The sequence below is a fragment of the Phycodurus eques genome, chromosome 18, assembly GCF_024500275.1.
Source record: "Phycodurus eques isolate BA_2022a chromosome 18, UOR_Pequ_1.1, whole genome shotgun sequence".
Classification (NCBI taxonomy): domain Eukaryota; kingdom Metazoa; phylum Chordata; class Actinopteri; order Syngnathiformes; family Syngnathidae; genus Phycodurus; species Phycodurus eques.
The window spans coordinates 5,503,379-5,575,467 of record NC_084542.1 but is presented as its reverse complement, the minus strand read 5'-3'; the positions used below and the strand labels follow the sequence as shown (position 1 = coordinate 5,575,467).

The window sequence follows — 72,089 nt, the reverse complement described above, 5'->3', positions numbered from 1 at the left end:
ATATATATATATATATATATATATATATATATAATTATATACACAAGGGGGGGGGGGGGGCACGTGGCATAAAGTTTCCTCAAAAGCGGGCAAAAGTGTCCTCTGAGTGACCAAAACTGCCCTGCAAGCAGCCAAAAGTGCCCCCTAAAAATATTGTACTCCTCCCACTTTGCGTTTCTCTTTGGCCCACACGCGACTCGAAAATTTTCGATCGGCACTTCCGACACCCCAACTTCCGACTATTGGTTTCAGAGGGTAAAAATTCTCTCGGAGTGGCAAAAAGTGCCCTAAAAATACTGTGCCCCCCAACTTTCAAAGTCGTTCCGCCGCCCCTAATATACACACAGGGTACTTGCGGGGAGAAAATGTGAAAATCAAGTCATTTTTGATGAGATGTTATGTGATTGGTGATTGATACAGGAGCCTCTTTAATTGGTCTGTGAAAGCAATTGCTCCAAGGCACAAGGCTGTCACCACATCAGACGTATAATGGCATGTCCATGCATTGTCAATGACCTTCTTGGAAACGATGGCCTGCTCTACAAAATGATGTCATGTAGAAGACAAAGGCACGCCGAGGATGGGGATGCAGACGTTAAGTCACTTACCACTTACCATAATTTGTCTTCCATAGGAAATGTTCTGTTATATAAAGAAGTCTACAGTCAGCAGGAATAATTTGGAATTTGCACTAAATTATTTTGGTCTTTAATGCTTTGAGGGGGCGGCACTGTGGCCGACTGGTTAGAGCGTCAGCCTCACAGGTCAGAGGACCCGGGTTCAATCCCCGGCCCCGCCTGTGTGGAGTTTGCATGTTCTCCCCGTGCCTGCGTGGGTTTTCTCCGGGCACTGCGGTTTCCTCCCACATCCCAAAAACATTAATTGGAGACTCTAAATTGCCCGTAGGCGTGACTGTGAGTGCGAATGGTTGTTTGTTTGTATGTGCCCTGCGATTGGCTGGCAACCAGTTCAGGGTGTACCCCGCCTCCTGCCCAATGACAGCTGGGATAGGCTCCAAGCACGCCCGCGACCCTAGTGAGGAGAAGCGGCTCAGAAAATGGATGGATGGATGGATGCTTTGAGGGGAAAAAAATGTGATTTAACCTCTTGGGGTTCGACTGATTGCATCTTCAAAAGCATTGCTTTTGGACACTTTTTGGCCCTGAACATTTAAAAAATATTGTCGTTATTTAATATTGTTATTGATTTTAAACTTCCAATTCCCTTAAATTGAAATGTATTAAAAATTATTTCAACACAACAAGGGTAGAAAATCTAGTCTTGATAGACTTCCTTTCAACTACAATTTGTATTTTTTTATTTTTTCATAACTGTATTTACTTTTATGGGCACAATTTAAAACAGCGTTCACATTCTTTTAGTCCTCTTGGTATGCTTGGTCACAGCCTTCTTGTCACGTGTGGGGAGTAGCCGGACCCAAGAGCAGGCACAGGCTGATGTAAAATGATGAACAGTTTATTGAGCAAAGGTTATGGAGGTGGTCCTGGATGTGTCGGCAGGCGGCGGCGTGGACAGAACAGGCGGCTGGCAGGAACGACGTGGGTCAGGACCACTGGGAACGAGGAGACACAAGAGTTAACAAGGGAACGAGGAGTTGAGTGGCTTACTTGAGTACGGTGGCCCGTGGTACCGCTAGGAGAGGCTGCAATACTTCGGCGAGGGGTTCCTGAAACAGGCAGGCTTAAATACCGGTGATGATGAGGCTGATTGGAGACAACGCAACAAAAGGTGACAATACGTAACAAGCTGTGACAAAACTTGGAGGCAGTCATTAGTGGGACGTGCTTTCACTTTCAGGTAAACGGGCTTACCGTGGTCATTGTGAACCTAATGTAAACCTAGCGTAACATGGACAAGGGCCAAAGAAAATGGATGAATGGATGGATCAACTAGCAATGCAAATCTGTGACACTGCTATAATTTGTTAAAATCTTATCTCAGTTGTAAAGTTTGATAATGAATCTCAAATGATATCGATGGGCGAATAAAGAGCCACATGTCTTTCATTTTAGTTGCAGTGTTTTTTTCCCTTTTTTTATTTCTAACAACCACATCGATGGATGTCGAGTCCGAATCTAATCCCATTCAACATAAATGTCAAGTTCAGTCACAGGTGAAACTGTCAGCATTGCCGCTACATCGTCCAAGAGTTTCGACAGATGCGTCCAGCTCACCCGCCAAATTTATTGATTTTCCCCCAGACCAATTACCGCCACGTCAGAAATCTCACTCCCAAGTTGCGTACAGCAGAGGGATTCTCTGACTTTAATCACATATCAATGCTCGACCCTTGGAGCAATCTCTACTGTTTATCCGCAGCTCCAGCCCTTTGCCCACTGTGTATTGATTGCTGAACAGCTTTAGCACTCTTCTGCGATCTGTCGCAATCTCTGTCCGTTTGCCAGGAAGGGGGGAAAAAATGCCAGCTCGGTCATAGGAAATGGACAACGGGGAGCGGGAGTGATGATTTCCTTATGAAACTGATATTGATTTTGTGACATGCTGATGCCATCTTTTTCTACACCAGGAGACAGTGAGGTTTTTAGAGATTCACATTGGTATAGAAATACGAATGAGTCTTATCATTTGAGCTCAGGATAGGATCCCCAGACATCATGCTTATGTTTGCTCATTCACTCACTCATCATATTTTACAGTGAGTATTTATTTATTTATTTAATTGTCATACAGACGTCATGTAATTTGGACTTCAACCAAAGATTTTGAGAAAATGCCTCAAAAAGACAAGCAAAATTAACGCATTAATCACACTTGACGGCAGCGAATCTCATGAAACTTCAGCTCCTTTCCTGAACCGACGTGCACTCTGAGGCGGCCAGGCGAGCAGGACACAGCGGTCCCTTCCTCCAGTCCAATTACAGCGGGCCGTCAACGCGCTCATGGCCAACCGAGAGGCACTCTGAGCCGGCCACACAAACACAACAACCCGGTCTCTTCCTGGTTATTTTTTGATGTCCACGTTTAGTGAGCTGGAGGCATTTCTTTGGGCAGAAACATGAGGTGGGGCAGGGGCTGGGACGGGGTGGGGACTGAAATGAGGCTACATTCAAATATTGCAAGCAGTTTGAAAACCGCATACTGTATTGTAGTGTATTTTTAATAGCACCTTATTTGTACTATCTACTTCAAAGAGGGCAATTGCATTCTTGGGACCAAATGCTTATCTAGCAGGTCTCCCCTGCTGTTTACAGGACAATGTCTCCTCAGGATAAGCTAAGGGGAGGAGCCATAAATAGGGTCTGCCATTGTAATATATAATGGAACAATTAGCATTTCGTATTGGGGGAAGCTTAAACTCCAGACTTTGAGGCACCAAATAAATTTGCACGGCGGACGGCTGATTCAATGACATGAGAGCCATCTTGTGGACAAAAGTGACACCACCTATAGGTAAGAGGGAGTAGCTTTACTCTTCAAACTCGCTCAGTGAATCAATCATGCTGAGGGGCGGTACTTCAGAGTACGCCCCACATATGTGAGATTTTATAAGCTTGTGACCAAGAATTTCGGTGGTGGCTTTTAGCGAAGCTGGCTTTGAAAACAGCTGTTGTGACACAAAGGCTTGCTCAATAAACCTGATTTAGCCCAAATGCTTGTGTCTCGAAGTATTCTTTGCTTCTACTCGACGGAAACGCTTCCTCGGACCCGGAAATTCGCCTCAGTATTGTCCCTTGAAGAAACAGAAAAGCACACTTCTATTCTATAGCCTCCCACTCAACAGTTTCATTTTGTCACTGCTCTGTTCTACATAAAAGCAGCCACATTCATCCCCCGCCACCTCAACAGGATTTTAAAGCGCTAAATCCACTTAACTAACTTTTGAATTCCGCTTACTCAAACCAGCATCAACATAAACCAACATGAAATTAGGTCAGTTCTCTGCATTAAATTAGGTAACTTTAAAGAACAAGTCTCTTTTATGTTACAACATTTTTGTATGTACTCTTGGTCATTTGCTCATCATAGCGTGCTTTCAAGACATAATCACATAGGTTGCTGCATGTTTGCATGCTGCTGTGCATCCCTGGATTGTAGGCTCTTCGCAATCTTAAAACATAAAAAAACAGAAGAAATACTGCAGCATTGACATTAGAGAGAGCAGCAGACATCTTATGCTCAGCAGTTAAAGGTGTGATTTGTACCTCAGAGACCAAGCTAGCCAAGATCCTGCTGAAACTACTAATTTGTACTTCGAGAAATAATAAAAAGTCACTGTAGCATGAAGGAGCAGCAGTTCTGAATGTGTGAGCTTTTCACCCTTTTGGGAAAGAAAACTAATGGGAGAAATGCATTTGTGTTTGTTGTTGTGATTCAAACATGTTGTCTTTTTACACTCAGCAGCTACAACATTAAGTACATCTGCTCAATCTAAAAAAAAAAAACAGTTTTATTGTACAATCCTTTACAATGTAGTTACAATGTAGTAGTCAGTTTTGATTGACACTGAAAGAGAGGCATGAATTAGTCTGTAATGGATTTTCTTTTAATTGATGTGCTTATGGTAATGCATTTGTTTTGAGGAACTACACTGCATTACATGATGTTCATATTTTGTCCCTCTCATGAAGCTATATACGGCACATCATGCAGTCATTCACCAATGCAATCTACAGCCACTTTAACTAGCATATTTTTAAAATTAATACCTCTCTGGCAAGGTCAAATATTTTTTTTTGTAAAGCCAGATTTTTTTTTTTTTTTCTAGCTCTGGTGTAGGGTTTCATGTTACATAATGTTACATTTGATGTGTTAAAATGTTAATTTTTTTTTGGGGGGGGGGCAATATAAATATAAGAGCATACTACGATAAAAATGATGTCAAACAATTATGTTTAAAAATCTTTGGTGAAAGCAAATTAAACGTTACTGTGGCTGGACACAATGGGAATATCCGAAGCACTGACCTACCTGTATATTTATAAAATTTATAACATGGCTCTTTATAACTGTTGGTATTGTCAAGAGCAGGTTCTTTCGCTTGTGTGCCAAAAACCTGACTTGTTTTTCGGGCCACTTCCTGCAACATCTCGAAACATCCTGCACTTCCACCCTTCTGTGACAAACAAGATAAATATACACTCGTTGCAGTATCCTAAGTAGATCTTTGTCAAATCCGCCAAAAGACGAAGAGTCACTACACCAGAGCCTGAAGACAGAAACCGGAGTGAAGGGTGGTGGTCCCCTATGTGGCTGGTTTGTCAGAGAAACTCTGAAAGATTTTCTCCAAACATAAGATCCCAATGCATTTAAGACCCACAAACTAAGACTAAGGCTGGTTCACCCCAAGGACAAAATCCCAAGAAGCAAATTTAGGAATGTTCTTTACGCAGTGCAGTGCATTGCGGAATGAAATGACCTCTTCATTGGAGGCACTAAGCAGCCACTGCACAGGCGCATGGCGCAGCATCGACGGGAGGCTTCTTCGGGTCCAGAATAAGGGGTTCATTTTGTATCTCAAGAAGAATGGACATTCCTTTGAGGACAACAACGTCCAAATTCGGGATCGGGAGGGCTGCTGGTTTGAGAGAGGCGTAAAAGAAGCCGTCTATGTTAAACTAGAAAAGCCGCCTCTAAACAGAGGAGAACATTTGAGGTATCACCTATTGTCTGCCTTTAACTATGTCCTGCTGTCTCTCCTTAAAGATTGCCTCATTCCAACGGGAAGAGCGCCCGCTAGCTGTTTTGCCACAAGACGAGTGAACGACTGACTGGTATGCAGAACGGTCGTTACACTAACCACAGTGGGCAACAGCAACAGCACCCTATTGTTGACCACCCCCAGGGAACAAACCCAGAGGCATAAATACAGGGACTCCACACAGAAAAAAAATAGACCTGAAGAAGCCTTTGGGATTGAAGGTGAAACATCTTCAATAAAAATGAACACTCCAGTTGCCTTGATTCAACCGTTGCAGATTACCATGACCTGTATGAGAGAATCTACACAAACACAGCCATATATTGTTTCCATTTCGCCATGTCACTCTAAATTATGCTGAAATAATGACATGGTTTTTAAACACGGATGTTATGTTACTGAATTTTCTAAGCAATTATACAATACATTATTTTGTCTGTGTGCATTGTAAAGTGTATTTCAATGACAGGCAGTGCTGTTTGTTTGGCCTTGCATTATATGATCACCATTGAATGTTACTGATGTTACTGATTGCAGACCATTTATTCAGACTTTGATTAGAAAATAAAAGGAAAGCGCAGACATCCCATTATTCAGACAGAGATGGGTGAGAGTTAGTTCAATTGTTTGAATACAGTACTAGATCACTGATATAGCTTTGTGTGTGCGACTGTGCGTTTGGTGGATTGTTTTTGAAGCATGCGTGTGTGTTTAATTTGGATGAGTCACTGTGGTTCTGGCAAGGTCGAGGTGGGCTGGTCTGAGATGGATCGAGTTTGGACGAGTTGGAGGAGTTAACGTCGAAACCTTGTCTCCTGGTCTCCCATCTGTTCAGCTCCACAGAGGTGCATGAGGGTGATAATAGCACTGTGTGTGTGTGTGTGTGTGTCTTTGCACTTTTGTGCAATTGAAACACAAAATTACAGACATGAATGAAATATGGGGAAGTGTTAGAAGGGTCGCACACACACGTATTCACACACACGCACACACACACACACACACACACACAAACATTCACACACTCATGCATCGGAGCCACAGATGGCAGAGAGAAGGGGATGTAGCTTCCTGAGGTCAGGTGCCTGAGCATCCTATGGCAACATCTCTACAGCCAAATTTCATTGTCCTCCCTCCTGACATGACACTAATTTATCACTCAAAGGCAGCGTCTGCTTTGCAAACATTTAAATGCATATGGTGCATCAGTTTCACCTTGGATGAAGGTTCGCCTGCTGGGTGGAGGTTGTGATGCAGGGGCAGATGACGCCGTGCTTCTTTCAACCACTCTAACCTCAAATCCCCTTCACCTGTTGCTGCTATTTATCAATATAAGAATACAGTGAAACCCTTAAAGCCTTCAAGGTCAAACATAATCTTTTACAGAACAGTGGTTGGCTTCTGATTTTTTCAAAATAAACAAATTAAAATATTTTGACAGTTTGGTTATTTTGTTATTTGTCCACTATGGACAGGATGAATTTGAATCAGTTGAATGCTCAACGATGATCTTTTCCTCATAAAAGTTGGCATAGGCCTGACACACACATTTTTCAAATCTTAAAAGATTTTTTATCTGCTATAGACCCTACACAAGAAGTTAAAAAATCAGGCATTTAACACTTTTGGTTGTATTGCGTTTGGTGTGCTCTGATAATCTGAACACAGAACACCATACATGCAAAGGTTCACACGAAGAAGATGAAACAGAGCAACGTTCTGGCTACGTTCTGTTAGCTACATTCCATTTCACGTCACAATTCACAGAGTCATGATCTAAGATGATTGGCTTTCCCCACACACATGCATATTTTTGGTTGTCAAGTTTATTTGTATAGCCCTTAATCACAAAAGAGTCTCAAAGGGCTTCACAGGCCCACAATTGGCAATGACTGACGATGTCGCCTAATGTAAACCCCCCAATCGGGCAAGGAAAAACTCAAGACCTTGAGAAGGGACTGCAGATGGGGGACATCCTCCTTTTCAGGATGACCAGGCTGCAATGGATGTCGAGTGGGCAAAATGTATCACATAGTCTGATGCCGCAGGATTAGACGCCTTCAGTGGTTTTGCCTTAGGACCTGGCCCGGACGGTCAGAGCAGAATCATCCATGCCAATGATTCTGGGGGATGTGGTCGACCTCAGATCTTGTATCACTTGGAGAACCCAAACAGCAACAGTCTCAGATTCGGTCAACGTCACTGAGCCCTCTCTACGAGCAGGAGACGAGGGGGGAGGAGATAAGACAACCGGCAATAAAACAGGCCCACGTGTACTTTAACTAAATGTTAAAGAGTAGAAATACGTCTTAAGTAGGGATTTAAACATTTCTACTGAGGTAGCAGCTCGAATATCCATGGGAATAAAAAATGCTCGAGAGCCTGCAGGTTTCTTTCTCGCTCTCGGTCACCTAAACACCAGCGTTTTGTGTGCGTAAGTTTCGGGACAGAAGATACAGTACACCTAAGTCAGCGAGATACGAGGGTGCTAACCCATGTAATATTTTATGAGTAAGTAACAGGACCTTAAAATCACATCTCAAGTCAACCGGGAGCCAATGCAAGTTGGCCAGAATGGGGATAATATGAACTTTTTCATCCTTGTCAAATATTTTGCTACAGCGTTTTGTACTAATTGCAGGCTTTTAATACTAGACATGGGAAGACCAGAAAGCAGCATGTTACAATAGTCAAGGCAAGACAGCAAATGCGTGGACGATGATCTCTGTGTCACTAGTGGATAGGATGAAGATGAAAAAAAACACAGTTTAGGTAATATTCCTAATGTGCTTTTCAAAGGAGAGAGTTGAGTCAAATATAATGCCAGGATTTTTTGCTGACTCACTTTTGGTAATGCTGCTGTTGTCAAAAATCAGAGTGGTGTCCTTAAACAAGTGGCTATGTTTAGCAGTGCCAATAATCAACAGCTCAGTTTTCTCATGGTTAAGGAGCAAAACATTTCTGGACATCAACTGTTTTAATCTCAGCGAGACACGACTCCAGATTAGAGCAATCGCGTGGGCTAATTACTTTTAATGTATAGCTCAATATCGTTGGCATAACAGTGAAAGCTAATCTTATATTTGTATATGATATCGCCGAGCGGTAGCATAAACATACTGAACAAAAAAGACGGCCGAATACCGATCCCTGCAGGACTCCACAAGTGACATTATAATACTCATAGGTCACATTACCATGAATTACACGCGGCGTCCTGCCCGAGAGATAAAATCTAAACCAAAAAGGGTTGGGCCTGTAATACCGATACTCGTTTCGGGGCGATCTAGTAGTATATTGTGATCAATGGTATCAAAGGCAAGTCAAGTAATAATACTATTGATGAGGTGTCGCAATCCGTAGCTAATAAAAGATCATTGGTCACTTTTGCAAGGGTCGTTTCAGTAGAGTGGTCTGCATTGAATCTGGACTGATGCCGTACAAATAGATTCCTAGAGGTTCTAGGTTGTAAATATGGAACACATGTGATATTTAAGATTGATGGCCCCGACTCCTTTTCGACCCTATCATCGTGAAAAAAATCACTCTTAACACACCTCAGACCAAAGGATAATCTTATAGGATAATCTTATAAAACATACGATAGTCTGGCATTTGTTGTCCATGGTCAGGAAGAGGCAAAATCATGACAAAAAGAGCCCGGTCATCTTTATATGTGTACCGGCCCTCGAGACACTAATGAGGACAAGCATTACAGAAAACGGATGGACCGGTTCCTCACGCTATAGAGCTATATTAATACTTGTCTTTGAGTGTATGTGAAGATGCAAACACTTACAGTGCCCAACACCAACAAATTTCTCCCATGATCCCACCTCCCCTGAGTGTCTCCTAACAGGTGACATCCTGTGCAGTCCCTCGTTAGAAATTATCTCGTATAACAGATGGGTCATTTTCCTCGAGCCTGCCAGCAAGACCAGCACAGCTCCGCGGGTGTTTTGAGGTAGAGGAAATACAACCCACGCCAAGATTTTGGTCCAATTCTCATTGCTGTGTTCGCCAATTCGGCCTTAAGTGCACACGTTGACCCATGAGTACCTTTACCAGCACCAGCACAATACCATTTGGCAGTTGATTTGGCAACAAAGGCAGACAACCCCCTAGACAGATCACCACATCAACGCCACTGTGAATGGGACATTAATCATCTTTGTAAAAGTCGGCTAGGTTAACCACTATATATTCAATGGCTAACAGTCTAGTCCTTGAACCTTCTAAAATTCTGATAAATGCAATGCTCGAAATTCCTGGTTAAGCGAGTTTTGTGCAGTATATATATTAGTATTGTTGTATATCATCCCATAAGATGATTCTGATATGCACAGTCAGAAATAAGGGTTTCGTCAAAGTCATTTTTTGCCAATCAAGATATAATCTACACTAATATGCCCCATAATTATTGGAATCCACTTAGGGCAAATAAACGTCTCTCTCTTTAGAGGAACAAATTTCAGTTCATCGACTCTCATTCTCACACAGATGTTAAGCAGTTAAGCGTTGAATCAATCTGTACTCCGCCAATAACCAAAAGAGCAGCATTGAAGCACATTCTAAAAATTTCACATTAAATTTTGGAGTACTACCGTATCCTGGAGACATGCTCCATGTACCACACACACACATATATACATATATATACACATACACTAGCAATTCCCACCCCTAATGTACACTGTACAGTGGACAGAACGCCAATCAAAATCCAATCATGCATCCATTTTGTGCCCAACACAATAGTGACACAATAGAGGGCTGCATGTTTTGAAGCCCAGTGGAGCATGACACTGAAGAGCAGTAGCCTTGTTAAGAGCCCAAGCAACTCTGTGCCTCCCACTAATGGATGAGTAAATTTAGAAATAGAGTTAAAAGAGAAGAGCCGAGAAAGAAATTGTTTCAGCCCGCGGAGTTTTCTTTTACAGCAAAGGATTGTAAAGAGCTTTCCTTGGTACGCTAGAAGGGGTTTTGAAAAGAACAACCTGCTCAAAGTGGTTTAATCTGGAACAAAAAGAAAAGACTTTTCTCCAATACTACAGTCTCGTGTGTTGTCATAGGAACAATACCTGCTCTGGATTTAAAGTCCAACAACACATTGCAAAATAGAGTGGAAATATGATCGGATGAAAATGACTGACGATGAAAAGGACCAGTGGGGGATGACATCACTGTAATGATCCTCATCCTAATGCACCATCTGGTGTAACGGTTTTTGGAAGGGGCCATGACCAAGCCCTCAGCTGTAATAATTTATTCACTTATTGACAGTGGCTCACTTTATGAATTTATGACTAAATAAAAGTTTACTGTTATACCGTTCAGATGTAATTATTTCACGCATGCTAGTTAGCTGCCTGTAGCTCATTTGGACTGGCAAGAAAACCGATTATTCTAATCCAAGACAATCAGAATGCTGGATGGCCACTTCTCTAAAATGTTCCTCTGCTTGGTGATAGTACAAACAAATTCGACTCCCAATTCTAAAATTCATATCTCATGCATGAAATTTCCCGAGGACAGAGACTCAGTAAAAATCTAATACATAACCAAAGACCAATGCCAACAGCAATAAAACACTTCCATGCAAGGTTGAACAGCACTTGGCCTTTAAAGAATGAGTTGGTGGCACAGTGTCATTCTCCTCCATACTCCTGGTGCCATACAGTATCTTTCTCAAGCACACGTCTATTGTCATGACAACCGTGATTTATGATCGGTGTAGTTGTGATGCTCCGAAAACCCACTGTCAGCACTTAGGTCCGTTTTAGGTCAGCAGGAGTTGTCACATAGTCCTTAATGTGTTTTCTGACAGTTTGTTACCAGAACCAAAATGAAACTTTTGAAATGTGTGCCTTTCAAGGATCAGACATAAAAATCATCCTGTTCGTAGACTTAAACTACTTAATCAGATCCCATGTCTGTTTTCCAGTGATCCAGTCAAGGATCCTTTCTGGAGGCCACTGTGCTCTTAGGAATCTTAAGTGCAGCAGACATTTTTTTGTAACCTTGGCCAGAGCTGTGCCTTGCCACAATTCTGTCTCTGAGCTCTTCAGGCAGTTCCTTGGACCTTATGATTCTCATTTGCTCTGACATGCACCGTGAGCTGTAAGGTCTGGTGTGTGGCTTTCCTAATCAAGTCCAATCAGTATAATCAAACACAGATAGGCTCCAATGAAGGTGTGGAATCATTTTAAGGATGATCAGAAGAAATGGACAGCACCCGAGTTAAATATATGAGTGTCACAGCAAAGGGTCTGAATACTTATGGCTGTGTGATATTTCAGTTTTTCTTTTTTAATAAATCAGCAAAAATATCAATAATTAGTTTTTTTTTTTTTTTTTCTGTCAATATGGGATGCTGTCTGTACATTAATGAGGGAAAAAAAATAACTTAAATGATTTTAACAAATGGCTGCAATATAACAAAGTTTAATTTAACGGGGTCTGAAAACTTTCCGTACCCACTGTATATGCACTTAGCTTCTGACCCGTTGTCAAGAGCCCGGACACCCTGCAAAGGAAAAATTATTTGAGCTGCTTGTATCCGCAATCTTGTTCTTTCGGTCACGAGCCACAGCTCGAGACCAAAGGTGAGGGTGGGAACGTAGATCGACCGGTAAACCTTCTGGAACAACAATAAAACATACTATTATTGCAAGGCCCTACGTGCTCCAGGGTGCAGGTCAAATAGAGTAATACTTTGCGCTGCACAGTGATTGACATGTCAGTTGACCAGTTTACAGTACATGCAAAATAAGTCACATGATGGACTAATCACTGGTGTCATGTGGCTTAGCCAATGACTGTACTGAATCCCTGCAATCAGAGACCATGCCAGAAGGTAGAAGAGCAATGGAAATGTCACCAAGCAATGGAAGAATGCACGCTGAAGTAATAGATTTACAGATTTTATATATTATAGACATAGAGTATGAATGAAAAGTTTTTACAAACTGCATGTTCACAATACATATATTTGCGTCTCTGGAATGTCTGCCCACAAAGTACCCAACAAAGTTATCAAACTTTTGCGAGTGCTTTTGTCAGAAAAGTAAGCCGGTCAGATTTTTGATCTCCTGCTACATCTTGGTCATCGTAATTTCAATAATCGCACTCGCATCGAGTTTCTTCACCCTTGACTTCGCAGTTGACTTGGCAAAGATCACATCTTCTCTTTTCTCGCAAATGACCAAATCACTATAATGTCAAAGCTAAACAGAGATGCGGCATCATTGCATGCACAGATTAGCCTTAGTGAACACATTTACGGGAGACTGGAATACCGGTAGCACTTTAAGAAATGATGTGATTTATTTGTATTAATTATCTTATAATAAAAAGTCGGCGGCACGGTGACCGACTGGTTAGAGCGTCTGCCTCACAGTTCTGAGGACCGGGGTTCAATGATTCTGATTCTGATGTGAGTGAGAATGGTTGTTTGTTTATGTGTGCCCTGCGATTGGCTGGCAACCAGTTCAGGGTATGCCCCGCCTCCTGCCCGATGATAGCTGGGATAGCACTCCCGCGACCCTTGTGAGGAGAAGCGGCTCAGAAAATGGATGGATGGATGGATATTTTTAAAGAGCAATCTTTTAAAATAACTTCATAATGACTCAACTTATATGACTTGTACAAAATCCTCATAAAGTCATGAAATGGGCATGAAGACGGTCATACTTAGAAGTGGATGCTGAGTCATTTGAAACAATTTCATGCCTCTTTGTTACTTCTGCACAAAGTCCTCCTTTTTCAATCTCTGTAAAAAGCTAAGCTAAATAGCTAGTGGCCACATCCAAAACCTGTTTAACGCACTGTCAGTCATCTCCACTGTCTCCCCACAAAGGTGAACGCTTGTGTTACTTGAAACGCCACCAAGAAGATTTTCTACAACCCTAACTTTGGGGAAGTCATCTTTTGGAGATAAAGTAGATTGTTTGTCCAGTTGGGGAAATGTTTCCTTCCTAGATTCAACAGATTCTTGGACATCTGCCTCATACTGCAGAGGAAGTGCAACGTGTCTATGGAGGCTTTTGCAGCTCCCAGGTGAGTTTTGTTCTGAAGCTGAATGAGGACAAGCGAGACAATGCTGGGGAACAGCAGGTGTGTTTTGTTAACCAAACCAGGCTAAGTGCAAATTTTGTACCTCGGAATATTTCCATCCCTTGTGTGCCTCATCCGAACGCCAGAATATGTTACAGCTGTGGTTAAAGAAAAAAGGTAAACAAGGCATGATTCAATTCAATACCAGTGAAGTGTTCCAGCATTATTGTTCTGATTTCAGCGACAGCCTCATGTCTGCCATAAGACACTCAGCCACAAAGGCAACCACAGCCATGCAAACACGATTTTTACACCCCGAGACAAAATGAGATTATTTTTCTTTATTTATTTAGGTTTGCCATTGAGAAGATTCCAAGAAGGCGTTCATGTTGTGTCTCGGCTCTGCTAAAGCGTATATCACACTTTGGTGTGTCCATGGCAAAAATAAATGAATAAAAAAAGAGAGAGAGATTATATTCCAAGAAGGCAATTGCTTGGTGTCACCTGCAGGGAATGCGCAAGATGGGTTTGGCCTGGCCTCGCTCATTATTCACATCATTTATTCTCTCCTCTTTTGTGGTGCATCTCTGTGTGAAATGAATTATCTACCAGGCTGTAAAAATAAACAAACTTTCAGGCCATCTCTAAATGGGGGACGGTGAGCCCTCTCAATAGCCACTTTCGTTTGTGGTTAGTAGGAGTTTCCGTTATGGCCACGCAGGGGAAAGTACAGTGATGGAGAATGAGCAGCTGCAGACAGCATCCCATAATGATCTCATTGGCTTGATGTCCCTCGTGCTGAATATATAGTAACGTTGGGGTAAAACGCAAACATTGTGAATATCTTTTTAGCCGTCACTCATAACCCATATAAATCTCGATTACTTTTAAGTTATCAGTTACTGTTTGCTGAGTCCTGATCAAAAGCTGAACATGTCACGGGTTTGCTTTAGTGGAGTGCACCCACTGTAGTAGTTAATTTCCCATACTACTCCTGTGAGGCTTCAAATTGCAGCAATTGGATTTTAATCTGTGTACCACTGATTAGTCATTTGGCTCCCCAGCCACAGTGTAATTTGTTCCACAACAGAGAGCGAAACAGTCACGTGTGCAAACACACAAGCACAGCATGCACACAGTTCACAGACACACAAATACACGCTTGCACACACCAGTGAGCATGCATGCTGAGAGAGGAAGGAAGAGAAAGACTCGAGGCAGAGAGGGGCACGTGTACACAGTTGGAGAAAACAACATACTTCAGTATCTCAGCACCATCTCATGGCAACAAAAGGCACATCACGTACTTCAAATGTCGATAGATTGTGTTAAAGAGTAAGAGGATGGTCAAGGTCATTCAATCTTCTTTGGACTGCCCATAAAAACTGTGCGGAATTCCTCCAGTCATGGGTTAAGAATTGAGCAAGCAAAGATGCAAACAGTTACCTCAAGTAAAAGGTTTGAGTAACCTCCTCAGTACACTGAGTATGTGTGTTGGATTGAGTTTGCAGGTCATGGTGCGCTTCACAAGGGACCATTTTTGGTGAAGTCAAAAAGAAAACCACAAAATCCATAGAAAGATCTGAACAGTGGCATGTGCCAGGGCCATTTTGTTAACAGCTTGACATAACTGTCACTTTTCAAGGCAATGCAACGCAATTGACTACTTACAAATTTTGCCATTCTGTGTTACAGAAACCTCACAATACATTTAGTGCTGCAAAAAAGTATTTGCCCCGTCTTCAAATGCTTTTTTTTTCTCTTTTGCATAGTTACCCCCACTCTAAAGAAAAAGATGTCAACATAAAATGCAGTTTTTGTAGTTGTAATTTCTTTATTTAGGAAAATAAATCTATTCAAAGATACCTGGCGCTCTGTAAAAAATGTATTATGCCCCCAAACCTAATAACTGGTTGGGCCACCCTTAGCAGCAACAACTGAAATTGTTTCAAAAGCATTTTCTACTGTGTAAATGGCCATGAGTCTTTCACATCTCTGTGGAGATACAGTATTTTGGTTTACTCTTCGCTGCAGAATTGTTTTAATTCAGCAACAGTGAAGCGTTTTCGAGCATGAACGGCCTTTTTAAAGTCATGCCACAACGTTTCAATTGGATTAAAAAGTCCAGCCTTTGACTAGGCCAGTCTAAAACCTTCTTTTGTTTTGAAGTCATTCAGAAGTTGAAAGAGTAGTCACCCAGGTCCCGAAGTTGAAAATCAACCCCAGACCATTACACTACCACCACCATGTTTGACTGTTGGTATGATTTTCTTTGCTCAAATGCTTTCGTTCTATTAACACCAGCTGTAATGAGACACACACACACCTTCCCAAAAGTTCAACTTTCGTCTCGTCAGTCCATAGAATATTCTCTCAACAGTCTTGTGAATCATTCAGATGTTTTTCTTTTGTTTTGTTTTTGTAAAAGTAAAATGAGCCTGTATGTTATTTTTGATCAGCAATGGTTTTTGCCTTGCAAATGGATGGATGGATGCCATTTTTGCCCAGTCTCTTTCTTATTATTAAGTCTTGCCTTTTTGTTTACACCGAACCTTAACTGAGGTAAGGGAGGCCTGCAGTTCTTTAGATGTTGTCCTGTGTTCCTTTGTGACCTCCTGGACAAGTTGTTGCTGGGCTCTCTTTTGTTGGCCGGCCACCCTTGGGAAGGTTCACCATAGTTCCATGTTTTCGCCGGTTGAAGATAATGGCACTTACCGTGGTTCAGTGGAGTCCTAAAGATTTAGAAATTACTTTCCAGACTGATAGCTGTCAATCACTTTATTTCTCATCTGTTCTTGAATTTCTTTGGATTGTGGCATTTTGTTAGGGTTAGCCCTTTTGGCCAACTTCATTTTCTCATTTTATCTATTTAAGTGGTTCCTTAATTGAACAGGTCTGGAGGTAATCAGGGTTGGGCGCAGTCAGTGAAAATGAACTCAGCTTTCCAAAAACTGTGATTAGCCACAGTAGGCTCATAATTTAACATATTTTTCATACATGGCCAAGTAGCTTTGAATATATATATTATTTTTACTCTTGACAAATCAAATCGCCATTTAAAGACTGCATTTTATTTTTGTTTACATTCGTTTGATGACCTTAAACATTAAAGTGGGGAAACTATGCAAAAAAAATAAGAATTTGAGAAGGAGGCAAATACTTTTTGACTGCACTGTATATTTAATGTTAATCTGAGTTCATCATCATGCCACTGGCCAGTTATTCAACGACAGAAGAACTAGGCTACCATTATCAAGACAACATAGTTCAATTTGACCAAGATCATCAGAAGGGGTGAGGGTCAGCCCCCTTTTCAAAACATGTCATTTTTTTCTTTTTTTTTTAACAAAATGAATTAATTATTCATCTGTTTAAAGTAATGACGCCACTCAATTGGAAATGGCACATCAAATTAAAAACCCTACCCGAGAAGCAAGGTTAGCTAATAAAATACGTTAAAATACATACAAATTGCATTCTATTTAAAATGTGTTTTTAATTCTAGTATTAAATGCAAGGTTTGAAACTCAAACACTTTTTTAATGTTTTTGTTCATAGCAATTGGTAGACCATATTGATGGCATTAGTTTTAAATTGTCTAACTTAATGTTTGGTTCTATAGCATAATGCAGATGGGAAAAAAAATTAATTCTCAAGGAAAAAAAGAGCTATTCAATCAAATAATATTTCATAGTTAGGTATTTGGAATTCTAAGCAACTAATTAAATTACTATGTTGCAGCATAATCATTCTTGGGGTTGTTTTTTAATCTATTCTTTTAGAGAGAGTCGTGTCAACCAAGACACCCCCACAAAATCCAAAGCCTTTTGGAACTCCGGGTGGATATTATACCCCCCTGGGGCCCTGCCATCAAGGTGTCTTTTAACCACTCAGTAACTTCAACCCCAGAGATGGGGAAACCCGCCTCCGAGTCCCCATCCTCTGTTATCTGATAGGAAGGCATGTCGGTGGATTCTAGGAGGTCTTCGAAGTATTCATCCCACCGATTCACAATGTCCCGAGTTGAGGTCAGCTGTACCACGTTCCCAATATACACAGACGGTGCACGGCTTCTCCCTCCTGGGACGCCGGATGGTGTATCATAATTTCCTCGAAAACATTCGGAAGTCGTTCTCCACGGCCTCACTGAACTCCCCCCATGCTCGGGTTTTTGCCTCAAGGACTACCAAAGCTGCATTCCATTTGGCCAGCTGGTACCCATCAGCTGCCTCCAGAGTCCCACTGGCCAAAAAGGCTCGATAGGACTCCTTCTTCAGCTTGACAGCCTCACTTTCCGCTGGTGTCCACCAACAGGTGTGGGGATTGCTGCCACGACAGGCACTGACCACCTTAGGGGCACAGCTCCGGTCGGCCACCTCAACAGTGGAGGCGCTGAACTTGGACTCAATGTCCCCTGGCTACCTCGGGACGTGTTAGAAGTTCTGCCGGAGATGGGTGTTTTGACAGGGGGCTCTGCCAAATGTTCCCAGCAGACTCTCACAATACGCTTGGGTCTGCCAGGTCAGACCGGTATCTTCCCCACCATTGGAGCAACACACCATCAGGTGAGGATTAGTTGACAGCTCCGCCCCTCTCTTCACCCAATTTTCCAAGACATGCGGCTGCAAGTCCAATTTGACACAACCACAAAGTCGAACATCAAACTGTACCCTAGGGTGTCCTGGTGCCAACTATCTATATGGACACCTTTATGTTTGAACATGGTGTTTGTTATGGACAGTCCGTGACAAGCACAGAAGTCCAATAACAAAATATCGCTCGGGTTCTGATCGGGGGACTGGTTGTGGTTCTTCCCAATCATGCCAGGTCTCACTGCCATTGCCCACGTGAGCACTAAAGTCCCCCAGAAGAACGAGGGAGTTCCCAGAGGGGGCGCTCTGCAGCACCCCCTCCCAAAACTCCAAGGGTGGGTACTCTGAACTGCTGTTTGGTGCATAGGGGCAAACAACAGTCAGTACCCGTCCCCTCACCCGAAGGCGGAGGGAGGCTACGCTCTTGTTTACCGGGGTGAACCCGAATGTACAGGCACTGAGCCGGGGGACAATCAGTATGTCCACACCTTGCTCGGCGCCTCTCACCATGGGCAACTCCAGAGTGGAAGAAAGTCCAACCCCTCTCAAAAGGACTGGTACTGGAGCCCAAACCGTGTGTCGAGGCGAGCCCAACTATGTATCGCTGAAATTTCTCGACCTTGGACAGCAGCTCAGGCTCTTCACCTGCCAGAGAGGTGACATTCCAAGTCCCAAGAGCCAGCTTCTGTAGCCAGGGATGAGATTGCCCATCTCTCTATGCACCAACCCCTTAGGCATCTCGCACAGGTAGTGAGCCCATGGTAAGGGGGACCCACGTTGCCTCTTCAGGTTGTGCCTGGCCAGGCCCCATGGGTGCCGGCCCGGCCACCAGGCGCTCGCCATCGAGCTCCACCTTGAGGCCTGGCATTGTATCAGTATATTGTGCAAGTGGACATGATAGGCAGCACGATGGCCTAGTGCAGTGTTTCCTAAACTTTCCCAAGGCGCATATCTTACATTACAAAAATCTCACAGCACATCATCAAATGAAAATAACGATTATCTTTCAAATGAGATTAAGTCATCATTATTCATATACAGTCCTGAATAAGAGTGAGTAAATCCATCCATCCATTTTCTGAGCTGCTTCTCCTCACTAGGGTCGCGGGCATACTGGAGCCTATCCCAGCTGTCATTGGGCAGGAGGCGGGGTACACCCTGAACTGGTTGCCAGCCAATCACAGGGTACATAGAAACAAACAACCATTTGCACTCACAGTCACACCTACGGGCAATTTAGAGTCTCCAATTAATGCATGTTTTTCGGATGTGGGAGGAAACCGGAGTGCCCGGAGAAAACCCACGCAGGCACGGGGAGAACATGCAAACTCCACACAGGCGGGGCCAGGGATTGCACCCGGGTCCTCAGAACTGTGAGGCTGACGCTCTAACCAGTCGGCCACCGTGCCGCCAGAGTGAGTAAATCTGCAAGTAAATTATTTTTTCTCACAAATTGCATGTGTTCCCCATACGTGGGTTCTCTGCAGGCCCTTCAGGTTCCTTCTATATTAATTGAACACTCATTAAACACTCGGTGTGTGTGTGTGTGTGTGTTAATGTGTGCGTGCGTGCGTGCGTGCGTATGAATGTGCGTGTGAATGATTGTTTGTCTGCATGTGCCTGAATCTCGAGTTTACCCCGCCTCTCACCTTGAGCCAGGAAGGATATGTTGTTGCTGGTCTGTGTACGGTGTCGTTTTGTCCACGAGATGGCTACAGTAATCTATGTGTTTCGTTTTAGTTGTCATAGTAACACTTCCCACAACTTGAATTCAATTGCACACTATACATTATAAATGTCAGAGAAGGTTACAATTATATATATGTAAAAATGGGCAGAAGCAAAGGAAGCACCCTTTGATTAATGTGTGGGTGCAAAATAATTATTGCCTATAGATAGATGGATGAATAAATGAATATATTGTAAAATGAGAAATTGTCTGCGAGTGATTGTCCAGCGGCTCACATATGACACTAATGAGGACAATCGATGTAGAAAATGGATGGATGGCTAAATGGACAAGGGTTGTCACTGTAATAGACCTCTCATGATATTGCAATAACTGTGAATTTGTGACCGATGGCTGTCTGGCCTTTGTATTGTCAGAAAAGGTGCCCTCAAAACAGGCGGCTGCCCTAGAGAGAACAAAGCAGTAAATGATGGCTGAGAGTGTGAACCGCTTTACCAACTCCACAACAATTCTGAAATGTTCTTGACACAAACACAACAATAACGATGTGTATGCTATCATTTCATACACAGTACCTGGGGAAGCTATATTGCTGATAGACAGTAGCCAGGTCTTATTTGACATTTTAAAGGTCAGAGGACAAAGATGTTTTGGGGACAGTTAAAATTCATATTTGCGTTGTTCACATGTTATGTAATACATGCACGTCACTTCCAGCAAGTTGTCACCTATAGTTTAGCTAAAAATGTGTTTTTTATGACGCGTATTGAGCACTCCCCGAACATACCCGAACCTCGAGACACCGGTGTGTAGTTACTCTATCCACTGCAAGGGCTACCGGAAGTGACGTTGCAATTGGCAAACACAGCGCACTAGACTCTATACGTGTTGGAATATGACGAGGAGGATGTTCGAGCCGATCAGGAAGTCGGAACCTGACAGTGACGATCACGAGCAGCCAAGTAGTAGCTGTACAACAGAAAGAGTGGTCACACATGTCGTTTTATACAGTGATAGCTCGAAATATTTTTTTTAGCACGACTATACGTATTATATATTCATATATGTTTCAGTGACACGGCACAAGCTGTTACGTAGTATGCAGTATTCCTATATATTATGTGCCCCTCGCTCGAGTAGCGTTATAACACGCCGCACAGAAAGTCTTTGCCGTGTCTGTTGGCTCGCCATATAGGCAAAAGTACAGACGACAGTACTGAAAAGTACTGTATGGTTCTTTTTTCCCCCCTACTGCCCAGTGCATGATAACCATAATAGAGTCGTAGGTCTATACAAGGAAATCCTCACCTGTCTGCACCGCTGCACCGTGGCTGCGAGATTTAGTTCTCTTGCTGGCTGGTTTAGGTCCCGATGGCCGGAGGAAAAATAGTTGGCACCGCAGCTGGTTTCAGCCTCTGCCTCACTACACCTGTGTATCCAATGCTTTCTACTAAGTCTTTCTCAAAACACGCCGGTTTGAACTGATAAGCACGAAGTTTGGAATGCTTGCTAGGCACTCATAGCTGACCCTGTCGATTGACTTTCCCTATCAACTGGTCACATATTCCTTTTTCACTTGGAAAGCCAAAACTACTCTTGCCACTGCCTGAACCATTTGTACAACCGAATGTAACACAATAAACCATTGTGAAATTGTTAAATCATACGATAACAAATATACAAGGACGGGAACAACAGCGAGGAACAATAGCACACGACGCCGAATGAACAGGCTGTTTGGCTCGTGTGAGGTCACAGCGCCGGATAGAGCCGAAGACCGAAAGGCACGAGATGCAAAAAGCAGAAGGCCCATTCTGAATCATATTTATCGATTTAACTGCTCTATATCTGCTATATAATCTTATCAATGGCAGATGTGGTTTGTAAAGGGGTTATCGAGAACATTTTTAACATCTTTGTCCTCTGACCTTTAAAAAGTCCTATGATAACATTCTTATGGTCACGTGCGTGCTGGAGCCTATCACGGCTATCTTCGGGCGAGAGGCAGGGTACGCCCCGAACTGGTCGACAGCCAATCGCAGGGCACATATAGACAAGCCACCATTTTCACTCATATTCACACGTACAGGTAAGTAGGTCTTCAATTAACCTACCATGCATGTTTTGGGATGTGGGAGGAAACCCGGAGTACCTGGAGAAAACCCACACTGGCACGAGGAGAACATGCAAACTCCACACAGGCGAGGCCGGGATTTGAACCCACAGAGAGAGGCTGCACACTGCAGACAGATACACCGTCGTGCCACCCCTATGCTGACATTTGTTGAGAAACGTAAAAAAAAACAACAATTAATTAAAAAAAACTCACTAAGCAGCTGCGCTATTCTGACATTATTCACTATTCTGAAGTTTCATCAAAACTGGGACAGTGGTATCTGAGGTATCACATTTGACTTTACAATTGTGACCTTTCTTTGTACAAACATCATAGAGTTTGTTAAAACACTCACCCCCCCCCCCCCCCCTCTGCCACCCACCTCCCAAACCCACACATACATACACACACACACACACGCTTTTCAGAGAAAATGTGACCTTTTAGCTATGAGTAAGTGACATTTAAATATTACAGCACGTCATGAAGAAAACAAACTCTAAAATTGGGTGACTATTGCTTAAAATAAGTGAAAAGTAAAAAAGTACCGGCTACTCGTCGAACTTCTGTTGCTGTCATTGACGAGTACAGGGATTCTCATCTGGTGGGTCGGGACCCAAAACTGGGTCGTGCACAGGTAGGAAAAAAATTACATTGGTTGTAGTCCATCCATCTATACATTTTCTGTCCCGCTTATCCTCATTAGGGTCACGGGCGCGCTGGAGCCTAATCCAGCTATCTTCGGGTGAGAGGCACCGTACACCCTGAACTGGTTGCCAGCGTGTACCCCGCCTCTCGCCCGAAGATAGCTGGGATAGGATCCAGCACGCCCGGGACCCTCGTGAGGATAAGCGGTACGAAAAATGGATGGATGGATGAATGTACTGTACATGTTTTCAGAAAATATTTTTAAACAAAAGAATGCTTTATTGTCCTTAACTTCTATAAAAGTGGGTCATAACTTTGCAACAATAGGAAAATGCAGGTAACACCAGTTGAGAACCACTGAAGTAGCATTTATGATGCAAAGTTGACAAAGTATGAGGGGCCTTTTTGGACAGGGAAGTTATTACAGACTTACGCAACTAAAATGAAAACGTCCTCATCACAATAGGAGCACCAGGTTTCAAGAATGCTGGAAATGAAAGCTGCACCACAAATTGCTTTCAAGAGCAACAAACAGGCTCGCTGTGACCTGTAAAGACTTTGCTATTGTCCGTTTGAAGACACCCAGTGTAATCAGCACATCTTAAAACATTTCCCATCTTTCTATTTGATGGGCATTTAAAGGAAGCGTCAAGCCTCTATAATCTTTTGATTTCGGATTTTGGAGTTTTAATTCGCATCAAATGATTTAAATTATTATCAGTTGGAAAACAATTATTAGTGTACATACATTAATTGTCCACATTATTTGGTCTTCAAAGTCCAATAATCCTTTTTAAAATGTTGTTCTATTATTGTCTTTTATTGTAATTTTTCACGATCATTGTATTTAATTATTCTTTTTCTCTTGTATTTGACTATGTTCACTGGTCCATGTTTATCGATAAAACATTCATTGGCAAGACCCCATCCTATCTTTGCTCTCTGCTCAGAATGCATACCACCACCCGCACTCTCCGTTCCAACAGTTTTATTAACCTCTTCGTTCCCAAAGCCCGTGCTCGTTTTGGTCGGTCTTCTTTTCAATCTTCTGCCCCAAACCGACTGGGACACGTGACACCCAAGAAATAAAACTCACCTCATTCCTCCCAACATCATTGCTTAAAACGCTAGTGTGGGATGCTGCACATGATCACTGCAACTGTTTTAGCCTGTTATTAACCTTTTTTTTATTAACCTGGAATTTCCCCCATTGCAGGACCAAAAAAGGCTTATTCTTATATCCTGTAGAATGTTCTAAAAAGAGGCCACTTATCTGTAGAGTTGCTTGGCAACATGGTGCATTCATAAAGGTATATGTAGCTGTGCTTTTTTAATTTACTTTCAGTATTGGAACCATATCCATATATGCACAGACAAAGGCACAAACACAAGAAGGCAAGGCAAGGTCTTGAAAGCAGAATACAATAATCCCCCTCAGCCTATCACTTTACAAGCAGCATCAAGCAACTCCACACTTCACAAGCTGTCTTTTTTCTTGGAAAAGCGAGATGTTCATTAGGCACAGGATCAAAATGGACAAACTTAAAAATGAGCCATGAAAAGGTAACACCATTGTGAGCTATTGGAAATTGATTGCAGTGGAGGTTTTGTGGATGGGAAAGGAATATCCAAAATAACACATTGCCTTTAAGATTGCAATCACACACACACACACAAAACACACACACACACACGTTTCGATCAGTAAGAAGTGCTATTTTATGTCCTTCAGCAGCTGTGCACGGCCGACTCAATTCTCGGGCACAAGAGTCATTTATGTCTGGAGCTGAGGTCTTTCCCATCGTAATCGCTTGTCATCTTGTTTAATCCACTTTTTTATTCGTCGTCTCATCTGTTACATTTCTTTTCAGCTCCCTGCTCTATTTTATCCTTCACTTCTTCTCTACTTACCGGTGCCAAAGTGAGATTATGTGAAATTCTTGTTCACTAAAGAATGTGCAGCAATCCACACAATATGACGTAGGTATACACTGTATTTGTCATATCATACAATACAGTTTGTTAGTATTGCCTGCTCGTGACGCTGACCTTATTGTAAAACCTGCTCACAGCTGTATGAAAGATGATTAACCATGACAACTCTGAAAACGCCCAGTGTTTGAATTGAACGTCTTCCACTTTGTCCCATCCCCCAACCTGTTGCCCTGGGTTACCAGGTCCTCCTTAAAGTCATGCAGGGGGTGGATGGTCGACAGGTGTTGAGATGGAGGCTGTCAGACTTAAACAGTCAGTTTTGTTTGATGTAATTTTATGAAATGTCAACTCATGTAAGGTAATACATTAATAGTATTACAATAATCTGACCTCATACCAAAGGATGATTATTGTTATTATTGTAAAGTTTTAACCTTTACTGGACATTTGACCACTATACAGTTTTTGACTAAATAATCCATCCATCCATTTTCTATACCGCTTATCCTGTTAAGGGTCACGAGGAACTGTAGCCTATCCCAGCAGACTACACAAGTTATGATGTAATATTATTATGTCCCAAACTGGTGGTCAAAACACAGCACCGCTGCAATTAAGTTCCCACTAAAGACAAGTTTCCTTCTTTGCAATATTAATCCAATGAAGCTTTATTACAGTGCGGGGGATGATGGGCAACTGATGGGGGCTGCATGGAGGAGAGTCATACGCGTGCATTTACATCTGTTCCAGTGACAACACAACGACTGACGAACGGTGAGTTACTCTAGCAGGATGCAGACATAATGATGATGGGGGCAGGTATTCCATTTTGTTGTTAGCTTTAATGAGCCGCTTATTCTCTGTTTCAGAAAAGACTGATTTGGGCACAGCTGGGCATTGACAAATACATTAAGTGTAATAACGATTGTCAAGCAGTATATGACGTCATCTTAGGTATTTAACCGTAAACTCTGTCATCTGAGGGGCTGTCCTGTTTCATGCAATTAGCCACTCACAGTTAATGACGAGTAAAACTGATTCGTTAAAATCTGGTTGTCTCATTTTATGAAACAACTCCCGGTTTAGGGCGCTTCGACATTTTTGCATTTCGTACTGTACAATACAAAAGATATTGTCTTGGTAGTGCCTTAAATTCCAGCGCCTGAGTCTATTAACGTTAAACTGAGTTACAGTTAAATATATGTAAGCGTATAAGCGTCTCAACTGGGCCAAGGGGAAAAAGGACTGGACTGTTGGCCAGTGGTCCAAGGTCCTCTTTTCCGATGAAAGTAAAGTGTGCCTTTCATTCGGGAATCAAGGTCCAAAGGTTTGGAGGCAGACGGGTGAAGAACAGAACCCAAGCAGCTTGAGGTCCAGTGTGAAATATCCACAGTCAGTCATGATTTGGGGTGCAATGTCCAGTGCAGGTGTTGGTAAACTCTGCTGTCTTAAATTCAAGGTCACCGCACCAGTCTACCAGAATGTTTTAGAGGACTTCATGATTCCTTCTACTGAGGATCTATATGGAGATGCAGATTTCATCTTCCAGCATGACCTGGCCCCTGCCCGTACCACCAGAAGCACCAAAACCTGGTTTGATCCACATGCCATCACAGTGCTTGACTGGCCAGCCAACTCGCCAGATCTAAACCCCATTGAGAATCGATGGGGTATTATCAAGAGGAAAATGAGGGCCACCAGACCCAAAAACAAAGAAGAGCTGACAGCATCAAGGAAATCTGGGCTTCTATAATTCTCAGACAATGCTACAGGCTGATTGCCTCAATGCCAAAGCGCAAAGGGATTCCTAACCAAGTATTGAAGATTAACAAATCATTTTGAAAGTATCATATTTTGATGGATTTAATGTGACCCTACTTTATTTTTTTTTTTTGTAATTGGTAATTTCTTGCGGCACGTTGGGCGACGGGTTAGAGCGTCTGCCTCACAGTTCTGAGGACCCGGGTTCAATCCCCGGCCCCGCCTGTGTGGAGTTTGCATGTCCTCCCCGTGCCTGCGTGGGTTTTCTCCGGGCACTCCGGTTTCCTCCCACATCCCAAAAACATGCATGGTAGGTTAATTGACAACTCTAAATTGCCCGTAGGCATGACTGTGAGCGTGAATGGTTGTTTGTTCCTATGTGCCCTGTGATTGGCTGGCAACCAGTTCAGGGTGTACCCCGCCTCCTGCCCGATGATAGCTGGGATAGGCTCCAGCGTGCCCCCGACCCTAGTGAGGAGAAGTGGCTCAGAAAATGGATGGATGGATGGGGTAATTTCTTCACAGCTTTCTAATTTTCTAAATTCCTGCTTTTGTGGGTTTTATTAGCTGGAAGCCAAAATTATGTAAAAATAAACAAATGAATACTTGAAAGTGCAGCAAAAACTATGCATTAGAGCAATATAAGGTAATAATAATAATAATAACAATAATATGCACAATCGTTCATGTCCTATTGCGATCCATTGGTAATATTGATTAATTGTTATTCTTTTAACTTCAGCTTTTAACTCTCGTTTTATACCCTTGATTGGTTCAGTCCACTGTCTACACTGAAGATGCACCAATTGGCCACCGCCTCTAAATTACAGGAAAGGGGTGGGGTCGGTTGTGTAGTATCCTGATTTGTTCAATCCACTGTCTATATTGAAGACGGATCCAACAGCATCGGCCGACCCAGAAGATTGCCAGTCCAGCCCTGAAGGCTGACTTGGAGCCAGTCACAGTCAGGAGTCATTGTCATATCACCAATGACAAAGCTCCTTTCAACTCTCCATTTTCGTGCATCTGGGTCATTCCAGCGCATTGTGACAATTGGTGCTCGCTATCGCAGAGCAGTTTTCCAGGTGTACGGTCCTAATTTTTAAACACTATGTTAAGCAGGATTGGCACATACTGGACCTGTACATCCAAATGCCACACAATTGGGGCAAGTCAAATCAAACAAAGCCGTGGCTTCTATGAGGTTGCCGGCTTCCCCAAAATTTGCACTTGCTGCGACCTCCCTAATAAAGGGTACTTACGGTTACAAAGGGCGGGATTATCCCAGGAGAACTTGATGCTTGTCGGAAGCACTACATTTACTAGAATATATAGACTAGACTATTTTGCTGATATAGTTTGCTTGGAAGATTGCAACTTATTTAATTTCCTGTATTGGATATATACAGTTTCTACTTCTGTATACAGTATATGTCTATCAACTGTTGTCTTTCACATCCACTGTATAATTTTGCAGTCCTTTTTACACCTTTACCAACAACGTATGCAAAATGTTGGTGCCAGGGGCATGTGTGTGTAGGACCCAAAGGCAATACACTGGAACCTCAGAACTAGTTTGAATTATTAACTGCAATAAGTACAGCAACAAACAGCTGAGTAGCAACACAGGTAACCTCTAAGTCTTGATCAAGAGTCTTCAAAGGTTGGAGAAGGGGTTTGGCACCAGGTTATAAAATGTTCTATCATCCCCAGATACTATAGCAGGACGGGGAAACTCACACATTGTTGTCTTTTGTAGCAAAGCGCCAAACAGCCACAGGGGTAGGTAAATGTGGTAAGGCAGAACTTGGCATTAAGTGAGTCATGACTGACTGGCAGAGGGGGAGTGGGGCTGACTGGCTATGACAGACTGTGACAGTTACACATGCAATTTAGCGCTCGCCTTTTGGAGTCTTAGTAAAAGATCACAATCTTAGTAAATCGCGTGCAACACGGCCACCAAGTACACGTGCAATCTCTTAGGACAGTGGTTCTCAAAGTGTGGTATGAGTATCAGTAGTGGTACGCGGACTCCCTCTTGTCGTAAACGAAGAATCACTGAAATAAATGTTCAAACTGTGCATCATGTACCCTGTAATACACGGACTAGAACTTATTTTTAATCTAATAAATCTAACTTTTAGCGATAATACATTTACATTTAAGCTTTTAAAATGTTTACTTAAGTCCATATTTTAAAATGTATCTGCAATACAATTTGCATTGGATCATTATTTATGTACTTTTCCCATATATTTCTGAGTCCCTTTGGTTAAACACTGGGGTCTACTATGCCACTTAATTGTGGTCATTGGTGGTACATGGCGAGCCAAGCATTCTTTGAGGTGGAACTTGCGAAGCACTGTCTTAGCGTGAACACGCTCTCAGTAAATCAAGCACACAGTGCCCATTTATACATTGTAAAAGCAGCGATTTATAGAAACGTATAAAACTTTTGACACAACAATTGTGCTTCCAAATTGCAAATACAGTATTTTGTGGAGGCCGCCTTGCCTTACCTGTAAACTCTAACTGTACAGGAGAAAGAATGCGAGAGCGCTCGCAATGCTGCAGGGATGCAAATTGACTGTTCCATAACTGCAAACCAATCATCAGCGTGTGCTTTGATTGCTAAAATGACATCAGCGCAGTGACACTGGACTAGACAGTAGTGCAAAATAAATTCTACTATTATGTATTGCACTTTTACATGCATCCTATTTGTGTATGTCAATTCCAAGTGTATCAATTTAAATCGGGTCTGGGTCATAAGATGTGACGCATGCGGCAGAAAATACGTAAACCCGTACACAGAACGGTTTAACAACCCCTGTGATGACGCACAACGCCTATTTGTAAGTCTCTGAAATAACAAATAAGTGCTCCCCACTGAATTAACCTTAGTGTCAATAAAGAGAATGTTGCAGAATTAATGGGCGGAGGGGTGAGATGCTGGAAAAGTATTGGTTTTTAAATTGCTTTTCCTTTGAGGCAGACCGACAGAAGGAGACAATCCAGTTCTTTCCAGTCGTTGTATTATAATGTTGAATTATAATTTAATATACAATGTTATAATTTTTGTTTTTCCTGTGACTGATCACATGAACTCATCAGAACACAAGACGTTTGATAGCTATATCCTTCAGTTCAATCCCTGACTGTTTGATTAAAAAAAATAATAATAATTAAAAACAAAACAGGAAAGAGCAGGCAGGCGCTGCAGATGGAGGTTGTCAACATGCTATATATACTGTTTACCTTATTGTTTATTCAAAAAAAATAATAATAATAAGCCGTAGGTAAATGAGCATGCATTGCTGCTCGCTGCAGGGCACAATTTATGCAGCATACTGTTATATTATGCATCAACAGCATGCTAAAACGATAAGCTATTACTTGAAGACATTGCCTTCAGCTTCTCATTCATTTGATGGTAATATAAATTCTGTCTGACTTTATTTATTTTTTTATTTGTTTTATTTTTTTTTAGTATGCCAGGATTGTAGCATGTCCTAGTAATATGATGTAGGTCACTTTTTTAACATTTAGTTAGCAGGAAATAAAAGTACACATAACCAAAATAAGAAAAGTGAAATGATTTTTTATCCATCCATCCATTTTCTGAGCCACTTCTGCTCACTAGGGTCGCGGGCGTGCTGGAGCCTATCCCAGCTGTCATCGGGCAGGAGGCGGGGTACACCCCGAACTGGTTGCCAGCCAATGGCAGGGCACGTACAAACAAACAACCATTTGCACTCACAGTCATGCCTACGGGCAATTTAGAGTCTCCAATTCATACATGTTTTTGGGATGTGGGTGGAAACCGGAGTGCCCGGAGAAAACCCACGCAGGCACGGGGAGAACATGCAAACTCCACACAGGCGGGACCGGGGATTGAACCCGAGTCCTCAGAACTGTGAGGCTGACGTGCTAACCAGTCGTCCACCGTGCCGCATGATTTTTTTATGACTTTTTTTTTTTTTTTGCTACTACATTTTGCTACTAACCATCCATTCGTTTTCTCTACTGCTTAACCTGCTCAGGAGTGGCGGGAGCTGCAGCCTATCCCACCTTGGACTGAACTGATAAGCAAATCATGTATAGAATAAAATAAAGCAGAATTTGCATCACAACAATTAGATGATTTTCAACCCTTTTAACTAAAAACCACGGTTACAAGAGATGTGTGAACTTGCAGTGAAAACGATAAGGAATGTTCATTTACAATACCATCATGAGTCATAAAGCATGAATAAAATGTTTTATGGGTTTATATATTGGACTCTTAGTATTACCATTTAGAATTTAAAAAAAACGGGAAATCTTTGGACTCATCTCTGTGACCGCTCCCAAAATTGTACACAAAGGCAAGTTTGTTGCTAGTTAAACATATCACTGTCATTTTCATCATCATTAAGTACATTTCAGAGATGCTTGAAATGCTTGCATAACAATGGTTGCTGCTGTTTACATCTAATGTGCAAAAAAGTAGCTAGGGATTGATTTTATATTTTTTTTTGTAAAAAAAACAAAAAACAAAAAAGTGTAATGATCTCTGTGTGTACAGTATCTGTGATTTTGTTCTTCTTGTTGTTTATATTAATTTGGCACTATTGTGATAATACTGATAACCGTGATCAGTTTGGTCTACTAATGATGTGACATTTTTATCACTAATAGCACTTCATCGTCAGTCACGTAAAAAAAAAAAAAAAGGGGATCCTCAGAGGAAAAGAACTGTTTTCTAAGCGCTTGTCGATTGAATATTGAGTGTCCACCACACCAAACGACACACTCTGGAAGCCTCATTGATATTTGTAAACACTACTTACTAACCTAGTTCCCGGTTACTATGGTTACCCAGGCTCAGCAGATTGTCTCGCTATGACAGGGAAAGTGGAGTTGGAGTTTGCATGTTCTCCCCGTGCCTGTGTGGGTTTTCTCCGGGCACTCCGGTTTCCTCCCACATCCCAAAAACATGCATGAATTGGAGACTCTAAATTGCCCGTAGGTGTGACTGTGAGTGCGAATGGTTGTTTGTTTGTATGTGCCCTGCGATTGGCTGGCAACCAATTCCAGCACCCCCGCGACCCTCGTGACGAGAAGCGGCTCAGAAAATGGATGGATGGATGCAAATCAATCAATCCTACAGCTCAACACAAGAAGGAGTATTATACCATATTTCATTTCTACTGTGTCTGTATGTGATGACTGATAAATACTTTATGATAGCAGTAATTTGTACTTGGAATCAACACCACCAAGCAAGCAGGTGATTGGTTCAATTTATTGTGAAACTTTGTAATATTGACTACCTAAGAGGTATTTTCCAGAAGCTAAAGGTTTCAATCTAGAAACAGTTCGATTACAGTATAATGAAGTTGAATGTATGAGTAGTGCACTTTAATGTGTCTAATTGGTTTTAGGTTTAGAGCGCCGCAAGGGGTTGATTTTATGTTTGCTTGCAGTTTATGAGGTGTGACAATACAGAAACAAGACCGTGCGGCAGCTTGCTTGCTTACGACCCATTGGCTGACTGCGTATGTCACAGTTTTGTGCAACATCTGTCCACTATTCTGCAATCATATATTTTGCTTTTCTCATTCCATGCATCTGTGTGCAGCACACGGCTGTCATGTTGACCTGGGACTGCCACAAATATTTTCTCCGAGGGGGGCTTATGGAGAAGATGTTTGTGTCTCACAATGGATCAATGAATAAAAGTAATTCTGTTAATTTACATGTCAGCTGTATATTTCCGTATCAAACCATAAAGGGTCTTACCTGTGTAATTTGTATACAATGTGTGTTAATCAGTTTGAAGATGATATATTTTGTCATTGTGGTGTGTTCAATGACTATAGCTTGAAAGGGATTTACAAATCATTGTATTCTGTTTTTATTTACATTTTACACAATGTCCCAACTTGTTTGGAATTGGGGTTTGTATTTTCAGGAATGTACAATCAATTCAAAATACAAATGAACTCACCTGTCGAGTAGAAACGTTAATAATTCTGTGTCAGTCCTTAAGTGCAGGGCGAGTACTTGGTGGTTCTCACTCCTCTGATGCCAGCTCTTTTAGTGGTGCATGTTTAAAGCTCTTGGGTACCGTTACCCTTTACCCTTGTTTTTTCCCCAGACCTGTCCAATTCCTCCTTTTGAACTTTTGTAGCTAGCTGGAGGTAAATACTATAATCTGGCCATGAAAACAAAGTCTGCGCAAGCCTGCGGCAGACCCGCGATGCTCCACGATGTGCGCATGTGCACATCAAACCTCTCGATCATGCCTACATTGTCTCTTCGGTGTCTGATTGGCTAGTCTTCTGCCGTGCCCGCCGTGCCTAGTTGTCAAATAATAATTCAAATTAAATTAGACGCATGAAATGATGCCACAGATTAATTAATTTTCAAAATGTCATTTTAATAATATTTTACTATCAGGGCATACAGACGGTTTTAACATATATGAGAAAAAAAATGTCATTGCTTTAAAAAAAAAAAGATAATTTCTAAATTTAAAAAAATGCAAACCCTCCCTTAATTGAAAAAGTTACCATTCCAATAGGGGTGTGTATCTTCTTCGGTGTTGGGGAGTAACTAATTACATGTAAAAATATTATGTAATTCAATAACAAAATGTATGTATTTTTAATCCATTACATCACAGGGAGAAAATGTGGAATTAAATTACAGTTGCTTCTGGAAACTTCCATGATTACAATTTTAGTTACATTTGAAAAAGAGCTGCAAAAGCTCATAACTGTATTTTATTTTTGTTCATATCACTACCTCCTGGTTAAGTGGATCCCTGTGATTGACTCTCTCTGGTCATGTGCCATTCTGGATTAGACTCAAACATGACATATTTTTCCAAATATGACCTGAAAGCACCACCTTGTGGACCAATCTATTGGTTTGTCTGAGATTTTTATCTACTATTTTTTTTATGGAGGAAACATCCAAAGGTCCTGTTGATACATTCATTCGAAATTAAGAAAAGTAAGCAAAATGTAATCAAATATATTTAGTTATGTTACTTTGAGTAAGTAATGGAAATAGTTACAGTACTATTACATTGTCAACAGGGTAACCTTTAATTGTAACCAACTACATTAAGTAATCTTCCCAACATCCACTTTAAATAAACTTAATTAATAACAAGGCTAAAAGTAACATAATATAATGACATGTTGAATATGTATGCCCACATCCTTACTTGCCAACACCCAAGCTAATTCGTGCAGTGTTCTCAAGAATGCTTCTGCACAAACATAAATGCTTAGTTTCTATAAGATGCATCCCGATCCTTCGAAGAACCTTTTCATTTTCAATGGTTGTGTTAGAAGGTTCATATAGTACATGCATCCATCCACCCATTTTCTGTACCGCTCTATCCTCGCAAGGGTGCTGGAGCCTATCCCAGCTATCTTCGGGCGAGAGGCGGGCTACACCCTGAACTGGATGCCAGCCAATCGCAGGGCCCATATCAACAAACAACCATCCGTGCACACATTCACACCTACGGGCAGTTTAGAGTTTCCAATCAACCTGCTGTGCATGTTTTTGGGATGTGGGAGGAAACCGGCGTGCCCGGAGAAAACCCACGCAGGCACGGGGAGAACATTCAAACTCCACACAGACGGGGCCGGGATTTGAACCCCGGTCCTCAGAACTGCGAGGCAGATGTGCTAACCACTCGGTCACCGTGCCGCCTTATATAGTACAAGCACTTGTTATTCCTAAGCTACAGCATAGGTCATGTATACACTGCCCCACTCAATGCTATTGGAGTTATAATGGAAAAAAAGGATGTTGAAAGCTTTTTTTTCTTTATTTACTTGCCTAAAACAATGATTAATAATTTAATTCACAATATTTGTAATATTGTGATACTCTAAAACACCTGCTCGTTTGCACATGGTCCTTAAACGGCCTCAGATAGGACATCATTTTGCCAAACCTTCAATTTGCTTCAACTAGCCCTTTTTCTCGTCCCTGCTTTTGAACAGGAATAATTTGCATTTATTCGGCTTTCCTTTTTTGACATTTGCTCACATCGTCCCCAGCTAAAGAGGGCAAGAGCGTGAATCCCTCAACACAGCTTAGAAAATGTCACGATGTCACTTGGTAAACACTTGCTGTATTATTAGGATCCACACATTTTGCAGCAGGGCCAACATTTATAACATGGTTCTCAGCAGAAACAATTAGTTTGCAACGAACAGTTTGTGGCGCTAAATAAGTGTACAATATTTAAATGTGCGACCTGAATTGTGATTCCTTGAAAAGAATGCATGGAAATATTGTTGGATACACTGTAACTGAACAGAAATGGCAAAGACAAAGTAACAGTAGCTACTATAAAAGTTGTTTAACTACTCACTGCACAGCGTGTCATATATGAATTAAAGTTATTGTTATGTTTAATATCGCCACGCCGAAAGACTATGCAGGTGCTCGGGACTGCGAGCAGCATAGGGGATGACATTAGCGGAGTACTTAGCAAGTGCTATTCTTTTAATACGTATTTCAAAACTGTTTGGCCTTGCAACACCCTATTGAAAATGTTTCTTCTCCTTTTGACTTTGTGTGCAAAACACCAGTGCTATTGCATCTCTTGAAAGCGAGCAGTGATGGGCTAAAGCATCTCTGTGTCAGATTTCACATCATGTACAAAGGTGACATATCCTCAATTAAGTCATCTGAAGAAGTAAAGAGGGGAAAGTCTGAAGTGCTAAAGAGGACTGAAAAATTCCAGATTAAAAGCAGTTTTGCAGTTTTAAAGTAAGTCGCACATCGCTTCTTAAAAAGCTTTTTCAGGGGCATGACGTAGCATTTAAAAACTCCTTTTACATTACATTACAATTACAGCAAGTATTTGTTTTCACAAATTGGGCAAATGACTGCGTAGACGTGACACAACAATAAACAAATTGTCTGTTCGGTTCAGTTTTAAAACTGATACAGTGCAAGATGATGAATCTTTCTGTAGGATACAGTATCTGAAGATTCAAATGTTTATTCTTTTAGACATTCTTCTATTTTCTCGGCAGCTGCTGTACAAGAACTTGTATTACCTCAGCCGAGGAGATTACGGTTTCATATATATAGTTAAAGATGGTGTACACACGTTGTTGTTTTTTTTACCATCTTAGCAAATTTTAGCACATGCACCACACACATTATGATGATTCCAGCCTCCATTGTGATTCCCATTCTCTATACCCGAAACAAGATACTGTATATGGAATTATGCATTGAGAAAAAAGGTTTTCAAAAATGTATTTGGGTACAATTTTGTATGAATCTTTCTGTGCACGGCCTTGTAGTTGGATCATTAAAGTAGAGACTTTTATTTTCCTATATTTAAGTGCAGTGTTAGTGTTCAAAGTGCATAATTCCAAAGTGACTAAAGACAATATTGTTTCTGCTGATTCCATTCCAGTATTTTATTGTTGGTCATTATGGCGGTACTTGGAGAGCTAAGTCATTTGTGGGGTGGTACTTGGCATACAAACTTTGACAACCACTGGCAGAGTAACAACATTACCCTCCAAAACAGCACTGTAAGGACTGCAGGTTAATTCTACTCTATATATTATATTTTGCAATTGCATCACTGTTCTGTATTCACTATAAAATGAAATGTATATCGATGGTGGTGGTAGGGTTAGTGTCGCAAAAGCCCGGCCGCCGCGCGTAAAACGTGCGTTCTGGGAAGGTGGGGGTTGGAGGTCCGCGTTTTTTGGGGGGGAGGGGCAGGACTCGAGCGCACCAGTGAACAACGACATCCACAGGTTGTTGCGCGGATCTCGTCATCTCTTGTTCTGACGCGCCAGATGTGGAAATTACAGTCATCTTTCCAGGACGCTTTTGGCTCGTTCATTGATTTGCGCGTGACTTTTCTCCTTCCGTGCGTTGACCAAACATTGCGCGCATCTTTCCTTTGAGGGTGAGCGCGCGTTTTGTTCGAGAGCATCATGACACGAGCCCCTCACCTAAGCTGCACATCGGCAACGTAATGGCATTTAGGGGCGGTTGCTGCTGCGGTTCGGGTCCAATTAATGAAGATAATGCGAGATTCCTGCTGCTGGCCTTGTTCATCATCGTCTACCTGCTATGCGGGGCAGCCGTGTTTTCCGCGCTGGAGCAGCCCAAAGAGAAGGAGGCCAAGGAGCGATGGGCGCACAGGTTCGAGCTCTTCAGCCACACGTACAACCTGAGCAAGACAGAGCTGAACCGCTTCCTCAGGAACTACGAGGAAGCCAATGTGGCAGGAATTCGAGTGGACAGCATCAGACCTCGATGGGACTTCACCGGGGCTTTTTACTTCGTGGGAACTGTGGTTTCCACCATTGGTGAGTGACAACAAATAACAATAATGATAATAATAAATAAATCCATTTGATTCTATTTCATTAAACCACTTTTTTTTTTTTTTTTTTACTTAGCAGATTTAGTTATGGATGCATGATGTAAACATGTACAGCGAAGTGAAATTTCAATATGTTCACATGTATATTTAAAAATAAATAGCTTTCTATTCGCAGAGTAAGTACACTTTTTCATCACGATACAAATATCAATGACCATGTACCGTATGTCTACTTTTTTTTTTTTTTTTTGTAATCAACTTGAGTTAGTATATTTAAATTCAGGGGCGCCTTTAGAGTTGAATAAAAATCCATTCTTGTGATTCACCATCAGTGTTTTCTCCACTGGAAACAATAGAAGTTGTATAAATCCGTTTCAGAGTCAAACGGATGAAAGAACTGTTCAGGCAACGATTCAAGCAACATTTTAATATTCATAACTGCCTTACAGGTGTAGAAAGAACTCAATTGCTCAATGCAAATCAATAAAAATACCGCTGCTGACGCATTAAGGTCCAGTTCGTGATACTGTTGTATATGGCTGCTGTCACACATGCAGCTTCACCATCACTGGTAAGAAACGCTAACCGCAATTTGTGAGTCATCTATAAGATCACGTGCGTCAAATTCAATTGCACAAGGGGCCAAAAATCAAAAGCACACTCAAGGTCACGGGCAAACACGATAAGCATTTATTGAACAGACTAAAACTACATGTTGTTGTTTTTATGACATCAACCTGATTTGAAACCGACGGGACACAATAGTTTTCCAAAAATAAATCAACTTAAATAACTTTGCCTATTTATATCTGCATCAAGATTTCTCCTTTCACAATTATAAAAATTCTAAATATGAAGAAGTTGGGGGGGAAATTTAAATATAAATAAAAATGGTGCATATCTATAAAAGTTCAGATAGTAATACATCAAAACATTCCATTTTCGTTATGGCATTTTTGTCAGCGCTCGATTAGCATCTTTTCTTGGCATTGATTGTTCAGGGTAAGCTTGTGTGTTGTTGAGATTCTCTGACTGGACTGCAGGTGTTTTATCGGCGAGGTGACGCCTCCGTGGTGTTTTGTTCATCTTCAACGCAGAGAACAGCTGCTCACACAGATATGTGCTACCAAACCGCGTGTGGCATTGCTTCAGGACTCTATCCCGTGAGCAGCGCCGATCCAACAGTGTCGTCCTCCGCTTTTAGTTTCCCATTACACTCCGGTTCTTTCAGCTTCATCTGAATCTGTAGTGCATTATCTAGTTGTACATTGGGCTGCAAAGGAGCTCGAAATTAGTTTTCTGTGCTTCAAAGTCAATCAAGCGCCGTGCGAATTCAGTGCGAACTTTGCTTATGTGTGTTTATCAGCAAAGTGTTGGTTTGGGATCACCTTGGCGCAGACTTGGCTCAAGATTACTTGGCAGCAGGGAAAGTGAGACAAGTTGAAATGTTGCGTTTGTGTCTCACAAAGGGGCAGCGTCACTTGAAATGCCTTCACTGCATTACTAATCGTGCGGTCCCATCCCTGCAGCTGGAGGCCAAAGAATCTGAGATGCTTCGTTATTTCAGCCAGAAACGCCAACTCACATTTCCGCTTTGAATCGCTTAGAACTGTGGATTCTTTTGCTTGACTGCACTGGCTCCCAATTTAATGTCCAATATTTCCTCTGTAACAAACAAATCGGAGTCCACTCCACAAGTGAAGATCAGTCGTGTCAGTACGCTCACCCACAGCAAGGGAGCATGCAACAGTTGTTTTTCGCTCTTTCGGTCAATCTTGTTTTCAAATCAGGGGCCCTCTCACACTCGATCAGCCTCATTCAGATCAGCATTTGTGTATATCATTACGTTTGCAAACACCTGCTTTTTGTCTGGACACTAGACTTCACATACTTTGATCATGCAGCTCTTCAGAAACTCTGCCTCAGTAAGTGGCCGTGCTGATTTGATCTCCTTGCTTAAACAGCAGCTTCGCATTGTGATTTTGCTTGGGTGAAGATAATCTGTTTTTAGTACTGTGTGATGAGATCCCTCTTACATTCTTCTCTAACCTGCGTTCCGATTTTTTTTTTACTTTTCCTGATTGGCTTGTGCCATTTAAGTTTATATTGAAGTACAGCCATTTTATCTAAAGAATTAGGATGCACGGGTTTGCCAGCGATGTCAGTAAACATATATATTCAGCTTCTCGCTGGTTTTGAAAAGCTCTGTTTTCAGAATCAACTTTTCTCTTAGCCATTCTATTATAGGATTTCTTCTTCGTGTCATCGGCGCTTCACAATACTCCTTTAAAAAAACATATCGTAGGGTGTTAGGGAATCAGAGGATTATCTACTGGCATGGTTTGCACACGGCAATTATCACGTATCATGACTCTTTAATGTGTTATATTTGACAGACCTGGTGTAATAGTTAAAGTGGTGTTGTTTCTAGTTGTGGGCAGTTCAATTATTGCTATTTTTGGTGGAAGTGAATCCAGCACAGAGTTACAATGCTGGTGCAATTAATGACACTCTGGTCTAATTCAGCATTTGTAATGTGCATGTGTGGGTGTGACGGGAAAAGATGTGTTGTCGAAGCTAATATAGACCGCTTATTCGCTGTCGGCAAGCTCACTATGTCGGCTGGTTCCGTGCTGATTTCTAAATGGTCCCGCGAGCTGAATGAAATTGTATCCCAGCCAGATGTGGTATTTTTGTCATCAAATATTACGCTCTTGCCAAGTACTGTATGGTTATATACTTATCTACTGTTTATAAAGGACATACAGTAAAAAAAAATTTTTTTTTTTAAATCTCAAATTTCAGAGGTGCTTGAGCACCCTAAAATGGGGCTAGAAACACCCATGTGCAGAAGTACTAGCTTTATTTATTCTGTAAAAGTGGAAAACTGGAGTTAACAAACGCCTATCCTTGTGCATAGGCACCATCAATGTGTCTTTCTCGTCAGGATGTGATGGTAAGTGCAATTTAAACATTGATGATAGTGTTCTGTAATAAATGACACTTGAGCGGTTTTGTGATTAACTGTCTGACATGGCAAATTTAATGAGAATGTGGATTCAAGTGGGCACATTTTTAAACATACATCATTCCCATGTTGTAATGACTTTTCATTGATTATTTCCAATGACGTCATCAATCACACTGCGGTATTGGATGTTCCAGACGAATGGAGAGGGAATACAGATGTTTGTTAATTCTTTGATAGCAGAACTGTACTTTCAAAACATGACGAAATAATATTTACAGTGTAATTAATACTCATTGTGCCGAGTCCATCTTTCAGCTACAGCTCTCAATATCTCATAAATATGAAACCTCTGGACAAATTTTCCGAGGCACAACACACTTAATCAATAATTGAATAATGACTAAATGTCACCCTCCTCGAGTAGGTCAGGCCTGGATGGATGAATACATGATGGAAACAGAAAGTGTTATAATAAAAATGGGTGACAAACTTATTCATTAGTCGTCTCTTTTATGTCATTTAGTAATCAACTATCTCGTGCTTTGGTTAAGTTACAAATGTTCTTGAAAGGCAGCATGCTGTATTAGTGTCACAGTCAAGACGTCACAGGTTCAAATCTCAGCTCAGGGCCTCCCGTGTTTGCATGTTTTCCCCGGCTTTCCTCCCACATTCCAAATACTGTACATGAATGTTAGCGTAATGAAAGACTCAAAATTTACCTCAGGTTTGAACCCATAGTGTTGGTGTTTGTGTATGCTGATTTTACTTTTTGTACTTTACTATCTGTGCTGCTTCACTTTTCAAGTTTCTTATTAACACTGCACATTATACATTGCACACTATATTGTTGTAATGGAAGGTTCAAAAAGGATTTGGCACCGAATATGATTGATTATATTTAGTATGTCTGACAATGATCAACACGTTTTGAAATTTATTTTCTAATATGTCTTACAAACACACAGTAAATTCCGAATATGACAGGGACATCTACCATGTTCTTTAAAATGGTGAAGTATATTGATTGTTAAATATAGTACAATTGGGTCCATGTAAACATTTAGCAACAACTGCAGTTATTGTAGGGAATTCTGTGTTGAGATTTTTAAGATGTGTTTTGTGTGTCCAAGGCTTTGGAATGACCACTCCTGCCACAATTGGAGGGAAAGTCTTCCTGATGTTCTACGGCCTCCTCGGATGCGCAGCCACCATCCTCTTCTTCAACCTCTTCCTGGAGCGGGTCATAACTGTCATCGCCGTCGTCCTCAAATCATGCCATGAGCACCGTCGCAACAAGGCTCAACTCCCCCAAAATGGACAAGGGGTCCGTGCAAGGTCAAGTGGAAAAGGGGAGGACCTCGCCGGCTGGAAGCCTTCAGTCTACTGTGTGATGTTCATCCTTGGAGCGGCAGCCATTTTGGTGTCTTGTTGTGCCTCGCTCATGTATTCTGCAGCCGAGGGCTGGGGCTACTTGGACTCGCTCTACTTCTGCTTTGTGGCCTTCAGCACCATCGGCTTTGGAGATATGGTGAGCAGCCAGCGGCTCGTCTACGAGGGCCACGCTACGGCAGCATACCAAATGGGAAACTTCTTGTTCATCCTGGCGGGCGTCTGCTGCATCTACTCCCTCTTCAACGTCATCTCCATTGTCATCAAGCAGGTCCTCAACTGGCTGCTGAGGAGACTCGAAGCCCCCTGCAGATGTTGTTACTCCAGAAGGGGTCACCACCCACACCGGCACCCCCGTCGGAACGTGGTGGCCCCGGGCCACTTGCGAGCCCGCAGCGAACCGTCCATAGAGACAGATGCCATCAATGAAAGTGAAACTGATGTTGGGCGCAGGATGTCTGGAGAGATGATCTCTATGAGAGACTTCCTCGCAGCAAATAAGGTGAGACCGTCTGTTTGAATGTAATCACGTTTCTACAAGCCAGCTTTTCACTCCTTTCCCCGTCATTTGATTAGACTGCTTTTACGAGAGACATAATGAACACCTGGTCAATAATCGAGCTTCACTGTAGTCGTTGTCTCCTTGTTAAGTTTCACGAGTGCCCTACCGGCGGCCACTAGTTTTGCTGCCATTCGAAATTTTAATTGACGGTGTTGCAAATTCACAGCTGTAACAGGATATTCAAAAATGCCAAGTCGTATCACAGTCCACAAATGGAGTCAATGATTGAGGTGATCATTGCCAAGAACGTCTCAAATACCTATTACTATAATAGAGCAACAGCGGCCAGCGCAATCTTCTCCTTCCTTGACAATCCCACCATGATTTTTGTTGTTGAATAACGGATAATACAGTTGTATACTGGATATGGTGCCTCAAAATGTGGCTTCCCAAAACGAACACCAGAGGCTGCAGTTTTTCCATTGCAGTGATTTGGGTTCTGTGTGCAGCGGTCAATTGCCTGGTGTGAAGGTGTGAGTCGCCAATTTTCCAATGCACTGATTGGTAGTGCTCACAGCCTAATAAATTATTGTTATGCGCTCTCCCTACAGCAGGGATGGGCAACTTAAATGATGGCGGAGGCCAACATTTTTTGTCAGCCCTACCAAGGGCTTTTTGAGGGCGGAGTTGATGTTGATCGCCCACTTCAGGTCTTGAGAGACTGTAATTCCCAGGAACATGAAGGTCTCGACAGTTGACACAAAGCAGCTGGACAGCGTGAGGGGCAGCTGTGGCGAAGGATGCCTCCTGAAGTCCACGATCTAGGCCGATGACATTGGTGTCATCTGCAAACTTCCGGAGTTTGAGAGCCGGGTGCGTTGAGGTGCAGACGTTCGTGTAGAGAGAAAAGAGCAGCGGAGAGAGGACACAACCTTGGGGCGCCCCAGTGCGGATGCTGCGTGTGGATGAGGTGGCCTCCCCCAGCCTCACCTGCTGTGTCCTGCCCGTCAGGAAGCTGTAAATCCACTGGCAGATGGCAGTTGAGACGCTGAGCTGGAGAAGCTTGGAGGAAAGGAGTTCAGCGACGATGGTGTTGAACGCTGAGCTGAAGTCCACGAACAGCATCCTCGCGTAGGTCCCTGCACTGTCGAGGTGTTCTAGGATGAAGTGCAGTCCCATGTTGACTGCATCATGCGCAGACCTGTTTGCTCGGTAGGCAAACTGCAGGTGGTCCAGCAGGGGGCCTGTGACGCTCTTGAGGTGGTCCAGCACGAGACACTCGTGCTTCCATACACTCAACAGCAACAACATCTGTCTTTAAATTTAAATAAGTGAAACTATTTCTCAGACAAGAGGAACAAACCGGCATGCCGCTGCTTGTCTAATCAGTCTTCTGTCAGTCCCTTAAACTGGAAGATAAACTATGGATTAATTTTCATCTGAATCATGTGAATAATGAGCCCTAAGTGTGGCAAAGAATAACAAAACAATATAGAGTAAATTGTTAACTCAGACTGTCTGGAAATATAGGGTGTTTGAAGGTTTGGCTCATGTTACTGTTCAGTGTTGTGTGCAGTGCCCGTACCAACATCAGAATCAGAGTCATCTTTATTTTGCCAAGTATGTCCAAGAAACACACAAGGAATTTGTCTCCGGTAGTTGGAGCCGCTCTAGTGCGACAACAGACAGTCAATTGACAGAGAACACTTTGGAGACATCAAGATATTGAGAAAAACACTGAGCAATAAAAGGTTGCTAGTAATCTGGTAATGCCGGTACATTTTTTTGTTGTTGTTGTTTTTTTTTGTTTTTTGACAATTGTGCAAAAAGATGCAGAGTCCTCTAGCAATTAGAGCGGTTTGAGTGACCATTGTGAAAAGGGCGCAGAGACTTCAAGGAACGTATGCAGTTTAAAGTGACTAGTCGCGAAATAATCTGGGACAATGTTGATTGTGCAAATTATGCAGATACTCCTCAATCAGTGTGCAAGTGGTGCAGATGCTACTCTGGCGACAACAGATATGCAAATAGTGCAGCGTGGCGAGACTACCACATTACCATATTTGTCCCATAACACTTTAGCAATGCCACAGGCACAACATTTCTATATTAAAAATCATTTTTGATTGGGGCACGGTGGCCGACTGGTTAGAGCGTCAGCCTCACAGTTCTGAGGACCCGGGTTCAATCCCCGGCCCCGACTGTGTGGAGTTTGCATGTTCTCCCCGTGCCTGCGTGGGTTTTCTCCGGGCACTCCGGTTTCCTCCCACATCCCAAAAACATACATTCATTGGAGATTCTAAATTGCCCGTAGGCATGATTGTGAGTGCGAATGGTTGTTTGTTTGTATGTGCCCTGCGATTGGCTGGCAACCAGTTCAGGGTGTACCCCGCCTCCTGCCCGATGACAGCTGGGATAGGCTCCAGCACGCCCGTGACCCTAGTGAGGAGAAGCGGCTCAGAAAAGGGATGGATGGATTTTTGATTGGTGCTTCAGTAATATTTTTTTAAAAACACAAAAAAACAATGGTGAATTTAGTTAGTTTGTTCGTGTTTAGCCACAAACTATATCAATTTCTATAGAAATTATCCTTATTAAGGTCATCTGACTTTGGCCAAGACCCTAGGGTGATCATCAGCCAACTGCAGGGCACACAAACAAGCAATTATCACAATTACAGACAACGGAGTCTACAATGAACCCAAGATCAATGTTTTTAGAATTTGGGAGGAAGCTGGATTTAAAAAAAATTAAAATAAAATAAGACCCACTCAAACACAGGGAGAAGATGTAAACGCCACATAGGCCGAAATAAATATAGTGTATTTCACTATGCACAGATGTGTACATTGCCTCTACCAACATTATTGCTCACTGAAACATCAGAATGTATGTTTCAAGACTTGATGTTTTATACTCTTTGTCATTTTTTGGTCAGGAAGCGCTTGTTTCTAATGTCAATTCCTGCTTTGGTTTAAAAGTAGAATACGCTTTCTGCGCGTGGAAGCTTATGAGCAAAATGAGAAAATAATTCCTTGCTTTTACTTTAATCCATGTTATCAGATCATTAGCTGTAGCTGGCCAATTTAATACACTGGAGATGATTTGATTTTCCAGTCACCTCATTAGCCACACTGTTATGATTTTTTTTGTTGCTCTATTTTTCCCTGCCTATACTCCTGCTCTGCCATCCAGTATGTAGACAAAACGCCTCATTCAAACATGGAAATGAGTACACAATACAGCATATACAGTATGTTAGATATGTATCTAAGGCAGTTTAATGTTTCACACACACAGTAGAGGTGGTTTGTTGCACATTGATTTTGGTCCTTTTTTTATTATTGTACCCCCAAAATGATAAATTCACACTCTACACAAACAAAGCTGCACTTCTTGAGCTGGGGGATGCGGTTGGTTCCTTACTGAAAGGCAACTAGACAGTAGTCAGGAAGCAGAAGAGCATCTTTCCAACAAACTAGTTGCCATTTTCACATTTCGTCCGCAGCAGGACTCGAACCTGCGGTTCTGAAGCCCAACTGCTGAGCTACTGCTGCTTTTGTTCTATGTTAGTATTGAGCTTTGACTTTAACTGCTAGTTTAGTTTCCAAGCATAAACCAATAAATCCCTGTGATCATGCTTTTTAGCTTGACAACCTTTCATCTGCTGTGCTCCTGTTTTGTTTTGTTTTAACCACGTAGAACTTGAGATATCAACATATATAAATTGGAAGTGTGCCAGAAAGGTTCCAGCCTCGGTGTCACTTCGCATACAGTAACAATAATAGTAACAGCAAAAAGCTGACACGGGAGACAAGGTTTTAACTAACCTAAAGTAACCTACCAAGATTTGATACACAGAGTAAAGGAGAGTACTTTTGGTAACCTAGCAACAATATGGCCCAATTAGTCCTCTGCGAATAAGGATGTGGGGGCTGGCAGCGCCGTTGGGCTCAAACTATGTGCCAAACAGATTCGCTGTATTCTACACTCACTCAGTCCTGTGATGTCCAAAAAAGAAGAAAGGAATTGCTGTGTGTGAGTGGGAGGGAGGTAGAGTGTTGCTTTTGTACCTGTCAGTCACACTTTATTGAGATCTGTGTTCACTTAAATTAACACAGGCACGGAACATAAGTGGATTCAGAGAAATAACTGTTGCCAGCACATTGCGGTAGTGGCTCTTTCTCATCTGATTTCTTTTAATGTCTCCTGCAGGTCAACTTGGCTATCATGCAGAAGCAGCTTTCCGAGATGGCGATCGGACACCCGCGCCAGTCCAGCTCCACTTCACATCATAACGGCTTCTCCGGGGGAGTGGGGGCGCTCGGCATCATGAACAACCGGCTGGCAGAGACAAGTGTGGACAGATAGGGAGAAATAAAGTGGATCCAGTGGATGCAAGACAGTGTGAGGATGAGCGTCGAAAGGAATAATCAGCAAAGACCTATGCTTCCTTGGAGATTCGAATACTGCGTATTTCCCATTAACATGTGTACACTCAAACAATATGAATAATGCATGATAGTTTGCTGGAATCTCACATATGGGCCAGGTTCAGTATGGTGGGATGTTCATCATGTGGAATTCAGTTTCCATGGTGATGGAGAAGTCCACTTTGTTGCCCGTGTACCTGAGCTTTTAAGGTTTATTTGCCATAGCTGACTGCACAGCTGACTTCCACTGCGCTAAAGTGCTTTACAGAACAGTATATTCACTGTACAGTATCTCATGTCCATGAAAACTGGCTTCAATAAAGCGGCTTTTTTCTTTGCTGGTTTCTGTCTTTTATTTATACAAATCAGGGTCTCGCGCAGAATAGAAAAGACAAGTTCCCAAATATATTCATGATGGGGGTCGTGCTACATTATCAGTGTCATGATAACAATGACAATAACTAGTCAGATGTAGCTTCCTCAAGCACATTTGCTCTCCCTGTTATTCAGTGCTTTGGCTCTCATGATGTTATTTTGGCCCGAATGTATGTATGTGTGTACTTTGCTGATTTGTGGATTCAGAGCAGGCAAGAAAAACAACAACAACAACAAGAAAACACATTTTGAAATACTGTCCAATTTTATAAATTCTTTCTTGAGTTTTTGATAACACCTGATAGCAGCCAAGAGTGTCAATAACTGTGGCCAAAAAAAAACATACACCCACTCGATAATCTTTGCTCCAAACGTACAGGTGAGGGAGCGGTATTCAAAATAACAGTGACCAGCTATTAAAAACATGTATTTTTATTTTAAATCATGTTGCATGCGCAGACAAACTTGGTTTGAAACTGAACCTTCCCTTTTAGAAGCAGGTCCTGCTTTCCACTTGTAGTTAGGAGTCACCTGAGCTCACTGTTGCCTTGACATACGAGTTTCATTTTGTTCTGTTACCACTTTCATAACTCAAAACACTCGCATCAAATCCCCCATTGAAACGAACGGAAATGCCATGAATCTGTTCCGGCAACCCCTAAAAACTCCCAAAAATGTTTGTAATGTGTTTTTAAAATGGAAAATAGCACTCTAGAATTTTGTACTTTACAGAAACATAATTAAATAATTACATATAATGTAAAGAATTAAACATGATTTAATGCTTCAATTCAATTCATTGTGCTGATCTACAGCCATTGTGGAAAGGATTATACAACCACTACTAGTGATGCTATTCGTAAGCCACTCTATGGCATTTTCCATTATGTGTTAGCATTAAGCTAGCGAGGTTAATTCCTAAGGAAAAGTCGTTCAGTGGTTTTAAATACCGTGATTTTGCTGCCACTATACAGTGCTCGTATCTCATGTTTACGCTCGCGAGTCAAACCACAAAATCAGCCAAACGACGGCTCGTATCTCGAAAAACTCTTACGTCTAGTCACTCGTACCGCAAGGCACCGACTGTATTTAAAAAGACGACGAAAGCAGATAATGTCGAACAGCGCAACTGTTTACAAGGTGACCGTGATGAATAACTGGCAAGAACTGATTGCATTACCTTAATGGGCTCTTGCACAAAACGTATCGTATCCTTTGCGGATAATACGCTTTACGCTTCTCCACTTTTGCGCACTATGACAGCCGTGTAGTCTCGAATAAACAGGCAAGTATGAGTCTTAAAAAAGATCAAACTTGTTTTCCCCCCCAAAGCAACACATACAATACCGTGAACATGTTTGTGTTCCAATGTTTATATCATCATGTGTTTTAAGTTACCATGAATTTCCCAGCGATGTTAAACTCACTCATAAGTACAGTAAATACTGTATATTGCTCTGTCCCAGAACCTGATTTCCTGGACATCGCAATGCATGAAACCGTTACATTTAAAGGAGAAATAGATTCGTTAAAGACAGAGAGCGAGGAACTAAAAATTAACTCTACATTTGGATTACAAAGATGTCAAATATATGTATCTTTTTGTAGGAAAATCAGGGTTTGCCTGATGAAAATGTCATTCCTCCCCGCAATTGAATTGTCAGGAGAAAAAGAAATTGCTGCCGACCACTGCCCTCGATCATTAATCGATTGATGATTTTGGGTGCAGCAAAATCAAGCACTGCACACAACAAAACTGAACAAAATGAACATCAGTGTGGACTATATCCATGCTATCAATAGAATGTTGTGACATTTCTCTGAACAACGGTGGTCCCTCCCCGTTGTGATGAAATCGTGAGCAACTCTTCCGGACACTCAGCGGTGTCATCTGTCTTTAAATTTACATCAGTGAAGCTATTTCTCAGAACATTCACAACAGGTTCAGATTACAGTCAAGTTATCAGAAATCAGTTGCAGTGTTGTTGTTGCACTGTTGATGTTGGTACAGGCACTACACACAACACTGAACAGTAACGTGAGCCAAACCTTCGAACACCCTATATTTCCAGACAGTCTGAGTTAACAGTTTACTTTATATTAGTTTGTTCTTCTTTGCCACACTTAGGGCTCATTATTCACATGATTCAGATGAGAATCAATCCCTAGTTTTTCTTCCAGTTTAATCAGAGGACTGATTAGGCAGGCAGCGGCATGCACATCTTGTTCCTCTTGTCCGTGTTTTTTTTTGCCTGTTGGAATGATTTTACTAGTGTTGTAACGCCGTCTTGCTAATAAAAGAGGTTTCAATCTCAATGATGCTCATCTGCTTCAGAAAAACAATTGGATTTGATTCTGATTGAAAAGCGGTTTAAATAAACTCGGACACGCTACTGTTTTCATTCCACATAGTACAACATATACTTCCAAACGGCACCATGATGGTGATGACAAATTCAAGAAACCTGATTGAACGCTATATTACACATTTCACAGTTGATCTTCCTCCAGAAGACAATTCAATATATCTGAAAAATATCATGTTTGAGGAGTGCAAAAATTGTATACTTGACTTTGGACAGTAGGTGCTGGTAGCATTAGTTTGCATAACTGGCTCCATAATTGCACAGACGTGTGATTCGCTGAATAAACAGTCGGAGCGCTGTATATTTAGCTCATTAACTGTAATGACATAATTAGGGTGGCTGCAGTGGACTGTTAGTGTTGGGGACATACTTATTGAATTATCATCCGTGTGAAAGATATGAAAGAGAGCCTGTGGGGGTGGGTAGCGTGTGGGAGAATAGCAAGAAAACTATGTATCCATCCATCCATCCATCCATCCACTTTCTGTACCGCTTCGCCTCAATTTACTTTTTTTTTTTTTGTTGACAAAGTCTCATTTCACTGTGTACAGACACCGATTCTGAAACACTGAACATTTGTCAAGGAAAAGACAGACTGTGGCTTTCACGAATGAACAGAGCTGAACACTTTATTGAAGGTAAGCTTTAACGTTTGTTGTAGGTAAGCTTTCACGTTTAGAAAAGTTAGAAAACACGTTACATGCTGTACATACAATATACATCCATCCATTTTCTGTACCGATCACGATATCCTTTTTTAATGTTTATATTTGTTTCAGCACTCTTGAGTAACACAGTTTTACAAAATATATGTCTCACGTTGACTGTCGCTGTGGTATTATATTCAACGTAAATACACGATGGAAATGTAGGCTTCTTTGACTATCGGCCGGAATGGCAGCTGACTTTCTCCATAACTCGTGGCTAGCCTTGAGGCTAATGTTAGGCAAAGTCATTGATTGCTGTTTTAGCTAATGTAAGCCAAGTTGTGCGCTGCTGCGGGTCATTAAGTGCAACTGTCTCGGTTTAATTTTTGCTATTTCCATTGGGCGGTAGTTGTTTCATTGTGTTGTCTTTGCCACTGCATCCAATGTTTCTTAATACTGTCAACTTGTTTAGCCCTCATTTTAGCACAGATTAGGAAATGTATAAAATAGCCGATATTATGGTTGTACAGGGAAAAAAATGACCAAATGAAAATGAACACAAGTTGTGTCTCCTACTATTTTTGTTTCAAACCAAGTTTATCCTCCCAATCTCGACCTCCAACATGGCTGCCAAATACAAATCACGTGATCAAATTTAATTGAACATTTTCACATTTCAATTGTCCGAAAATTAATATTTACGAACTATGTGAGTGACTGGTTTGCAAATCCACCTCGCGGTTCTTGAGGTCCTGGGTTAAAATCCGGCCTTCCTGTGTTGCATTTTGCATGTTCTCCCCATACCTGTGTGGGTTTTCTCCAGGTTCTCTGGTTTCCTTCCCCATTCCTAAAACTTGCATGTGTTCAGGGTGTACCTCGCCTTTTGTCCAAAGGCGCCTTGGAGAAGGCAACAACATACCCGCGACTCTAGTGAGGATAGGCTGTTCAAGAGAATGGATGGATTTATAATTAAAAATGTATCTTTGTTCATCTATCTAAACCAGAGATGTATAGTGGCAGGCAGAACAATTAAATTATCTTCCCTGGCAGAAGGTACAATAAACCTGTGTATCCACCTGCTGCCATTCATTCAGCAGAATAGGACATTGCCTCCTTTGAGTATATCAGCTTTGTGTTCAATAAATAAAAACAGACTTGAATACAGTTCAAACCAGTGCACGTCTGTAGGTCTTTTTTTTTTTTTTAATGAAGGCTTGCAACTACATGCTGGAGTGAGATCCACTTCCCAAACACAGGGTGGCGGTAGAGTGCCGATGGGTGATGTGACGGGCGACTGAAAACAACGCGATGATGCCAGCGTCGTGACGTCACTCCCAAGCGACGAGAAACGATGGTAAGTGAGCAAGCAATTTTCTCTCTCTCGGAATTTTCCCCCATACATGGACATTTTATAACTTTCCGTCGTACAACCACCACACCTCATACATTAAGGTATTAAAGTATTGTTTTCACTTAATGGCTTGGTTTCGTTATATCCAAAACGAGTACCACATTCAGCCTTTCTTTAGCCGATGGCTAGCTTTTCCTTTGCTGTTATCTTCTTGTCATTGATGTCGTTTCTCAAATGTTATTTAAAGACACCCCGTAAAGTCGAGACATTTGATTATATGCGCGAGCGGAGTTCCCTATGGGAGTGTTTTCTTCTGCATTACCCGTGGTTTTTATGTTTTACTAACACAGCTGATATGTGGGCCAGGCGAGCTAAACGTACCGGGCGCTTTGCTCTGTCATTTGGAAGATGTAATTACCGGTACATTATTTACATGCATGACTGTCTTGACACTTATGCTAAACAACGTGCGACTATTCAAGGGTCAAAGCCAGAGTGGCGGCCACGGTCCAGGGGGAGGCAAGAAGGACGACAAGGTAAGATTGGCATAGCAAATTTAAGCTATTGCTAACCTGTTTTGTTATGTTCGTTTTTTTTGTTTTGTTTGTTTTTTAACTCAACAATGCTTGATCTACTGACACGTTAAAAACATGATATAAAACATATTTCTTTTTATATTTCTTCTCACATTGTAGCTACCAGTTAGTTTGATTTAGAATATTGATTCCGGTTTATTTTTTGCTATGTTACATACCGTTGGTCCTTGGTTTACAAGAGAGTTCATAAAAATTAAATTTGTCTTCTTGTGCCGTATAACAATGTATTTTTACACTGCTGTGCTACTTAATTGCGATAGCACAATTTATTTGTTCCCATTCAACTTGAGAATTGTTTTAACGTTAACTGTAAAAGCCTTGGTTGAGATGCTCAGTAACAATTGGTAAGAATGTTCCACTTTTTTTCAGGATAAGAAAAAGAAGTATGAGCCCCCAATTCCCACCAGAGTTGGGAAGAAAAAGAAGAAGACAAAAGGACCAGATGCTGCCAGTAAACTCCCGTTGGGTAAGTACATTTTAAAAAGCACACAATTAAGAATTTGTGAATCTCAAGCCTGTAAAATATTCGTATTTATCCAGGTCATTCGTTCTCAGGGCATTGAATTGTCCAGTTGCAATCGATTCAATGCCCTGAGAATTGGTTAACACAAATGTTTTTGTTTTTGGTTTGTTTTTGTTTTTTTAAATGACGATGATGGTATTAGACCTGTGGTTGAGGTCTTGAGTATTTTTTGGTTGGGGGGGGTAAGTTTAGGATTGCTAGACTTTTATGTCCATGGGAAAAAAATATGGTGTTTTTATGAAATTGATGTTAATTGATGTTTTCAGTCACCCCTCATACTCAGTGCCGCCTGAAGCTGCTGAAGCAGGAGCGGATTAAGGACTACCTCCTAATGGAGGAGGAGTTCATCAGAAACCAGGAACAGATGAAACCACTGGAAGAAAAACAGGAGGTCAGTCCTAATATGACTAAATTAAATGTATAGGTATTCTATTTTATGTGCAGTGTGGTGGCCTAAAGCTTGGCTTCCATGGGTTTTCTCCGGATACTCGGGGTTCTTTCAACATTCCAAAGACATGCATGTTACGTTAAGTGAAGACTCCAAATTGTCCATTGGTGTGAATGGTTTTTAGTCTATACAGGGTGGGGCAAAATTAAGCTTACTTTTGGACCACCCTGTAATGAACTGCCGGCCAGTCCAGGCTGTATGCTGCCTCTCGCCAGTCATCCCTGATAGACTCCCAAGGTGTGACCCTAATGAGAAAAATCATGTTTGAACAACGATTCCTGTACAAAATGCGCATACAGGTATCACATGGTATTGTTTGTCATTTTACCAACAAACCCCAGAATGGAGGAGGGGGGGGGGGGGACATCAAGTTCTCCCTGAATTTTGAAACATGAAAATTTGAATGGGTTGACAAGCCGTTTAGCAGAAGTTAATATGAGAGGGTATCTTGTGCTCTGCTTCTAATATAAAATATAGTATTTGCGTCATAGGAGGAGAGGTCCAAGGTGGATGACCTGCGAGGGACCCCCATGTCTGTGGGCACTCTGGAAGAGATCATTGATGACAATCATGCCATTGTGTCCACCTCAGTTGGCTCAGAGCATTACGTCAGCATCTTGTCCTTCGTAGATAAAGATTTGCTGGAGCCAGGCTGCTCAGTCCTGCTCAACCATAAGGTAATGTTCAGTGATGCTCCCGCAGTCCTCATTCATTATCGTCATACATTTAAAAAAAGATTGGTATTCATCTCGTCGTTGATCCTTCAGGTTCATGCTGTGATTGGGGTGCTGATGGATGACACTGATCCTTTGGTGACTGTGATGAAAGTGGAGAAAGCCCCTCAAGAGACCTATGCTGACATCGGGGGACTGGACAATCAGATCCAGGAGATCAAGGTATAAATGTCTGTCAGAGAGGGCGGCGGTTATACGTAAAAAAATATATAAGCACAGTATAGTATTTGTACAGTTCGCAAACAAATCAGTTTTGAGAAGATATGTCTGTTCAAAAACTGCCCCGGTTCACAAAGTCACAGCATCCGCGTAGGGCACTCACCTATGCTTTCTCTCAAACAGTGTAAAGCAAGTTGTTCGCGCCTTGCGACACGTATTTCACATAGAGGTAGTTTATCTTTTTTGCTGTTGTTCTAAATTAGCCCGTCAGTGTTACTCCCCAAAGAAGTAAAAATTAGAGTGCTAATAGGAACCCAAATGCTATTTGTGTGTGTGTGTGGGGGGGGGAATAAAAGCTAAAGATGAGAATGGTGGTCATGTTTCTTATTTCGCTATGCACTTTGATTTGGCGAAATCTACCATCTTTTGGGGTTGGGTGCCTCGGTGGGAAGTTCCCGCTCGACGCCTGGGCAGCTCTGTGCTATTAAGAACCAAGAGGCATTAAAAGATTAATTTATTTCTATAGTTCTTTTAAACTGAACTCATACAAACAAGCTAAACATAATGGACCGGCTTAAGTCTATTTCCATTCATTTTAATGGGAAAATTTTATTTGGTTCGCAAACAGATCTCAGTACGATTGCAGTGTGTTTTGCACCACTGCATTAAACAACCACAATAATAAATAGTGTTAAATCAGTATACGTATATATATTGCGATGGCTTCAGAAATGAAATGCTGATAGCTAAGTGTTTGAATGTGTACGGATATGATGGTTACATTTACTCCATGGCTGATGTTTTTTTTTTTGTTTTGTTTAGTTTTATGGAGGCTGAATGTGTGGTTGGTTGTGTTGTGATCTTTCAGGAGTCAGTGGAGCTGCCGCTCACACATCCAGAGTATTATGAAGAAATGGGCATCAAGCCCCCCAAAGGTGTCATCCTCTATGGACCACCTGGCACGGGTGAGGATAATGTAGTATACACCAGCGATTCTTCCCAACCAGGGTGTCTCAGGAAATGATCCAAAGATAAGGTGTTCTATTAGACATGGCTTTGGCGCCTTCTTGTGGCATCTTGCTGCCAAGGCACTATGGTGAAGTGGCACATTTTGACCGAGACAAGGTTTGTATGTCAGGGAGGGGCTAAGTTAAGCTTAATGTTATCATTAGCAGTTCCGAGAGTCTTCACAGTGTGTACATGCGAAGAGTTGCATGTCAAAAATCAAATAATCTGCAAGCCATCTCAAATCATGGTGTGTTATTTTTATGGTTTAAACTATTTATGTAGACAATATTCGATCTTTTGGGGGGGAGGCTGATAATTGGTCTATTTTGTATAATGGCATTTTTAGTCTCTAGTCCCTTAACAGGTTACACTATAAATACACCATAGTTAATCCCAAAAGGCTTTGCTGAAACTTAATTTTCACACAATCTCACAAATGCACGTTACACTTTTCATGCACTGCCATTGACGGCTGTTGAATTCAAATAGTCATGTTAACATTGAGGACTGGCAGTGAATGAGTTAAAACTGAAGCGATCTGCTGAATTTAGTGAGGAGCGGACCATCTTTCATTTGAACAGTACTGTACAGTGAGCCCTTACTATTAGCGAAGGTTAGGGACCAAGACCCACTGCAAATAGCAACAAAAATTGAACAATTGACAGGCCCAGTAAAAATTATTATAATTGCCTTTTTTAAAAGCTTAAACCCCAAATATACCACAAACTATTCTCCTAAAGCACTTAAGATACTTTTTTTTTCTTGTTAAAGTGTGGATGTCTGGTGTGATGTATTCTGGTCATCCGTGACCATTTATCGCTAGTTTAAAAAATATTTCTAATCTTTGCTCACCAGGTAAGACACTGCTGGCCAAGGCTGTAGCCAATCAGACATCTGCCACCTTCCTGCGTGTGGTGGGCTCCGAGCTCATCCAGAAGTACTTGGGAGACGGGCCCAAGCTGGTACGAGAGCTATTCAGGGTGGCGGAAGAACACGCGCCTTCCATCGTCTTCATCGATGAGATCGACGCCATCGGGACCAAAAGGTGCAAAGATGTTCCTTTTGCAACCACCACTCGGGACACAATGGCGGTGATATGATGATGCGTGCGTGTGTGTGTGTGTGTGTGTGTGTCTCTCACGCAGGTATGACTCTAATTCTGGTGGTGAGAGGGAGATCCAGAGGACCATGCTGGAGCTACTCAACCAGCTGGACGGCTTCGACTCGAGGGGTGACGTCAAAGTTATCATGGCCACCAATCGGATAGAAACTCTGGATCCAGCCCTCATCAGACCTGGTCAGTATGACTCTGACGTAAATAAAGGGCACTTGAGAAGAGACATAATGTGCATGTTTCGCAATTTAAATCTGTGACATTTCTCATAATGTGTCCCCTTTAAGTGAGCACTATTCCCACTGGTTTATTCAATATAGAAAACGTTTATCAGCGCTCCTTGTCTTATTTTTATGTCTTCCTCAGGGAGAATCGACCGAAAAATTGAGTTTCCTCTGCCAGACGAGAAGACCAAAAGAAGGATCTTCCAGATTCATACGAGCCGCATGACAGTAGCTGACGATGTCACCCTCGACGACCTCATTCTGGCGAAAGACGATCTATCGGGGGCAGACATTAAGGTAGGATAAATGAAGACAGCAGTCAGAGAACAATTTTCAGTTGTGAGTGACACTTTTAGAGGCATTTATTTTACCAATATGTTTATTGTGCTTCTAGCTTGTAACAGATCTTAGTGTGATGCGATGCCCTTCTGCAAAGCACAATTTCAAACTTTGGTAAATGAGTACCTATCACATTGTCAATTAAAACTAAGCATTATAATCTTTGTCAAGACAGAATTTGAGGCTCCCCCGATACAACTGAATAATATACTCGATGTACTTGCCTGCTGTGTATTAATAACTGCTGTGATCTGTGCTACGTTTTGGTTTTCTATGTTTTTGTCTTCATCTACTCTCCTTGTGTGTTGCAGGCCATCTGCACAGAGGCAGGCCTTATGGCGCTGCGGGAACGCCGCATGAAGGTCACCAATGAGGACTTCAAGAAGTCCAAGGAAAACGTCTTGTACAAGAAGCAGGAAGGCACACCGGAGGGGCTTTACCTCTAACCTCCAAACCTTTCCGTTTCTTCCCACCCCGCCTTTATACATCGTCGCCGTGTGAAAGAGAGGGGGCATCAACTGAGTTGTTCATCTCCCCAGAGAGAGTTTTGTTATATTTTGTGCATGTCATGTCTTACTTATCTCTGCTCTTTTTAGGTTACATGATTAAGATATTACTAAAAAAAATAAACTGAATATCTTTAAACCCATGTGGCTTTATTATATCTCCTATTTAAAACCTCTTTTGCCTTATGCGTTAGATTGCCGTGCAAGACAATCTGCAGAGGATTTCTCAAGAGAATAAATAGCAATGTTCTACACTTCACTAATGATTCCGGCACAGAGGCAAATAACTAAGTCCTGTCCTGACAGAGAGTTCTGTAAAAAAAGATATTTATTTTTTTTAGCAAATATCCAATAAAACAAGTGCAAGTCTGATTTGAATCTGCTGTTGTATTTTAATCAGCAGTTAAATGATTACAGGGCGGATAAGTAAATCCAGCTAAGCTGACATCTGTCACACAGCATAACAGCAGCAATTGACTTAATTCCTCTTGATGTGTAGCCACACGCATCACTGTACTCAGCAGAAAGAGCTGCTGGGTCCCATGCAGCAAGCATCCGAGAAGCACCCCCCTCCTGCAAAACACTTTCCATATTAAATCCGGCGTTTCAACTGCACCTCACACGTCGCAGCACATTTAGCAAATGGAAGAGGAAAAGAACCCATTGAACACAGTTCAGATGGATGTGTGCTCTAATGAAGCAGCTGCCCTGACAACTCCAGGAAACAGTTGGATTCTAACACAGCGCCTTGTTTTTCAGTATGAAAACACAGAATGGGGTTGCAAATAAGACAAGGCTCACTGTGGTGTTGGAATCATTTGACATGTCACATCCGCATTCTTTTTCACCCATGATGTGTGCAGATTGTGCTCCGCTTATTAGTTTTGAGGGCAATTTAAAATAATTTTACTCACTGGCCCGATATGAGATCCCGTACAAGAGCTGTAATGTTGTTATTATATTATACGGTATATCGTTTTCCATACTTTGTAAAAGGGCAGATCTTTCTTCGTTTTTTTTTTATTTGGATATCAGGCAAGTGTGCAAGTGTACCTAATGTTGTCTGGTGAGTGCACTCAATCCCTTGCAAATAAACTGCACTGTTGATTAGTGCACATGCAAATATACAATAGGAAGTTTTAGTTTGCCCATTTGTTACAAAAAAAAAACCAAAACAACAAAATGGTATTGCGTGTAGCTGACAGTGTATTGCACACAGCTTTATTCTCACACATACCCAGAATGCACACTTTTTAGTCTGTAGTTGTTGCTGCGTGTCCACTCTCACTTTACCGGCCCGAGGCACGATGTACATTGGACATATTCTTTCATTTAATTTCGTTCGTGGAAAAGCACTGCTTATTTGAGTTAGACGGTTGTTTTAGGCACGTTATTGATCACTTCCTCGACTCAGTCCTCACAAGTAGTTGTGTCGACAGTCTATCGTTAAGTTTGCGTCTGTGAAACCAACACCCATACAACTCTACCTCTGGAGTGGCTGTTTTTGAGTTTTGATTTTCTGTCGCTTCATCTTGTCAATTGTCAACGGTAAATACGAATGACACGAATAAGAAGATCAATGTCGCACTCTCTTTTCTGATGCGAAGCCTTGACGTTACGTCAAACACGTCATCATCTTTAAACTCTTTGATGACTTTATCTCATCGCTGCTATAAAAGTTCTGCGCTTCACTCTGAATTCATACCAAGACCAAGAAAGACTTTGAGTGTGTTGCCTTCGGTGCAGTGCGACCTCCTTCCTTCCTTCCTTCCTTTCTTCCTTCTGAGCAGAAACCTGAGCAGGTAATCCTGACCTTATTTATTCAACTAGATTTGATTGTGCTGTGTTTATGTATGTGTATCATGCTTCCACACGAGATGTGTACACGTGTAATGGGGGGGAATGTCAAGTGTATGTTTTTATTTGACAGTGTAAACGTTGCTGATTGTTAACTTTTATTAGATATTGATGTTAGTGTGTTTGTGTCTGATTGTTAACTTTTATTAGATATTGATGTTTGTGTGTTTGTGTTAGTATTTGCCGTGGGAACATTGGTGATTGTTAACTTTTAAACTTGTAACAATGCAAAAACAAGTTATGAATGTCAGTGTTTGTGTTTGTACAAGGTGACGATGCGGTGCCTCCTTTGGCCGTTTGCCCTCCTGGGAGTGCTTTGCAGCAGTGGTCCGGCGAGCGCGCTAGAGATCAGCATGAACAGCAGCCACTACTACGCCGCCAGGGGGTCAGATGTCAAGCTGGCCTGCCCGTACACTCACACCGTGACCACCACGCAGTACACGGAGATCATGTGGAGTATTGTGTCCGGAACAGAAGAGAGGGACATCATTTGGTTCACCGACGGCCACTTGTATACTGATCTGGACAAAGCACTGGAGGGCAGGGTCCACTTCACATTGTCCGATCCCCACAACGGAGACGCTTCCATCATCATCAGAGACCTTCGTCTCTCAGACTCCGGGAAGTACCGGTGCTTCGTGAAGAAGTTACCGGAACTGGACCTTAAAAGCGTGGAGCTGACGGTCATGGAGGCGCCCGGTCAGCCTCAGTGCAGTGTGGACGGGGAACTTACGGGAGGCTACGGGGTGACGCTGAAATGCAAATCCTCGCACGGCAGCCACCCTCTGAGGTACACCTGGGCCAAGACCAGCGGAAACCAGGTCTTGCCTGCTAATGCCGTCGTTGACACCGTGGGAGGCACCTTGCGTGTGGACAACACCGGCGAGCGGGACTGCGGGAACTATCGCTGCACGGCGGACAGCATGGTGGACACCAAACACTGCGAGCTTGTCCTCAAGTGTCCGCCGCTGTCCCAACCACACACTGACGTCGACAGTCCGCTGTTGCTTTCGACCACCGCAGTCGCCTCCATTGCTATCGTCGTCACCATCAGCGTGGTCAGCCTTGTCGCCATCGCCGCTGCCTTCTACTGGCGCCGAAAAAAGAAGACATTACTGGAACCCAGCAACACAATAGCTATATAATAGATGCTCTTCCCTTTTGTTCCAAGCATAAAGATATCTGTTGTATTTTGGACTTTTTAGTCTTTTATTGGGCGGCACGTTGGACGACTGGTTAGAGCGTCAGCCTCACAGTTCTGAGGACCCGGGTTCAATCCCCAGCCCCGCCTGTGTGGAGTTTGTATGTTCTCCCCGTGCCTGCGTGGGTTTCCTCCCACATCCCAAAAACAGGCATTAATTGGAGAGACTATATTGCCCGTAGGTGTGACTGAGAGTGCGAATGGTTGGTTGGTTGTATGTGCCCTGCGATTGGCTGGCAACCAGTTCAGGGTGTACCCTGCCCGATGATAGCTGGGATAGGCTCCAGCACGCCCGCAACCCTAGTGAGGAGAAGCGGCTCAGAAAATGGATGGGATGGATAGTCTTTATTGTAAATGTTTTAATAAAGGCTAGAAAATTGAAAGGCTGTGTTGTTCTTGTTTTATGAAAGATGCATTGTTCAGAACTTTATAAGAACTTATCTTAAATGTTGTTTCATGTTGTCTTGAGTTTTTGACTACATCATTTTAATTTGCATGTTACTTTTCACAAGTGCAGAATCTTTTAAACTATTTTATTTCCACTTTTTTTGTCTTTATGCACTTGTATATCTTTAAATAAAGCAGAGAAATCCTTTTATGAAGGATGAATTGTTTCGAATTTGAAGGATAAGAATTTGTAACTTGGTATAAAGAACAACTCGTGACTGCTATACTTAGGCTTCTATTCAAGGAGCAAGGAATGGGTAAAAAAGATGAAAAGGGTAAACAAATATTTATTTAAAAAATTAACAAAAAGCAAAATCACAATTCAGATGCAACTCCCCAATACAAAAAAATAATAATTATAAATTTGTCGCTCTCCCAATATCAATGTTGGACCGTTTGATCAGTGTATGTGCGTGTGCTACCGATGTAGAATGTATTGATCTGGAAGATGGAGAATTTGGATGCTTTCTGACCCTGCCTTGCATCAAGACCCCGGTCGGGATCGACACTTTCCAGAATGCAAATTCAGCGATAGAAAAAAAGCAAAAAAATAACAATATCCAAACACCAATCATATTCTTATATATTAACAGTATTATAAGTTATCTCATATGTATCCAATCTTCTTCCAAAGTTTCTCGTTCAGATGACATTCATTTATATCCATCGCGACATGAACTTCAACACATTACTTACAGAATGAAATTCAGGAAAAATACATATTTGTACAAATCGTGAGAATCAGCCCACATACAACATTTTTAACTTACCATTTATCATATGGAAATAGCATTTATAAACTGCAAAACTGAGTGAATTCTATAATTACAGTATCTCCGTACATTTACAGTTTACGCGAATGTTTTCTTTTGGATGAAAAAAAAAAAGGAAAAAGGTTTTATATTGTGTAAAAACAGCCGTACTGAACGCAAAATGTCCATGGCACGTCTGCTAACAACGTAGCATGCTAACGAGTAGACTGACAAGCCCTCAATCATATGAAACAACACAAAGCAAATCCTCCGGTCGCAGTGCTCTGGAACTCTTTTGCAACAACTACAGACATGTACAGACTCATAATCATAAAAACAAAGCAGTATTCCTTCCTTAAAATATCAACTTACGAGCGTCTCGTTAGCATCGGAAATACCTGGCGCGTGTAGATCCCAGCATGCAACACTCGCATCGTCGCATCGCTATGCATTAAGTGTTCGCTCGTGGCTTATTCGAAGCCACGTAAGCCATCTCACAACATAGTTATCATAAAATCAGACACGAAGGTTAAAATGATTCATAATGGGGGTCAAACAACAAATAGCCTAATGCAGTAGTTAGTCATCACAAATCTTAAAGTTACAAATTGATTTCTTATCTTCATGTTCATATGACCACCACGCATACTACTTTGAATTGAAGCCACAACTCCATTGTCACAATACGTTTGTATTATTATACAGTGGTACAATTTCTTGCGAGGGCCCCAATTTACAAACTATTCAGAGTTAGGAGACATCGCTCGCTAGATTGTTTTGTTTTGCGAGCACGAACTCGACATACGAGTGAGCTTCAGGCATTCCACCACTAGATGGGGGGCAGCAAATTTCACAACAAAAAGTGGAAGTACCCCCCGCCCCACAAACACACACATGCAGGTATTTTTGCCAATTTTCTTTTGTCTAACTTTGGGTGCTAGCAAAATGAGTGCAAGGAATAAATGTAGGCCTCTTAGGTCTATTATTCAAGCCCTGAATGTTCCGTGGGGAGTTTGTGAGAGAAACCGTTCTTCAAAAAAGGGGCTCCGTGTGCTTGCTTCGAGCTTTTTATTGCAACTCTCAGTTAAAAAAGGCAAGAGAACTTTTTGCAAATAACAGTGGCTGAAGAGACAGTCTGACCAGAAAGTAACAGGTATGCCGAGGAGCGCTGAGCATTGGGGCAGCGGGTAGCAAAAACTGAGGACAAAAAAAGCAAAAACAAACAAACAAACACAAATTAATACACGGCATTGTAGTGCTCAGTTTAAAAAAAAAAAAACATCTCAAGCAACCTAAGATGCGCATCTTCAAATTTGACTTGAAACAGGTGATGCGGTATGGATCCAATTTTGAAACATGGAGAACAACCAAACACACAACATAGACTCCAAATAGTCACCGCCACCTGCCTCTAAACGATACTAAGTATCTAGACTAGCCTGGTTTACATGGAGCCTTCTATTGCGATTATAATTGGTTTAGAAGCCCAAACCGATAAAAATTAAAATACTCCATATGACGCTTCAATTGGAATAACAGGCAAAATCTGAATGGAATTTCATTCGGTTTCACAGAGGTGGAATATTTCTTTTGCCAAATTGATCAGAATTAAATTTTTGTCATACAGTATATACCATCCATCCATCCATCCCGCTTATCCTCACTAGGGTGGCGGGGGGGTGCTGGAGCCTACCCCAGATGAGATGCGGGGTACGCCCTGAACCAGCCAATCGCAGCGCACACACAAACAGACAACCGTTTGCACTTACATTCACGCCTACGGGCAAATTAGAGTTTTTCAGTTAACCTTCCATGCACGTTTTTGGGATCTGGGAGGAAAACCGGAGTACACAGAGAAAACCCACGCAGGCACAGGGAGATCATGGAAATTCCACACACTGAGGCAGGATTTGAACCCGGGGCCTCAGAACTGTGAGGCAGATGTGCTAACCAGTCGCTCACCATGCCGCCTGCCAGACTAGAGCCAGGAAAAGCTCTGTCTGCGCATGCTTCGTCTTGACGTAGATGCACGGTGACGTCATCCTTTACAAACGGCGTAAATATGGTGGCTCCCGAAGGAGCTCATATGCGACGCGGATCTTGTTTTGAACTACGTATAGGTTGTTTTTTAATCAAGCGTTCTTTTTTTAAATAAACGTATAAAAACAATCCCAACTACTTGCGTTGAATAGACGTAGACCAGCCATGCCCAAAGTCCGGCCCGTGGGCCAAATCCGGCCCGTGTACAAATTTCCTCCGGCCCGAAGCATCATGTCATAAAATCAATAATATGTGGCCCGCCAGCAGAGTTTACCACAGTAAACAATACAGACATACAAAAAAATAAGCCATTTTATATTTCACCAGAGGGTGGCAGTAGACCTGTGGCCGCACTCTCGTTGTGTGACCCCTTTGTGAACTTTTACCCCTGTGGTATGTTTTTAGCCCATGTCTAAAATGGCAACTGAAACTAAAAAGAGGAAAGTTGACAACGAGGGCCGCAGTGTCCAGGACAAGTGGATTTCTTCACTGACATGCGAAACAACTGTGTCCGCCTAATTTGCCAAGAGGCTGTGGCTGTTTTCAAAGAATTTAATTACCAGACGAAACATGCTAACTACGACAAGCTACCGGCGAACAAACGCGCTGAAAAACTGAAGCCACTGGAAGCTGTTTTGATAGCACAGCAGCGCTTTTTCACAAGAGCCCGTGATTCAAATGAAAATTCTACAAAGGCGAGCTACAAGTCTCAGTGAATTGATTTTTTGTGATGATCAAACCACAGTTTTGTCAAATATCTGTCATCTGATTTGACTATACTATATTATACATTATAATAATAGTATAATCACTATACTAGCTGCATAGTCACTAGACTATTCTTTGTCAAAATGCACTGGGATGTGATTTGTTAAAACAAAATCAATAAATACATGTTTCTAAAAAATTTCAGTCAACTTTTGTAAAATAGTTAATTTGTATTTAATTTATTATTATTTTAACCTTTAACTATCCAGGTAATGCAATTGAAAACTGATTCTCATTTGCAATATCAACCTAGCTGCAGACAGCAAAGTGATATAGTTACATATTTACATGTTAATTTACAATGTTAATGGTTCGAGGAATGTCAAGCCGAATGGTCGGCCCCCATACATTTTCATCTGACCAAATCTGGCCCTCTTTGCAAAATGTTTGGACACCCCAGACGTAGACGATGGACCTCCATCTTGATAAATGACGTGATGTTCACGATGACGTGGGCATGTCTCACAGCTTTCCCGATTAAATGTAGTCCACATTATGTATAATACCAGACCAGAATAGATAACGTCACATGTAAACAGTTGACCAGAACGATTTCAATCAGAATGACAAAAAAGTCTCCATGTAAACCCAGCTACTGTGCGGTTGGTCTGCTAAGATGTGACCTTCATCTGTCAATCAAATATACGTTGCCGTTTGCTGTGGTCAACTACCGGCTGAATAACGTGTGCAAATTATGTTATATTTAATAAACAGTTAACGTTCCCGTGTTTGTGTTAATTGGGGACTAACACACACAACAACTCGGAGAGGCGCCGACGTTTTAAATGACATTGCTGCGGTGGAGTGAGCTATTTAGCTCCTTAACTCGCTAGCTGGTAAGCTCGCAGGCAGGCTAGCGAGCACAACAAACAGTTAACTTTCTCTGAAGTGTCTCTGTTGTGAAAATCTACGCGGCACATGGAGCAAGGCTGTTGAGTATTGGACGGAGCGAACACCGGAAAGAGTGTAGCGCCGGCGTTCCATGAGCTCACGAGCAGCGAATGACACAGCTGTCCAACTCTGTCGGCTCACCACAACAATGACCATTTATCGAGTCCGGAAAAACGATCGTGGTTTTATTTTATTTACCGAACAATAAGTCGATAAAGGAATTATCGTGACTGGGCTACTTGTATGACAAAACAAGGTTTTATTTTATTTTATTTTTTTAATGATATTGACACTTTTATACTAAATCCATGTTAGAGAGTCACTCTATGGCGGTCTAAATAGCCAAAATACAGTACCTTTATCTAAAATGTTGTCAATAAACCTAAGAAGCTTCTGGCATTTAGCAAATGCAAATCATTTTGGTACTATAATCCTAATTGACCTAAAACGGGAAATGTTTAGTCTGATTTCATGTCAGACAGTGTGTCTTTTCATATAGTGATGGGAACTTTTTTTGTTTTTCAACTGAAAAAGTTTGTGCTTGAGATGTGTGACTCATTCTGGCCACTAAGTGACGCTTCGGAGGCAATTCCCACTCTGCGTTAGACATGACTTCAAGTGTGTTGGGACGTTTGGAGCAAATATGTCAGCTGACACCACTGTTTTACTACACTAGCACACCACAGGAAATTATTGTGAAAGTTGTTTAGTCATCACACTGTATACGGACAAACAAGAAGGAACTTGCAATGCTGATACGAAAGCTGTCAATTTCACTCGGGCCTGACACACTTGTAGCAGCCAATAGTAAATCTGCACTCTGCTCATATCATTTTCTGCGCACCAATGAAAAATAGTTACGTTTTATATCCGTAGTCGTAATGTCAGGAAATTCGAAAATAAAGCGTTTGCAGACCGATGCTGAACGGTACATTACTTTACAACTTTTCTAAATTTATTTTTATTATATTCCCATCAAGCGCCACAGCCTGGTGCAATGCAGGTCCCGTGTGTCCAATCAGAGGAGCCGACACATGGAGTATAATATTGCGGGTCTGAAGCAGCCAATCAGAAGCGACTTCACAATGCCGGGTACCGCAAATTCTCCAGCCTCAACCATAGCACTTCCGATACGAGCGGGATCCTTGCGCGGAAGCAAACTAGTGCTTTTGCAAGGGAACTAGAGTTTGTCTTTCAATAATTAAAAATGCAGTACTGCTTTAGATGGTTGATTTTTTAAAAATATTATTTTTAACACAAACCAATAATCTGCTATAATTTAAACGCACTGTGTATCTTTTATGAGTTGTAGGTTTTGTTTTGCATCAAGTATGAGTATTTTTTAACATTAATTCTTGACAATACATTTTGATTGAAATGCTGTGACCCTTTATAGAGCAATAAATGCATTTTATCATTTTTGAATACATTACAAAACAACATTTAGACGTTTCAGTTTTGTAGACCACATAGTGATCGCGAAACTCAAATTGAGTATCTCATAATATTATGCATTTCATGTTTATTTCATTTTAAAAAAAAAGTGTTTTGTGGATTTCAATAAAGGTAAAAAAAAATGTCCAATGAGTTGTCACTTTTTGGGGGAGGGGGGGGCTCTTGGTCGCTTGTAACCAATTACCATAGGTATTGGTAATGTTATCAGATGAAATTATTCTTGTTTTAGATCACAATACACACACAACGCCATATATTTCCCGCGTGTACACGTGAATTATTTCGATTTAAAGATCATTTGCATCGCCTAGTACAAGAGAGCATCACATTGACGTGAAATCAGGAAGTGAGTGATCAGTGCTGGTTTTGGCGGAGGGATACAGAGAGCCTTGTGGCCGCGGCGATATACACGCTTCCATCCGCCAGTGGAGCTGCATCGAAGGGACGAGCACATTCCTAGTCCGCCGCCACACACCGACAAGCACACAATCCGTTCGACATGGTATGTATTCTCATGCGTTCTTTTCATTCGATGGGAAAACTGTATTTAACAGGTTCTGGTGGACAGGTTTAGCTTAGCACAAGTGTAAAAACGAATGCATTTATTTGAGCGGCATCAGTACTGATGAGCTACTCTGGATGCGGGGAGGCGGAAAACGCCCGCAAAAAAACTTCTTCGTTTACGCCCGGTTCGTCCACTTTATTATTGTAAAACTGGTCTCTGGATGTTTACACTCTCATTACTGGGTGCATTGATATATGCGAACGTATTGAATGTATGAAATTGGAACCGCATTTCCTCACAACTGCGCAATAACAGCCATTGGTGGAGGCAAGCTTGCTAGTCCCCCCCCCCCCCCACCACCACCACCACCATCACCCCCTGCATTTTACGCTTTATGTTACTATTGGGACGATCGAACGCTAGATTGAGTTATTACGGTATAATTCTGCAGCCATAATTTCATCGAATTCTATGCATTCGCCAATCCGCACGAAGAGCGCAGGCGTGTTGGGACGCCTACCTTGCCGCTATTCAAGACACACGCTGACATTCTTCTCTTTTAGGACATACAGGAACTGTGGGGATGCCTTTTTTAAAAAAAAATATTATTATTCCGTGTAATTTTGCCCACGGAGTCTTTTTATTTGTATTTGTTTTGTCTCCTTGAGGCCTAGCCGTGCCATGCCAGACCAGGCCATGATGGAGGGGGTGGCACTGGTGTAATGAATGGATGTAATAATATGCATGACAGTGGTATAACTGCATTGCAGCCTGTTGGGATCTTTTATGGGTCTATCTTTTGCGGTGTGTGCGTTAATGGCTACCCTCTACATTATTTTCTAATGTATTAAATTGTTTAAGAGACTATTTTTCGCCAGGCTCAATCTCCACATGCTGTGGATTACTTTGGTGGACATAATACTCTTTTTCGTGCCTTACTGCCACGCAAAAGGATGCGGCACACACTATCATCTGCAAACAGCTAATGGAAAGGATGTGCTTAGATGGCTATGTTACTTAATACTGTAAAAGTCTTAAACATAGCCCTTTAGAGGCAAGGAACAATGTTTGGTGACTTATACATTTATCAAAATGGACCCCTCGCTACAGGTTATCGCAATCATTGTTTATCTCCCAGCCAATCAGCAAAGACTGCTAATGATAATAATAACAAACATGAGTTAGAGGTAAATGTAAAGACAAAAATGTGTTTTATGTTATATTGGTAATGGTGGTCTCTTATTCCAAGTTACTAAATAAAAACAATTTAAAAATTAAAAACTATTACTGTAGTTTCCTGTGATTATTCCATTAATGATCATGCATGATAGTTCATTAATGGCCCGAACGACTTGAGACGCTCCTCTGCTGTCGCAAGCAAGATGTCCTATTTGTGGTATTGGCTGTGATGCAGCTTCCTGTTGCAATGGAGCACAGTCACTGACGTGTGGATTGTTATTGCCTGCATCCCTTGAAAAGTTTAAGCCCGTTGTCTGCATCAGTACACTCATTGGAGTGTATAAACAGCCGCCCCACTGCGGTGCAGGTATTGACCGCGCTGAGGTCTGATCTCATTTCTGCTCTGCTCTTGTTTCCCAATGCATGTTTTGTAACCCAAAGGACATCTGATCTGGCACGATGAATAATTTATGCGCTTGGCGACCAACACCTCGCCGTGTCCCGTGTTCATTCCCAGTTACTTGGCATGAGTGGTGCGGAGGAGTACCCAGCCACCTATGGCCACCGTGGCCATATGGTGGACCAGCCTTTTCCGCAGGGTGTAGGGAAGCTGGTGTTGTTTACACCCATCCTCTCTCCTCCTCCTCCCCTCTCGATTCAGCCCATAAGGCCTCATTGTCTTTTGTTGATCACTCCGTTGAGCCCATTGCTTCCTTACAAAGGCCGTGTGTGTGGGTCACGCTGACTGCGTTTGAGCTAGTGTCAGAATGAATGTAGTGTGTGTTTGTGTGTCACACCCATCTGCCAGAGTGACAGCTGTTTTTTCACCTTCCAGTTGGTGGATAATGCCTCTACATCAGTGACACATAAGTATAGTTTAAATATTAATTTATACCATTTGACCTAACCAACGGAACCCTGTGCGATCATATGAGAGTGCAAGTGTGAAACATGAGTGGCTCCCCTGGCCCAGTGAACTCCCTCTAGCCTGCTGCAGTCCTCTTTGGACTGCAATGCTGTGGGGCTGACTGCTCAGGCAACAGTGGGTGTGGCTGACCCACTCATGCCAACCGGCAAAGCCGCCCCCCCCCCCCTTCAGTCAACAAGCACACACACCGCAATCTGTCGGAGGATTGTGAATCACAGAGAATTTCTTCCAAGCAGTATGTGGAGAGGAAAAAGAGGTGTAAATAACTAAAAGAGGAGGTCTTGCTGTGCGCTGAGGAACAGTTAGAGGAAAAATTAGAAAAGGCAGGGATGGGCCGGTCATAGGCCTGGTGGCTGCAGCACTTCTGAAAACCTGACAGCTTGGACCGAATCCAAAGAAGGAAATCATAGCAGTGACTCACCAAACCCCACACCCAGTCCACATAGGGAAACGCAGCAGTGGCAGCCACACATCATGACAAAGAGGGTACACAGGATGCAGTAGGAGGTCATACAATTGGAATCAGAAGGGGAAATACCTTTAATATCACTCAAAAACATGATCAAACTTTCATCATATGACATGTTATTGACATGGTGCAATATTTCTGCATCTCATGAGACTTTGGGCACTTATTTTTTTGTAATCCTACCACAAAAAAAATAACAGACACCAGGCAATCGTATACACAACTCTATCTTGGCATCTCAGTGCAATTTGGCTGAAAGGACCATAAGTTGACATCAATATTAAAAGAATAGAATGCACATTGTCAGCGCTATTTATGATTTGATTATTTGAAAAATATCTATAGAACTAGTAAGCGTACGGTGGCATGCTTTGATTGACTTGTTTTGGCGGCCCCCTCTCCGTATGAAAATGTTTTCTTTTTAGTTTAAAATGGCTTACTTTAACCAGGATCCCTCACAGTACCTTGGCCACAGGTGGAATCCTGGGTCTGTTTTGCGCTTGTCGGTGCCATAAATCCCCGCGGACTGAACCAAACTGCCGCCTTTCCAGCTAGCCTGCTCCTACTTAGCCTGCTGGCTACCTAGCCACTCACGTCATCTGCCACGCTGGGTTGGATAAACTTTCTGCTGTTCAATCTGCCGTGGGCACCCTCTGCACCGATGGTTCCTTTTTGTTTCCGATGTGGCACTTCCATGATATCCGTGCAGCTCATTGGAGAGCTAGGCTAAATGCAAGTTTTCATTGGAGAGCTTGTCCCCCCCAAACAAACTTTATGGAGATCTCTGTGACGCTACAATGCGTACATGCGCAGAAGCGTTGTGGACTAAGTCAAAATAGCGGCGGCCGTAAACAACGGAAGTAACAGCAATTCGGCGCTTGCCAGAATACAGTAAGAAGTATATTATTACTTGATTCGTTTTGATTCGAATGGAAAAATTCTGATTCGGGATTTGGTTTTTCTTCCTGATCTGTGAGTCAATCCAAATCACCACTGATTCGTTCATAGCTTTACACCATCCATCCATCCATTTTCTATACCGCTTATCGTCACTCGTGTCGCAGGTATGCTGGAGCCTATCCCAGCTAACTGCAGACAGGAGGCGGGGTACATGCTGAACTGGTTGCCAACCAATCGCAGGGCACATAGAAACAACCAATCATTCGCACTCACATTCATACCCATGGACTATTTAGAGTCTTCAATTAACGTACCATGCATGTTTTTGGGATGTGGGAGGAAACCAGAGTGCCCGGAGAAAACCCATGCAGGCGCGGGGAGAACATGCGAACTCCACACAGACGAGGGCGGATTTGAATCTGGGTCCTCAGAACTGTGAGGCAGATGGGCTAACCAGTCGGTCACTTAGCCGCCATGCTCTACACCATCCGACCATCCATCCATTTTCTTTTTCCTCACGAGGGTCACGAGCTGCAGGAGCGTATCTCAGCTATCTTCGGGTGCGAGGCGAGGTACACCCTGAACCGGTCGACAGCCAATCGCAGGGCACATAGAAATAAACAACCCGTCGCACTCACGCCTACGGGCAATTTAGAGTTTTCAGTCAACCTATCACGCATGTTTTTGGGATGTGGGAGGAAACCGGAGTGCCCGGAGAAAACCCACGCAGGCACAGGGAGAACATGCAAACTCCACACAGACGGGGCCAGGATTTGAACCCTGGTCCCCAGAACTGTGAGGCAGATGGGCTAACCAGTTGGTCATCTAGTCGCCATGCTCTACACCATGTCATATATAATTTCACACCACAAGTTAATTGTGAGTACACAATTAGTTGTATGATAGTTAATATTAAAAGGTATGATGCATTCAGCTCACTTGCCTCGAGCAATCCTCCCTGTCTGGTAAGTGATAGTGAACGATGACTTCATTTTTGGGTTTTCTAATTTTGTGGACAATTTGACACGCTTACAATTGTATACCAGTTATGAACTTTTAAAAATATACTTAAAACATTGTAACAGTGTTATGATGTGACAGTTTGACTTAAGAATAGGTTATTTTACTCACCATTATTTCCTGTGGGAAAATTAGTACAGAAATACAAGCAAATTGCAGGATGATCACTGTACTCTTGTTTGACATTTAAGGTTCCTCTGTAATATTAAGGATGACTTATTAATAATGCAGTGAGAAATTACCACAAGAGGGTGATAAAAACAAAGACGCGGCAGAAATGCTCAAACAATGAACCTTTTTTAAGATGGGTGACATCAGTCAGTGTTTGCCTCTTGACATTTCCTTTTTGTTATATCGAATAGAAGCAGGAAGGTAGAAAAGGAAGCAGTGTTGTTTGTAAGAGAGAGGTTATTGAATCATGTCCGCTAATCTTATGAGTGCTGCTGAGGTTATTCACAATCCCTGACGGGCTCCATCGATTCATCCGCTGTTTGCTACGCAAATCATGAGGGCATGTATTTTGTTTTTCACATAGCTAAGTTAAAAGGTCAACTTGTGGTGTGTCATGCAGAAAGCGTCCAATTTAACTGAATCTCATCATCGTGTGAATGCTGAGAGACAAATTTACTTTTCTTGTTGTTATGCCAACACTTGTTTTATTCGTATAATAGCATTGCCATTACACTGGATCCAACCATTGTGTTACTCATTTGGGAAGGGTTAATTATTACGATTCTCTGCTCAAAGATCAACAATAAACGTTTTGAAATACTGGGCTCAGAGATGACATCCTGGGCAGAAAATGCTGTAGCAATAATGTCATGCTATTGCCAGAAAATAACGGAATTTACAATCCAATCAGATTGCTTTAATGTTGTTGTACACATACTAGTGTTGATAATCATATAATTGGAGAATGCAGTTAGGGATTAGTATTGGACTATTGAGAAAATTAACGATTTAGCTGTAATTTTATTTTTTTAACATTATCTGAATGATCTGGACTGCTGTTTCCATGCCAATGTCATATTGAGCAGAAAAATGCTGCATGGAGGAGTTTCCATTGTTGAAGTCATGTTGTTCTTTAGCCAGAAAACTGAAACAAGAGCACCTCTGCTGGGTGCAGCAAACCATTGC

General features: G+C 42.0%; 4 protein-coding genes across 5 annotated transcripts in view; all 4 read left to right on the top strand.

The window, feature by feature from the left end:
• The first annotated feature begins 36,501 nt into the window (after nt 1-36,501).
• kcnk13b (potassium channel, subfamily K, member 13b) lies at nt 36,502-46,088 on the top strand. The gene is made up of 3 exons (XM_061704788.1): nt 36,502-36,838; nt 40,957-41,717; nt 45,933-46,088. The coding sequence occupies exons 1-3, from the start codon at nt 36,502-36,504 to the stop codon at nt 46,086-46,088; spliced, it is 1,254 nt and encodes a 417-aa protein (XP_061560772.1).
• A 4,766-nt stretch (nt 46,089-50,854) lies between these two features.
• psmc1b (proteasome 26S subunit, ATPase 1b) lies at nt 50,855-56,683 on the top strand. Of its 2 annotated transcripts, none has more exons than XM_061704643.1 (11): nt 50,855-50,892; nt 51,372-51,425; nt 51,855-51,951; nt 52,275-52,399; nt 52,948-53,133; nt 53,224-53,352; nt 54,218-54,314; nt 55,213-55,402; nt 55,503-55,654; nt 55,838-55,992; nt 56,346-56,683. In XM_061704643.1, the coding sequence occupies exons 1-11, from the start codon at nt 50,890-50,892 to the stop codon at nt 56,478-56,480; spliced, it is 1,323 nt and encodes a 440-aa protein (XP_061560627.1). In that variant the 5' UTR covers nt 50,855-50,889; the 3' UTR covers nt 56,481-56,683. The 2 variants fall into 2 exon arrangements, with proteins under 2 accessions (XP_061560627.1, XP_061560628.1); XM_061704644.1 differs by lacking the exon at nt 50,855-50,892 and adding an exon at nt 50,968-50,990.
• A 1,573-nt stretch (nt 56,684-58,256) lies between these two features.
• On the top strand, nt 58,257-60,166 carry LOC133417126 (coxsackievirus and adenovirus receptor homolog). The gene is made up of 2 exons (XM_061704636.1): nt 58,257-58,342; nt 58,667-60,166. Exon 2 carries the CDS (start codon nt 58,673-58,675, stop codon nt 59,540-59,542), a length of 870 nt encoding a protein of 289 aa, XP_061560620.1. The 5' UTR covers nt 58,257-58,342; nt 58,667-58,672; the 3' UTR covers nt 59,543-60,166.
• Nucleotides 60,167-66,344: 6,178 nt separating this feature from the next.
• Nucleotides 66,345-72,089, top strand: part of calm1b (calmodulin 1b) — a 17,118-nt gene continuing 11,373 nt past the window's right edge. The window contains exon 1 of the mRNA XM_061705244.1: nt 66,345-66,453. Within this exon, the coding sequence (XP_061561228.1) occupies nt 66,451-66,453 (3 nt within the window). The 5' untranslated portion in view covers nt 66,345-66,450. The remainder of the gene's footprint in view (nt 66,454-72,089) is intronic.

What these genes read in the sequence shown, in the direction of transcription:
- kcnk13b (XM_061704788.1), top strand. Translation starts at nt 36,502, where the DNA reads ATGGCATTTAGGGGCGGTTGCTGCTGCGGTTCGGGTCCAATTAATGAA. An exon ending in AACTGTGGTTTCCACCATTG is followed by an intron (nt 36,839 to 40,956) that starts GTGAGTGACAAC and finishes TGTGTGTCCAAG; the next exon opens with GCTTTGGAATGACCACTCCT. An exon ending in ACTTCCTCGCAGCAAATAAG is followed by an intron (nt 41,718 to 45,932) that starts GTGAGACCGTCT and finishes TGTCTCCTGCAG; the next exon opens with GTCAACTTGGCTATCATGCA.
- psmc1b (XM_061704643.1), top strand. An exon ending in CAGTCCTGCTCAACCATAAG is followed by an intron (nt 53,134 to 53,223) that starts GTAATGTTCAGT and finishes TTGATCCTTCAG; the next exon opens with GTTCATGCTGTGATTGGGGT. An exon ending in TCCAGCCCTCATCAGACCTG is followed by an intron (nt 55,655 to 55,837) that starts GTCAGTATGACT and finishes TGTCTTCCTCAG; the next exon opens with GGAGAATCGACCGAAAAATT.
- LOC133417126 (XM_061704636.1), top strand. Translation starts at nt 58,673, where the DNA reads ATGCGGTGCCTCCTTTGGCCGTTTGCCCTCCTGGGAGTGCTTTGCAGC.